This window comes from Osmerus eperlanus, chromosome 12 (assembly GCF_963692335.1).
Source record: "Osmerus eperlanus chromosome 12, fOsmEpe2.1, whole genome shotgun sequence".
NCBI classification, from domain to species: Eukaryota; Metazoa; Chordata; class Actinopteri; order Osmeriformes; family Osmeridae; genus Osmerus; species Osmerus eperlanus.
The window spans coordinates 4,638,021-4,710,109 of NC_085029.1; the positions used below are offsets into that span (position 1 = coordinate 4,638,021).

Genomic DNA, 72,089 nt, shown 5'->3' on the forward strand with positions numbered 1-72,089 from the left:
TGGACTATAAGCGGCAGGTGTTTTAATGTTTAATTACCGTAAGGGTTCGTGCACAGAGGGGATTATCGGGAAAGAGATGGCTGCTTGAGGAAGCTCCCATTTATTAACATTTCAACAAACAAGTTGCATATTTGCATAACGTATTCAAGTGTTACCATTTAGTGCAATAGTAGCTACAGAACATATACTGTGCTGTGTAAACTGTACTGTATCACATAGCGTTTCAGACACACAAACTTTTTTCAACTTTCAAACTTAAATGGTGTGCTCCCAGCGCACATACCGGCAGTGATCTACAACCAGTGGTCCTTGAGGGAGTGCTAGGGGTGTCAAAAGAAAAGTTTTTAATTTCCGGCGCATTCAAACAATCCCCTCAGTGTAGTTTGGCTAGCAACAGCAGCTAGGCTAGCTTGCTCGTAGCACAATTCAGCTTCTCCACGCAGGGCTCTAGACTGAGACCAAATGGTCGCTTTTGGCTTTGTTACTGACAATGATCGCTTCCAGCAAACTTATTTTGAAATAACCATTTTCCCCTAAATAAATATCAAGCTTATTGACGTGTTTGGGGGCATATTTTCAGTTAGCAGATGGTACTCTTTGAATCGCAATTCCATCTGAAAAATACTGCTGGTGACGTTGTTAGAATAGCTTGTTTCAAAGGGGGTTCAGCTTGTTTCATATTAAATGGACCCATCTGCAACCGACACAAGCAGGCACACCCTACAATTTCCCCAGAAATTATACCCTCTAGTTTGAGTTACTGTTGCCTTTCTATCATCACAAACCAGTCTGCCCATTCTCCTCTGACCTCTGACATCAACAAGGCATTTTTGTCCACCCGACTGCCGCTCTCTGGATATTTTCTCTTTTTCGGACCATTCTCTGTAAACCTTAAAGATGGTTGTGCCTGAAAATCCCAGTAGATCAGCAGTTTCTGAAATACTCAGACCAGCCCGTCTGGCACCAACAACCATACCACGTTCAAAGTCACTTAAATCCACTTTCTTCCCCATTCTGATGCTCAGTTTGAACTTCAGCAAGTTGTCTTGACCCAGGGACGGACTAGGAGTAAAAATAGGCCCTGGACTTTGATCCAGACCGGCCCACCAGAATCGTCCCCAGTATACGCCACCACAGCTGCCCTGCTACTGCATGCACATTCGGGGTTTGATGTGATGCTAGTTAGGGACTTCCACAGTTAATGCGAGCGTGCGAAATGTTTTGGCTGATTTGAGTGAAAAATAGGAGCTTTATGTAAAATAAACATATCCGTTTTTCAATTGGTAAAACCTTGTCTAGTGAAGGTGATGTATTTTTGTCTCTTAATTTTTCAACCCCACCCTTACGTTTCTTAGCCTGGTTTTCCATCGTTATATTGTCTCTACTAGCTAGCTTTCGATCTGTCAGTGTCACTGTTGTGTGTAAGCGAGACTAAGAGGGCGGGGCCAAGGGCTGCATAGACGTTCATTTGGAATAGACCAACCGGCCTGGGGGAAAGGGGGGCCGGCCAACCGTGTCGCTCAATCGTCTGCCGACATTTTGAATAGTAGTAAAAAATATATAAGGCAAGCGGGCGGCCCTCCAGCCCAGAAGTGTTTCGGCCCACCAGGAATTCTCCCGGTGCTCCCGATGGCCAGTCCGCTACTGTCTTGTCCACATAACATGCCTAAATGCATTGATTTGCTGCCATGTGATTGGCTGATTAGCTATTTGTGTTAATAAGCAATTGAACGGTTGTACCTAATAAAGTGGCCGGTGATTGTATACCACGGACAGGTGATCTGAATAACACTGTGTATCCTGTTATCATGGCATCTGTCAGCGGGTGGGAGATATTACGCATGAATGTGAACATTTTGTCCTCAGTCGATGTGTTAGAAGCAGGAAAAATTGGCAAGTGTAAGGATTTTACCAACGTTGATAAGAACCAAATTGTGATGAATGGACGGCTGACTCAGAGCATCTGCAGTACCTCTCAAAAGTGAACCAGCGACAGGGTCATGGGTGGCCAAGGCTTATTGATGCACGTGGGGAGCGAAGGGTGGCCCGTGGGGTCTGATTCAACAGACGTGTTACTGCATCTCAAATTGCTGAAAAGGTTAATGCTGGTTCTGATAGAAAGCTGTCAGAACACACAGTGCATCGCAGTTTGTTGCGCATGAGGTTGTGTAGCCGCAGACCAGTCAGGGTGCCCATACTGACCCCTGTCCACTGCCGGAAGTGCCTATAATGGGCATGTGAGCATCCGAACTGGACCACTGAGCAATGGAAGGAGGTGGCTTTGTCTGATGAATCACGTTTTATTTGACCTCACGTGGTCGGCCGGTGGTGTGCGTGTTGCTAACCTGGGGAACACATGACATCAGGATGCACTATGGGAAGAAGGCAAGCCAGCGGAGGCAGTGCCATTCATGTGGATGTTACTTTGACACGTACCACCTACCTAAGCATTGTTGCCAGACCATGTACACCCTTTCATGGAAACAGTATTCCCTGATGGCAGTGGCATGATAATGTGCTCTGTCAAAAAGCTAAAATGGTTTTAGGAACAAAACAACAAGTTCTAAAAAGTCTCCAAATTCCCCAGATCTAAATCCAATCGAGCATTTGTGGGATGTGCAGGACAAACAAGTCTGATTCACAGTGGCGGAACCAGACTTTTATATATGGGGTGGCCAGGGCTACTTCAGGGGGTTCACAGACCAAGACTGAAAATGTGTGTGTAACCTTAGCCTGGCATCTAAGCAGTGTAAATTATTCATATGATTGCTGATGAGAAATAGAAATTCAAATTCACTTAAGCCTGAGTTCTTCAGTGTGGCCTCGTATGGTGCACTAGGGTTACTTTAATCAAATTCTACATTTACTATGAATAGACTGTGTCTCTACATCTGAATTGCAACTCATTTCCTTCTTACACACACTGTACTGTACTCACAAACTGGAGAGACTTTGGTCACTCTGTTTTCATGAATATATAATCTGGGTCTAACCAGGTTATAGGTTAGATCCTTTGATGAATCTTTTACATTAAAACATGACTATTAGTATATACTCACAGAAAAAATGCCACAGCCATCAAAACAAGAACACTCATGATTCAAGAACCAACCTTTTTAAAGTGAGGTTTAATCCGAAAAAAAAAACGTTTGTGTAGACTTACATGTGTGGCCTACAAACACAAGCTAAACTTGGCATGTGACTGACTGCCTAGTATGCTCTGACATGGTGCCTGTAGCCTCGGGGAGGGAGCTGCTCTGAGGTTTTGGGGTGGTGCAAGGACTGGGGTCTATTTCCACCTGATCCTGTTTGCTCAGCTTTTTGAAGAAGTCTGCTATCTCCCCCCTTCTTTTAATGTTTGAAGTGAACCCTAAGCAAAAATAACATGTACGCCTACGCATACAATTACCCACATTTGAGTCCAATCTCAATCTTAAACATATCCCCATTGAATCAACTACCAGCCTTTAAGTTACTAGATCATGGCTAGCCCTACTATTTACATTTAGTCATTTAGCAGACGCTCTTATCCAGAGCGACTTACAGTAAGTCAGGGACATTCCGCCGAGGCAAGTCGGGTAAAGTACCTTGCCCAAGGACACAACGTCATTTGGCAGACAGGAATTGAACCGGCAACCTTCTGATTACTAGCCCTATTCCCTAACCGCTCAGCCACCTGACTCCAAACTCCAAATACGTATTTCAAACAGGCATTATACAATAGCAAACAGGGTAGCTATCTGACTGCAGTGTTAATCTTTTGTAACGTTAATAGATTGATAAGCCATCTCATCAAGGAATCTTAGCAGTTAAAGTACAAAAATTGTGTAGCGACCCACACAGAAAGACGTGTGTTAGGCTATATGTTAGGCTGTTAGTTGGTTGTTTACCAATAGTGTTTGCGGTGTCCGACATGCCAACCAACCTGCTGTCTGCCAATCACGGAAATGCCCGGAATGTTCGGATGCTGGGCAGCCTGGTGGTTGGCGAAGGGGCATGGGGGGGGGGGGGGGGCAGGGGGGATGGAGCATTCAAAGTTAAGACCAGGTTTAGCATCTGTTCTTTCTGTGACGTCTTGGTTTTACAAAAGACGGTCACTATTGTTTTGTGGGCTACCTTTCTTTTATTTAGCGTGGGCTAGGGCCAAACAGCTGTTTGGCTTACTAGTAGCCTGTACCGTGTGGTTAATAAACGTAAATTCGGGAAATTCATCTTATACCTGGACGATTGTTCCTTTCTGACCTAGTCAGGTCATTACAATAGATTTCAAATGGCTAAATGATACTGTTGTTGTTTTAAAAGTGTGCTATATAAATGAAAATGAAAAAAACTCAATTGAATCAATTATAGCCTACACCACAGTACAAGAACTGCGCTGTTAGCTACTATGGTGGTGCTAAGTGCTAAACAAAAACAGAGACATTTCTCTTATCTGAATCTGTTATGGAACCAAATTGCCAATATGCATCTTTTTCTATGGCTCTGCGGCCCAGCAACTCAACTTTCATAACATTTTGTTCAGGAAGCCTCAACCCCTATGGAGGACTAAAAGTGCCAAAATGAATTAAATAAATACACCATTAAATAATTAATTAAATGTGTCATTAATTAATTAAAATAGGAATTAAATACATAAATGTGTTCTTAAATGCGTCATGAATTCATTAAAATACCAATACATTTGATGTAAAATACATATATAATTATTTCACTATTTAAGTATTTCATGGTCCATTTACAAACGCTAAACAGCGCCCCCAGTCGATTGCATTTACATTTCACAACGTGTTGCATTTACATTTCACATTTACATTTACATTTCACAACGTGTTGTGTTGCAGTGCTTCATTAATTGTTTTATCTGTCAAACTCACCTATCAAAGTCAGTGGGTGGGGCTAGTGCGAATCTAGTCTGATCCATTGCGTTGGTCTGAAGTAGAGTGCCTGGATAGAGACGATGGAGGATCTTCATGAACTTTCTAGGGAGTTGGTGAGAGACATTTTAGACTTAGCTGAGGATGTGGAGGACCTGCTGACCCAGAGCATGTAGCGAGTAAAGCAGAGGAACTTATCTCAATCCTGGTTCTTGGACCTACTGTAGCCCTGCATGGTTTTAGATGTTTATCCGCTCAAAATGACTGGGATGTCAAAACAAAAGTTGGAAGCAAGTTACCACTAATAAGTGTGCCCTTCTTTGTGCACTTCCCCCTGAATTTAGCATTATTAAAAACACGTATTATGGATTTAAGGGAATTGACAAATGTATATAAATAAAAGCATATTTCAAGGCACTGTAGGCTACTGTCATACAAAAAAGGCACTGTGATGACATTGTGTTCCCACTGAATCCTCCTCCATTTCCATCTTAACCTCTGTTGAGGACACACACCAACATTTCCACTTCCATAGTCATGCCACCAACAGCTAATAATGACAGCAAATAATTTTATTTACAACATTATTCAAGCTTTACTTCATTAACAATTTAAAGTTAGTATTTGTTGACCTCTGTGTTGCAATCTATAGTCTCGCCGTAGTTTACTTGCAACTGAAGATGCACACAACACGGTATATACGGAGGTATTCAAGAGGGATTCATAAAATCTAACAACATAAAACGTGCACAAGATTGAACTAAAACGAGGGAACCAATTAGCAAAACATGCGCACAATTTTACTAAAATGAGGGAACGAATGAGTAAATCGTGCGCACAATTTAATAAATCGTGGCCACGTTTTTAATTTTAATTTTATCAATGTCACCTACAGGGCTCCATACTGAGGGGATTGTTTAAATGCGCCAGAATATATATATATATATATATATTATCTTTATGTATATTTGAGACCACACATTCGTAGATATACGTTTCCAGTATAAGGAAACTTATTATAATAATAATACATTTTATTTCCAAGGCGCCTTTCTCGGCACTCAAGGACACCGTACTATGGCAAGCCGTTTTAAAATGTATTTCTACAAACGTACTAGTCACTATTTTGAAGTTACTAGTACTTATTCTTTAGTTACTAGTAACTATTACTAGTATCTATTCCAGTTTTACTAGTAACTTTTCATTAGATATTAGTAACTATTCTTTAGTTACTAGTATCTAAGTAATAACATCTAAAACCATGCAGGGCTACAGTAGGTCCAAGAAACAGGATTGAGATAAGTTCCTCTGCTTTACTCGCTACATGCTCTGGGTCAGCAGGTCCTCCACATCCTCAGCTAAGTCTAAAATGTCTCTCACCAACTCCCTAGAAAGTTCATGAAGATCCTCCATCGTCTCTATCCAGGCACTCTACTTCAGACCAACGCAATGGATCAGACTAGATCCGCGCTAGCCCCACCCACTGACTTTGACTAAAGATATTTCATTTCAAGATACTAGTAACTATTCTTTAGTTACTAGTAACTATTCCGACATATCCCGAAAGCAATAAGTACTAGTAACTATTGCCAACAAGATATCTAGTTAACATGCAAATTAGCTTCTGAAGATATCTAGTTAACATGCAAATTAGCTTCTGAAGATATCTAGTTAACATGCAAATTAGCTGCTGAAGACCACACCTCACAGAAGACGTCGTTTTAACATGTATTTCTATAAACGTACTAGTCACTATTTTGAAGTTACCTAGTACTTATTCTTTAGTTACTAGTAACTATTCCAATAGTTACTAGTATCTATTCCCGTTTTACTAGTAACTTTTCATTAGATACTAGTACCTATTTTTTAGTTACTAGTAACTATTGCCAACAAGATATCTAGTTAACATGCAAATTAGCTTATGAAGATATCTAGTTAACATGCAAATTAGCTTATGAAGATATCTAGTTAACATGCAAATTAGCTGCTGAAGACCACACCTCACAGAAGATATCGACGCAAACCGATTTCAGAAATGGCACACACTTGTATTTGTACATCTTTCCCAGGGCCGGATTAACCATTAGGGCAACTGGGCACTTGCCCAGGGGCACATGACATCTATGGGGCCCTGGACAATGTCAACTAAAATGTTATATCACGTTATGAACGCAGTCCTGACTTTCCTTAATGTGAGTACTTTATTGCAACTCGTTCGATCAAAATGTTATGTTAAATCACGTCAAAAACTGTGTTAGTGTAGTCTAGTAGCCAGTGCCGCCGCTCCCATAATGCTCACTACGCGCTGTGCGTAGGCCACCAACTCCTGAGGGGGCACCAAAAAATAGCCAACTGAAAAATCATCATAGTCATAATACCAATATTATTTTAGTATAGAAATATTAGACACGTATATTACAAAACAGGCAGAACAAGAGATGTATTTAAATGCTCACAAAAAGTTACGATGGTGCCCCCCCCCCCCCCCAAACAAAACAAAACAAATAGGCTACACACTCAACTTCCCAAGCTCGCTGTGGGTGCCCTTCCCTCAGTGGGCTGACGAACTTTGACAGTAGGCTAGGTCAACTTTTCTAAAATGGGCTTAAAACGATAACAGGAGTCAGGGGAAGGAAAAAAGAAAGAAAGAGACTGCGAGATGGTGCCCGTGCAACACTTTCAGGTAAGTTTAATCATTGTTAAATACGGGAAATGTGCTGCTAATTTAATGGTTAGCCTATGCATACACCTCAAACTTGCTGACGTTATTGCTAATGTTAGCACACTCAAATGTTTTAACTTAGTTAGGTGCAAGCTAGATTGAGATTTTACTGTTAAACATTATCTATGCATTTTACAAGTATAACTGACGCCAGCTAGCTGTTACTTTCTTACCTACTGTCTGACAAGATTTTACCAATTGAAAAACGGCTTGTAAAATGTTTATTTTACATAAAGCTCAAAAAACTATTTTGCGCTCAAATAAAGGCCCAAAAAATACATGGATGACCTCCGCGAAGCAGGACGACTGACATTATCCACCTCTGCTGCTCACCAGGCTGCTGCGCTGCTATTTGAAAGTGGCGTGGGCACATTTGGACATAGAAGCTGGGCAGTGCTCTGTGCCGTCACAGTCAACCAACACAGCGTACAAAGTAAACTTGTTACACTTCACGTGTGTGGAGTGGGTGGCAGACTTCCGCTTCCTGGGGGTCCACATACAGGACAGCCCATCCTGGAGTGTGAACACCTCTGAGCTGCTGAAAAAGGCCCAGCAGAGACTGTACTTCCTGAGAACACTCAGGAGGAATAACATCACACAAAGACTGCTGGTGTCCTTCTACCGAGCCTCCATTGAAAGCATCCTCACATACTGCATATGCATTTGGTATACCAGCTGTACAGTGGCTCAGAGGAAAACGCTCCAGAGGGTCATCAACTGCGCTCAAAAGATTGTTGAAATCCCGAGAACAATATAATGATCAATTCTCGCTACTGGCTGAGCCTAAAACATCAGAACAATGGTCATTTGGTCTCATAAACACAAGTCCTTGTATTCCACACCTACACTGGTACAACATGATGCTAGTGTTTCCATTTTTCTCAGGCAGACAGTCTGAGAGGTCAACCAGCCCAACACATATTTCCTACATTATCCTACACTAACTGCAGCTGAGGTGAGGCAGCGCTTCAAAAAGATCAACCCTCGCAAGGCACCTGGCCCAGATGGTGTATCAGGTAGGGCCCTCGGGCTGTGCTGACCAGCTAGCAGGGGTCTTCAGTGACATCTTCCACCTCTCCCTCAGCCTGTCTGTACCCCCCACCTGCTTCAAGAGGACCACCACTATCCCTGTGCCCAAGAACACCAAGGTCACATGTATGAACCACTATTGCCCGATAGCACTGACCTCTGTCATCATGAAGTGCTTCGAGCGGCTAGTCAAATCATTCCTCTGCTCCTCGCTGCCCCTCACCCTGGACCCAATGCAGTTTGCATACCGGTCCAACAGGTCTACAGACAATGCCATCGCTCTAACTATGCACACCGCTCTCTCCCACCTGGACAAAGGGAATACGTATGTGAGGATGCTGTTCATTGACTACAGCTCAGCATTCAACACCATTATCCCCTTCAGACTTGTCTCCAAGTTTGTGGACCTGGGACTAAGCACCTCCCTCTGCAAGTGGATCTTTAATTTATTGGCGGGGAGGACACAGGTGGTGATAATCGGTGACCGCACCTCATCCACACTGATCACCAACACAGGCACCCCGCAGGGCTGTGTGCTCAGCCTTGTTCACTCACGACTGTGCGGCAACGCACAGCTCCAACCTCCTTGTTAAGTATGCTGACGACAGAACCATAGTGGGCCTCATCTCTGACAGTGTCAGCCTACAGAGAGGAGGTTGATACCCTGAAATCATGGTGTCAGGGACAATAACCTCTCTCTCAACGTCAGCAAGACCAAGGAGATGATTGTGGACTATAGGAGGGGGCAGGAGGAGGAGCATGCACCCCTACACATCAACGGATCCGAAGTGGAGAAGGTCAGCTGCTTCAAGTTCCTCGGGGTGAACATCAGTGATATGCAGATTTTCTATACATATGTGAGGTTGTCTCTTGCTGTGGTCAAGAGGTCACGCAGCGGGCCTTTGACAATACACATATAGATCAGGGAATGTGCTCTGTTTAACCTTTGAGAAAAGTACAAACAATGAGTTATTACGCATCACCTTTGTGCTGTTTCTCCTGTGCATTAAGTTGTGAAATGTGTACCGTTTAAGGGCATGTTTTGGTGGTTACTATATCTGTATGGGCCAGCTCATGTATATAATGGACCTCTGAGAGACTTTTTTCTCACTCATGCTATCCCTCTGTCATGGACTGATGGCATGATCCGACGTTGTTACTAATAAAACCGAGTCAACCCTTTTCTAATTGTCTTGCCTCCTTCCGGCTTGCCTGGAGACAGAGATCTCATCCTTACAATCAGCAATGATCTCACCTGGTCTGTTCACACGGACAAGGTGGTCAAAGCGGCCAGCAAACGCCTATTCCTGAGGAGACTGAAGAAGTTCAGCATGGACTCAGTCATCCTCACTAACTTTTACAGATGCAGTATAGAGAGCATACTGACTGGTTGCATCACAGTGTGGTATGGGAGCTGCACAGACAGGGACCGCAAGGCCTTAAGTAGTGTGGTCCGTTCTTCTGAGTTCATCATCGGCAACACAATTCATGATGAATTCTCTTAGCCTTCATATATAGCATCATCAAGAAATTGAAATGTACTCAAAACAGAAAATGTCATTGATAATCATCCAGCTTGTTGTAGTGCTGATTCTTTTGGCTCGTACATTTAGCCATTGAACCACAACTTCCACCAGTTATTCTTGGACAAAATACATATGAGATATATTAATTATACAGGGATGATACCACACTGGTCCCATGGGAAAATACAAATAATCATTAAGATATATTGTCTTCTTTCTCTGGTGTCTCCTCCGCACCGACAGATCACGCGTCAGACATGCAGCCCGTTTATGAGATAATTTAATGTCTTAGTGTAAAATACAGAAGGCATCTAACAAATGATCGTCAGATATGTCATGAACTATAATAACTGGTGAACAAAGGGTATCGATAGTGTTCCCCCCAATGTAAGAGTGGATGAACTACTGTACAGCCCTTAAGCCATCAACGCTTAATACAAGGTATTATCATGTCGAAGCTAACTCGAGCTCTGGCATTTTTCATTTATCAAAAACGTAAAAAGAATATAGCATGCAGCGTGTGAGGAACGCGTTCAGCATCCCGCGAACATTGTTTAATTTTGAGGCTTGTCGCCTGCAGGCTATATAATTCTGACCGCAATGAGAAAAAAACAGCTTCAATCGCGAGTGGGCCGGACAAGGAAAGCATGTGGTTGTCTGCCTCATGTTTATTCATTAGAACATTTGAATGAAGATATCTCCAAATTTAGGATATCTCCAAACAGATTCTTACTAGTAACTACTGGATTAGTTACTAGTATATATTCCAGTTTTACTAGTAACTATTCATTACATAATAATTCAATAGTACTAATCTAATCCAATAGTTACTAGTATCTATTCCCGTTTTACTAGTAACTTTTCATTAGATAATAATTCAATAGTACTAATCTAATCCAATAGTTACTAGTATCTATTCCCGTTTTACTAGTAACTTTTCATTAGATACTAGTAACTATTCTTTAGTTACTAGTAACTATTACAATTGTTACTAGTAACATTATTATTCTTACTAGTAACAAATGTGTTTTTACTCGTCATTGCTTATGACGAGTAAAAATGACTACTTGATAGTAAAATGTTACTAGTAAAACGGGAATAGATACTAGTAACTATTGGATTAGTTACTAGTAACTAAAGAATAGGCACTAGTATCTAATGAAAAGTTACTAGTAAAACGGGAATAGATACTAGTAACTATTGGATTAGTTACTAGTAACTATTTGAATAGATACTAGTTGGACACAAATAGTAGATATCTGTAAAGCAGAGCCCCATAGAATACAATTGTAAAATTGTGCAATTTGTTACTAGTAAAACGGGAATAGATACTAGTAACTATTGGATTAGTTACTAGTAACTAAAAAATAGGTACTAGTATCTAATGAAAAGTTACTAGTAAAACGGGAATAGATACTAGTAACTATTGGATTAGTTACTAGTAACTAAAGAATAGTTACTAGTATCTAATGAAAGTTACTAGTAAAACTGGAATAGATACTAGTAACTATTGGATTAGTTACTAGTGACTAAAGAATAAGTACTAGTAACTTTAAAATAGTGACTAGTACGTTTATAGAAATAAATGTTAAAACGGCCTGCCATACCGTACAGAGGTATATAAAAAACATTAAAAGCAGCAGAAAAATTTGAAGTATAACAACATTAAAAACAACAGAAGGAAGCAGTGCAAATGACATTACGTGGAATAGGCAGTAGTAAAGAGATGTGTTTTGAGTTGTGATTTGAAATGGGGGAATTAATCAATATTTCTGAGTTGGGGTGGTAGTGAGTTCCAGAGACGGGGAGCAGAGCGGCTGAATGCTCTACTCCCCATGGTGGTGAGATGGGCAGAGGGGACAGACAGGTGTATGGAGGAAGAGGATCTGAGGGAGCGGGAGGTAGTGGGACCCAGGAGGAGATCAGACAAATATGGGGGGGTGAGGTGGTGGATGGCCTTAAATGTACTCTGATTCTGATGTAAACAGGAGGATCTTGTATTGTATGCGAAACTGGACCGGGAGCCAGTGGAGCTGTTGAAGGACAGGAGTGATGTGATGGATAGAGGGGGTGCGAGTTATAATGCGGGCAGCTGAATTCTGGACCAGTTGAAGTTTATGGAGGGATTTGTGAGGGAGGCCAAAAAGGAGGGAGTTACAATAATCTAAACGGGAGGTGACGAGACTGTGTACAAGAATGGCGGCAGTGTGGGGGGTAAGGGAGGGGCAGAGACGGTTGATATTTCGCAGATGAAAGTAGGCAGACCGGGTGATGTTATTGATGTGGGGCTGAAAGGATAGTGTGCTGTCAAGGATGACACCCAGGGCCTCATTTACTAACATTGCGACCACAGCTTAATCTGCGCCTTTGCCCAACCGCAAATAGTGCACGGTGTATTTCTGCATTTTGCGTGGTATTTATCAAACCAGATCCTCGTCGGGCAATCAGCGCCTTACTCCGCCCTTTAGTGTTAATTAGCGCGCCGTAAAAAGACGGAATAAATCGCCTGCATGTTACTGCCACCATGGGTGATTCGAGGAAAAGAAAAAGAAGGTTCAGCGAACAGGAGATAGAAATATTGGTTCACGAAGTTACAGCTAACATAAACATGTTACAAGGAAGAAATACACCTCTCCTCCCATCTCTTTGCGGCACACGCCCACTTTCCCTTATACCCTCCCAGCAGCGGTAATCTGCGTTTTTACTCAAGTGCGCTGCCTTTGTAAATACAGTTTTATGTCTTTACCCGCTATTGTACGCCTGAAATGGCCGCAATCCTGTTAGTAAATGAGGCCCCCAGATTCTTAACCTTGGGGGATGGTGAAACGGATGAGTTGTCAATAATAAGAGAAAACCTGTCGGTTTTGGATAAAGTGGATTATGAGGTCGATCCGATGAAATGAGCAAAAACGAGGCAAAATTTTCCCTGATCTGTCCATATTTTGTTAGAGCAGCCAGGAAAGAGTGCTTGTGGCAAGCTAACTAGCTAGATAGAACGAAGGGCAGTTTGTCAACAGACAACAGATTGATGTAAAGTGTAGGCTGTGGCATTGAAATTCTGGTTAGTAGCCAATGGCACAAAGGACTTGAAATTGCGACCCTTTTGATCGCAAATGCTCCCAAAATTGTGTCTGCAAAATATATTTGGGAGTATTTGTTCAAGTGCAAATAACATGGAAGCAAATCAGTGAAATAATGAATGAAATAATGAATTTTCAAAGCCATTGAATACTTAATATTGAAATTTACCACCAAATTCACATATGAATTTATATCAATGTAAAAAAATTCGAATGGTGAAATTCGAGGCCAAAAAAATGGAGTCTATCAAATTCGAGCTGAAATACACTACCGGTCAAATGTTTTAGAACACCCCCTTACATTTTTTCATAAAAAAAAAAAATGTAAGTAATGTAACCTGAAATGGTACAAAGGTAAGCAGTAAACTGTGTAGTTTAGGTTTTTCAATTAACAAAGGAAGACAGACAGACCATTATAACCCTTAAAAGTGTAGGTCTTTACTTTATTTAGAAATTGCAAAGAAAGCCAAGGTGTCAGTGAGTACAGTTTCCTACACCATCAAAAGGCACTTGGAAGGAAACTCTGATAGGAAGAGTTCTGGCAGACCCAAAGCCACAACAGAATCAGAAGACAAGTTTCTGAAAGTCAACAGCTTGCGGCTCACAGGACAACAGCTTCAAGCACAGCTTAACACTGGTCGAAGTAAGCAAGTCTGAGTTGATGGTTGAAAGTGATGGTTTGGGGGCTCTGAGTGGCACCCTGAACCAAAACTGCTACCACAGCATTTTGCAGCATTTCAACCATCAACTGAGACTTGCTTACTTCGAAAAATTCGGATTGCAACATCCGGGATACCAAGGATAGGTAGAGCAATCGAGCATCAATGCAATCAAACCAACTTCTGACCTATCGATTACAGACCGTCACTCATGCAATCCAAGAAAGCGGCAAACCTTCAAACCCAAGAAGAGAAAACGCATGATGACTACCAGGGAAAACAACGTGCTTCAGTGAGTCCGATGTGATCAAATCTTGCATTTATGATCAATTGCTCTACCTATCCTTGGTATTCCGGATGTTGCAATCAGAACACACACAGGCAAATTGTCTGTGTGTGTGAACACAGCTTTCTCGCAAGTCTGTAAAAAAAAAAAAAAGATATGGCTTAATATTTTTTTTTAAATACTTTTAGGGGGGCAGAAGGTCCATTTGGTCATTTTGGTCCCTACCAAAACAATGATAGGGATTATTCAACAATCACTGCAGATTTTTGTTTGATTAATATTACATTTAAATTACATTTTACATTTAGTCATTTAGCAGACGCTCTTATCCAGAGCGACTTACAGTAAGTACAGGGACAATCCCCCCGAGGAAAGTAGGGTGAAGTGCCTTGCCCAAGGACACAACGTCATTTTGCACGTCTGGGAATTGAACCGGCAACCTTCTTAAACAACAGGCAAACAATTACACTGCACTAAACTGTAAGTGTAAATGTACAGTGAAAATAACAAAACAGTCAGAATGACTTTAGAACAAATATCATTCACGCCTATACTAAACACAGCAGTCACGCGAAAGGGAATGAGGTATCTGTTTTCTCTACTAAACCTATGCAGGTCTTGTGAAAAAGGATCCGAAGACTTGGGAGAACGAATCTTTAACCCGAAGACTCGGTCGGCAGAGGAACAAATATTTTACCCGAAGACCACGGTGAACGATACCTTTGTTCGGGTACAAGTCTTTGGATAATTTTTTCACGTGATCTGAACACATACACTCCAAAAAGCAAACAGAAAGGATTTGTTTTCATCATTCACTTTCGCGTAACTACCCCCCCAGGTTTAAAGAACCGAGTCCCTAAAATGATCAAAACTACTAGTTAGCTACCGTTTGCTTCACTTTTATTCCTAAACTGTCAAATGGAACGTTTGCGCAGATACAAGCAACACAATTGTGACACCAACATTGTTGAGTTTTAAGGGTGGGAAAATAAATAATTTATATATATATATATATATATATATATGAGAATATAGGTTGTGCCTTGACAAAGGTAAACACACCCAATGATGCAATGATGCAAACAAACCCAGAAGCTCCAGCGCAGAGCAAGAGCTTTTTAGTAAAGGTTTGTGAAAGCTGCCACTTTAGCATAGCCTAAGGTTTAACAGTAGTGACAGCAAACGTGGATGTAACGCATACCTGCAGTCAGTGCCGGTCCTAGCACATTTGGTGCCCTAGGCAAGGTTTACCTACACTGCCCCCCGGGGCGCAAACCGGGGCAATCTGCCCCGGGCTGGAAATTGCCGCCCCCCTCTTCTACCGCCCTAGGCAGCTGCCTATGTCACCTATAGGAAGGACCAGCACTGCCTGCAGTGGTCATTTCAGTGGAGTGTTTCCAAAATCATATGTTAAAATTCAATGGGTTTTCTCAAGAAATTAGTGTGATGCTGTGTCAACTATTTATCCTGGGACAGCCGCAGTATGCCGGAGACAGTATGTATTTATTTATTTTACTCAACCAATGGTCATGGGAGAGCTTTCTGCATGTAGGCTGACATAAATCCTTAGTGACTAATTGCATTAACTATGTTAGCTTTATGCTAGCAGCTATGTCTTAGTTTATTACCTGCGACTAGCACCTCCATAGCTTCAGGTCGATGTTGGTTAGCCAGTCCACCAAAAATTGCATGCCTGTAACTTGTCGCAGCAATTGCGAATTTGCGAGTTTACATACAGGTAGCCGACTGGTTTGCTTGGTATAGCCTTATTGACATACAGCATGCATTATACCAAGGTAATATACAATACTATCGCTAGCCATGTTGATGGGCACTGCTCCTTCACTGGTCAACCTAGCAGAGAGAGAGGGGATGAAGTGGTAAAGGGCCTGGGCTAGATCTGAACCCAAGCTGCCGCGAGGCCTTCACCTACATGGTGCGTGCATTAGTAATTGTTTTGTGTGTGTTTCCTGGTATTGCCACTCCCTTCACACATGTTTGCGTCACAGTATTGTAAAAAATCAATACTGTACAGTACACTATACTGTCCTCCCATTGCATATCTCTACACCGGTAATGTATATGCAATGTATTTATATTGACTGGATTCCAAGTTGTACACACTTAACCCTCAATCTGCAAGAGGAAATGGACAGGGGACACATGGGGTCTCTCACAGCAGGATCATCAAATTACATAACTTCAACTCAGGCCCATCAGGCCTTGGCACAGCAAGAACCCACTAGAGGAGGTTTGCAATCATTTCCTATGATGGCTGTCATCCTTTCCTCCCATCTTGTCTGATTGGCTGCCCCTCCCCCCATACCACTTTGCTAGGTGTAAGCTGGGTCCTGTGTGTTGATTGCCCTGTGTCTCTTCTGGGTAATTACAGATCAGGGATTGGTTAAGTGTTACACTGAGAAATAAGAGGGGAGTGTACACAGTGAAAGCTGAAGAGGTTATTGAACACTGAATAACCTTGGTTTGAGGTTTGTGGGTCAAAGGGTCACAGTAAGGGGCATTGATTGTGTTTGTGCACATTGTCCGTGTTTTCCATGAAGTTCAATCCGAGGAAACGTATGCTTCTTTGATTTCTCTAATAATGGCAGGAATCTGTGTGTGTGGAGAAAAAAAAAACGGGTACTCTGCAAAGTTCATATTCTGCATGTGTACTCTTATAACCCTATGGAGTGCAATGCCATCAAATAATGAATTTGTCCTCTGGGGCCAGTTGCACAAAACACCTTTATGAATCTTAAGGGTAAATTTCTCCTTAGCTAAGGGGATTTACTTATGGGTTTTGAACAGAATCCCTTAAATGGTTTCCTTAGCTAAGGTGAAACGTTAAGGGATTTACTACATTGAACGTGATTTCACAGCAGTAAAATCTGACCGTTTCCACAGAGACCGCGTTTGTTCAGTTTTATCGCTAGTGCATCACCTTACAAAAGCTAGCTCTAGCTAATTTGCATAAATAGCCTTCATGTTTAGACTGCAGCACAATAGCCTAACAGAGTGCTATGGGTGTGGGATGGGTTAATTTATCTCCATAAACTCGGCCATGTTGCGGTAAAGAATAAGTCAGAGGTTTTCTTCCTTACTTTGTTTGCTAAGGGCTTTCGTGCAACGCTTTAACACACTTTAAGGGAATCCTTAAGTATAAGACCAAGATAAGGAGAAAACTTTAAATACTTAAGGGAACATTTAAGGGAACCTTAAGGAAAATACTTAGGCTAAGGGTGCAACAAATGATATCTTAAGGAAACCTTAACTCTGACTTTAAGGAAAATCTTAACTTAACCCTTGTGTTATCTTCGGGTTATTCTGACCCACCGTTGTATTGCGACAACTTTACCGCATACAAAAACAAAGTGAAGCATTTTCTTTTAACCGTTGGGCTGTCTCAGACCACCCACATTGTGAAGGTTAAAAGAAAATTATTTTAATTTGTTTTTGTATTGGGTGAATTGGGTAAACACAACGATGGTTCGTTATGAACCTTTGGGTCATGTGACCCGAAGGCAGCACAAGGGTTAAGGTGTTTTGTGCAACCGGCCCCTGGTCTGCAATGAGTTTCCTACGAATATCTCGGCTCGAGAACTTGGCACTCTGCAAAGTTAAGTTAAGGACACTTGCACTGTCCTTTATAATCCAACGGACTGCAATAGGCTACAGTGATTGAACTAATGCGATTAACAAAGGCATTTGCAATTAAATTAAACTCAGCATGGTAAGGGAAATTCTGTTTTGTTATTTAGAAGCGAATTTGCTTTTACAACCGATAATCATCTGCTTTCAAAGGGGCTGGAAGTTAATTTGAGGGCTGGTTTGTTTTGTATTTGATTTTAACTCTGAGTGTTGACTGCTCCCTGTGGGCTGTAGCTGTTGCCAGCCCCGCACATCTTTACAGGAAGAGAAATAACTTGACCATCTTCTTTTTGGGCTTTCTTCGGTTTTATCCGTTCAAATCAAGCGTGCGTGCCTTTGTATTTTTATCAATTTTTTAATGGTATTTTAGGGCATCGAGTTTTCCTCAATTATATCAAGAGCCGGGCACTCTGCAAAGTTCATATTTTGCAGGTGTCCTTTTTATAATCCAATGGAGTGCAACAACAATATGAAGTGGATACTTTCAATATAGATCAGTGAATTTTGTTACATACGATATAATACATATATATATGATGTGTTAACTGATGTCAGAACTGCCTGCTCATTAATGTGCACAAACTCTTAACACCAAATCAACTACGACATTGTAATCACCAGCTGCATCACGGACATGGGCACTATTCCTACCACTTTAGTCTCCTTGGTCAGTTTCTTGAGGCATGGATATAGCGATCCACAAACAGGCATATGACAGGAACAATTTTAGTACGAATTTAGTCTCCTCGTCAGTTGTCGTGTCTTATTTATGCGAATGCGATACAGAAAATACAAGACTTTTGCTGCATTGCATAGCACAACGGAAAAAATACAAACGTTAATGTAAACATAGCAAACAACTGTACATGCAAGCGCTGTGGTGAATTAGGCCTACAATTATAACAACTGGCTCAACCATTGTGCTTGTAATGACTTCTGTAAGAACTAAATGTCTGGATGTTTGTGGTGGTAAGACAATTTAACAGAGAACCAATATAATACATTTTGATCAACATAACATAAGCAATCGATAATGTAGTGAACAGCAGACAAATGAAGGCTACATAATCATGTTCTAGGTCATGTTCATAATCAAGGCCAAATTTACATTTAGTCATTTAGCAGACGCTCTTATCCAGAGCGACTTACAGTAAGTACAGGGACATTCCCCCCGAGGCAAGTAGGGTGAAGTGTCTTGCCCAAGGACACAACGTCATTTGGCACGGCCGGGAATCGAACTGGCAACCTTCTGATTACTAGCCCGCTTCCCTAACCGCTCAGCCACCTGACTCCACACTACAAATTATCAATAATGTTTGCATAAATCTAAAATAATAAGAAATTGCTTTTATGATGTGCATAAGTTAGTAGAATAGATGATGTGGAGGATGAACAAGTACTTCAGAGACGACAGAGAATTTCAATTGTGATCTGAAAAATATAGTTACCAAAACCACTGAGAAGAACTGTCAACATCAGCTGCATCACGAGCACTGCACTATATATCTATAATTTCAGAAATCTGTGTGTCACCAACATTATCACGGGCACTGTGCCCTATCTAAAATTCCAGGAATCTGTGTGTTTGTGTGTGTGCCACCAATTTAACCACAGGCACTGTGTTCAAGTAATCTGTATTTGTGTGTTTCACTGACATCGTAATCACCAACTGCATCACGGGCACTGTGTAATAATAATTACAATGAGTCGTCGTATTAGAAATCAGAGCTAGCTTCACAATGTGTTTCTCTCTTTTTTTTTTACACCTTTTATATTATATGACTAATAATCAGCACTACCTGTCTTAGCACTTGATTTGGGAAAAATATTAAAAGATTCTCTTGTTTGTTCAAGTTGTTGACCTGGTTATTTTACAAGAAGTTAAGTTTCTCTCCCGCTCCCTCTCCTTAAATATGTTTTTTAATGTGTTTCCATTTAGGTACACAGCAATACAGCAGACACAGTTGGTATGCAGGGAGCTACCAGTGGGATGGAGAACATGAAGACAAGACTCCAAGGTATTAGGTGAAGAGAGAAAATCTATGCAATGTTTGCTAGAATCACTCTTCTTCCCTAAAATGCTCTTTTCCCCATCATTCCAAACAGAGATTCCTGGCAGAGAAGATGCACAGAGATTGTGGCCATCGATGCACTAATGTTTAGGAACTTCCTGCAACAGTTTCACCCTGAGAAAATCAACCGGGAACTCAACAAGGTGACCTTTTATGATGTAACTCGTTTGCAACTTACAAAACAACTGTTAGAGGTTGGGGTTTTCACAAGGCATGCTCTAGCAAATGTAAACAAACTTCTGAGTGCTGCGCTAAGTATAATTAGTAGTGTGGTAAATACATAAACGTGAACATCTTGTATTATGTATGAAAGGCGAAGTTAGGAGGGGGGGTCGTCTTTACTGCTGCTCTTTGATGTAAGGCTTTGATCTTCCGTTCTTGGGTGTTTCAGCAAGTGTTTTTTTTGTGTTTTATTTTTATAAAATGTGTATTTTTTGTTTTTATTATTTTGTGATCATTGTACTGTGATATTCTAAAGCCATTAAGCTACACTAATAGATGCAACTAATGTTGCATCTCATAGGTTGTGATACATACACAAAGATCCATAAACCCTTATTTGCACGAGAATAAAGTCAACCAGAACATTTAAGGAGTCCGTTCTCTCACTCATTCATCAAATATATAACAAAATCAAGACGTTGATGTTGTCAAGCCTGTCTTCAGAAATCATGGAAAGAGCTGACAGCTCTGACAAGGAGTGTGAAGAACTCCCCAAAACTGTCACATCTGCCCTTTTGCTTCAGGAATAAATGAGTGGTCGGAGAGGCCGGCTTGCTTGCCTTTCATTTTCACTCTTTCCTCTTCATTTCCTAGGTGAAAATTGATTGTCTAGCGACCTTGTGAAAAATCCATCATAAACTTTCTGGAGATCCTTAAAACTGATGTCAGTTGACATTAGGCTGTAATCTGTTTTATCAAATGCCCTGGTTAATGTCAGTACTATTTAAAAAAAAAAATCGTAACTATTTTGAATATATTTATAATTTAAAACAATGCAGCGTGAAAAGGTCAGTATACTGGGAATAAGTCAAGCCAATCGGATCTCCCTGGACTTTTATGAAGGCATGTGTTGAATAATGTTCCATGCATTGTCCTATAAACTGGTATGGTATTTTATAACATATTTATAGGAATGCATGGGACACAGTTTTATTTTTTTTTCATCACAGTTTTTGTATATCTCTTCATTGACTGACAGTCCTGCCTGCCTTACCTGCCTTTCTTACATTCATTCCTAAGGCTTACTGTGGTTTTTCCTTTTCCAGAGGAAAAGACACAGCACCTCTCGTCAGTGGCAACGGAACTGGGGGTGCGGTGTGTTTGGAGGAGACACCAGGCTGAAAGGTAAGCTCCAGCAGCACTCAGTGGTGTTCTATGAAAAGAAAAAAGGTAAAAGATAAATTGCTTTATCAGAGCACATTTCCATTCATCTCTGGCACTGTGTTGCAGTCTAAATGGACCATATTTAGCATCTTGAGCATGAATGCCGAACACAAACAGACCGGTGTAGCATCTCATTGGTCTTTCTGGGGAATGCATCATTTACTTCAGGTCTATCCATCTGCCTTCACCTTATTGATTTACTGCCAAAGTTCATATTTTTCATTAATATTGAAATTGATCGGCCCCAGTCTAGTTATCCAGATGGACCTCGGATGGACCTCAGCACTATCACGAGCTCAGGAGGGTTTTTAATCAACCTCTGCTTCAGTGTTTATACAGTAGGAAGACTACGCACAGCAATTTAAGTGTCTTCCATAGTGTCATCCATATGCATGCTGGAGAGGGTTTCTCTTGTGTGGTTTTGGTTGTCAGGGATGTTTTTTAAATATAAATGAATAAAATAATATTTCCCTGATTGATTTATTATTATTTTTGCTCCGTACAATGGTCAGCCCAGTTTGCATCCACACTACATTTACATTACATTTACATTAAGTAATTTAGCAGACGCTCTTACAGTATCCAGCGCGACTTACAGTAAGTAGAGGGACAGTCCCCCGAGGCAAGTAGGGTGAAGTGCCTTGCCCAAGGACACAACGTAATTTTGCACGGCCGGGAATCGAACTGGCAACCTTCAGATTACTAGCCCGATTCCCTAACCGCTCAGCCACCTGACTCCCTGTAGTCTAGAACATAAACTCGAAAGGGACAGATCTGTTATGCATGCATAAATAACATACATTAAAACACCTGTCCAATAAGATGTTAATCCAGTTGAACAAGTACTTGTAGTACTGTATTATAAGCAATGTACAAAAGGTCCTGGAAACATGTCTTTCTGTCTCAAAATAATGCTTACCAGTACTTTCTGCACTTCATAGTCACTGTCCATGGTGCTTACTCTAGGTTGATTAGCATACAATCTAAGCCCACTCGGAGGTCAAGTGGATGAGACCCCCTTAATGACATGCCTCCGGGGAAACTAGCCTGACAATGGTCTCTATTTACCTGTTGAGGCTGTAGCTAAATCTCTCTGAAATGGGGTCAGATGGCTGAGTGGTTAGGGAATCGGGCTATTAATCATAGGGAGAGAGAGAGAGGTGGTCTAACACAGCTTCTGCTCTTACAGCTCTGCTCCAACGACGAATGGCTCGCTGACGTCCATTTCTGTTGTCTCACAGGGGAGGCGTACGGTCTACTGGAGCAATACTACAATTCAGTGTGTAAGAGTTGCCTCATCAACCGGCCAGACGTCAGCCTCTATTCCTTCATCTACCAGCAGATCAGCACCAACTCTACCCCCCACTCTGCATAGCGCCAGCCCCAACGGCGCCTTAGCCAGACACACTGTCTCCACAGAACGCAGCTAAGGTAATAACAGGTTACCTTATGAATCTTATGAAAAGCCTGATTAATCACAGGTGGCCCGAACTTACTGCTTGCGTTTGGCTGAAAGAGTTCTGTTGCTGTACAAAAAACACTCACTCGCAACACGGTTTTCTGTTTATTTATTTTTCAATAATTTTTTTCACTCTGAATTAACAATGTCGGACGCCTCAAATGAAATTTCTATTTGACACATGGATTTGTGGCCAAGAACAGAAACTCCAAGATGACCCTCATCTGAAATTCAAATGAAAATGTTTCCATGGTTTTGATGCTTGTAACGCTAAAGTGGATTCAGGTTGATGCAATGCATTCATGATTTCAACAACGTGGCAAAGTTTGCCATCCATTTTCTGAGTGTTATGTTTCTTATTTTACATCCACCCAGCCATTTGAAACTGAATTGGTTGTCAGAAATCCAATAAAAGGCCAAATACAATTAAATGGCATCTCTTAGGAAAATGGGCTTTGCTTACTTGTTCTTTTGTACTGGGATTTAGGTGAAGGTGGAGAATTAATTGTGGAGCCACAGCCATTTTATTTACTATACATTAGCCAGCTACTCTACTATCCCTATTGTCTTATTTCTGGCCTCTGTACGTTTTTCTAAGGATCTTAAGGAGTTAAGCATAACTTCAAAGAGAACACACATTTCAATATGGGTTTGCATTCAAAAAGGTTTGAAACGTTCGCATTATGTTTGTAAGGACATTCCTAAACTACAGCTTTTATAGGAGTGGTGTTACACGACCCACCACCTAAGCCTATTTTTGAGCCAGGAAAAACCATGAGATGTAATTCTGATAAAATATTAATTAAAACATACTGCATACTGTCAAAAACTGTGACAAGTTCTAGTCCAGCAGACATTACAGACAGTGGGATTCCCTGTGCTGCTGCAAACGTTTATCCCTTCAGAACTATTGCCTTGCCCTTTCACTCATGCTTTAATAAGGTCACACCTTTTATATAAACTGTACATGACATCTCATCAAGTGATGAGTACATCAGAGCTCATTGTCTCCCAGACTGGATGTACGAACAGCACCAGGGATCCTATGTGAATTTCCCCCGACAGACAGACACCAGCTTAGTCTGAATCCCAATTCTCTGTCTTACCCCTACCCCTTAGTTTACCCCTAGCCCTTGTCCCTCGAAACTGAGGGGTAGGGGCTACATAGCCCTATGAAATGAGACACCACTTGGTTACGGTTACGTATATCGATGTCTCCAAAGCAAGTAGTGTTATGCACTGATATCAAACAAAATTTGCTGCTAATCGAGTTTAGTTAAAACTGTAGACATGCATGGAGTCCATTCAAGGCTAATCAGAGAAATGCGGGACTGTTGTGCAAATCAGCAATGTAACGTTAGCGTAGCAAACTAGCGATTTAAAAAAACGTTTCAATTAAGAACATGGTTGCAAATACATATGTACAGGACTGTGTGGAGCACAAAACAATAATGTCTTAATTTTTTTAATCAATTATTTAAGCCGAAAATATTACATTTATGGGGTTCTCTGGCTGATCTGGCCGCCATTGTTGCAGGTTGCGCAGTATTCACATACCCCTCGGTTTCAAGTAAGCTCCCGAAAACACTTGGTTTTAAGGGGTGTATACCCCTTCGTTTTAAAGCCGAATTATACTACCCCATTTTCACGGAGACGGACACAGGGAACGCCCTCTCCGATGTGGAACGCCCTCTCCGAGCCCCCTCCGAGCCCCTCAGAGAGCTCTTCGTGCACCTCATAGACTTGTATATAAAGGCCGCAATATGCTTCTCCGACTCCGTTTACGGATGGGCGGGCTTACGGATACGGACGGATACGGACGGATACGGACGGATAGACTGCATTTATGGTTCTCCGTAGGCTGCGGGTGCTGAAAACAATTCACGGCCAGAAGAGTAGGTGGCGCAACGGTTTTTTGTAAGTCGTCGTCGAGTGTTTATTTACCTAGGTTATCGAGAAGTCGGAGCAAATTTACAAATTAGCCGTTTCATCAATAAAATACGCACATTTTCAGCAACTACACTGCCCATTTCTCGTCACATTTTAATTCAGATGCTGATTTACATGTACTGTTTAGCTGAAATATGAATTGTAAAAACTTACAGCAATGGCGGTCAAAGGATTCTGTTCATCCTGTTTATCACGCCCCTGACACAAGCGGTTCTTAATACTGACCAATCACAGCCAAGGGGGTATCCGTAACTATCCGAAATTACAACGGATAGTTAGAAAATTCAGGAGGTGCACGTCGACCTCTCCGGGGCTCTCCGAGGGCTCTCGGAGAGCTTGGAGAGGGCGTTCCCCGTAGAGGAAGGCGTTCCCATGTGTCAGTTTTTTGGAAAATGGAGAAGCATATATTGGCCTTTAGTAGACACAGCTACTTTGTCTTCCAAGATGGCGTCCCCATTCGAAAAGTGCTCAGTGGCGCAGTGAGGCAAGCGAGAGCGCAAAATGGACCACGCCATCTTTCCAGTTCCGGCTCTTCCGGTCTAGCGTTAAACAGTGGCTCGCCTTTTTCCTAGCTCCGAGACTCGTGCACGTTTGCAACTAGCTGTACATCATACTTTAAGACAACCAGTCGTGAGCATAGACTTATATGGTCGCGAGCGTGTGAGCTAAGGCATTGCAGTGGCAGAATGGGGTACAAGTCCGATAAGAATCAGAGACATGATGCAAACTTTACGGAAATGTATGCTGTCACTGTATAGTATTCCTTTCACTTGGTTTTTAGAAATAGGCTATAGGGCTAAATATAGGGCTATTCTAGATGGAACTCATCACATGTTGTTTTTTTCTTTGTGATTTGAGTATGATTTCCAACGCATTGTATCGGATTAAATAAACTGTTAACCTGAACACCTAGCTCCGCCGTTGTTCTCGCCAGGCAAAGAAAGCTTAATAGTTATTTTGGTAACAGAAATCTTCCATAATGCAGACCTACCATAGCTTACTGTCAACTTTATATTCAAACGAAATGCCACAAAATTCACATTGCCTTAAATTTAACATCAGTGTAGAAATGTGGCCTGTGTTTTATATGTTCAACCTACAAAACCAAACGCCTATTAATGGATATAACGTGATCTAACAAGACTTGGTAATAATGTAATAAATACAAGCTTGAGGAGTGTGTCTAAAATATATTTTATTGAACATTTTCCTTTGAAAGGGGCATATTAACAGAACTATATACAAGACGTTTCCATCAGATATAAGTGGGGGTGAAACATAGAATCACTGAGAATGGACCTTCATTGTCCCACAAAAGCAGTCTGGCTTGATGACACGATAAAAAAAAGAATAATGGGTGTGTTTAACAAAAGCTTCTGAGGGCAAGACTAATATTATTTAAATATATATCATTTCCTATTGTGGTTATCAGTTAAAGTATTAATCTTCGTATTTGCTCCAGATAGACATGTCAACAATCTATGCTCACGCCTTAACATAATATAATATTTGCCATCATGTCATGAACATAAAAACATTCATGACAGAAAAATCAAATCTGTTTTAAAATAACGGGAATAAACTATATTAACAACATTTCATGTATGTGTGACAACCATTTGCTAAACTTGCTACAACAGGGCAGGCAACTCAAGCCATTTCTCCCTGTGCTCATTCAATATAAGTCTGTGGTTCATTCAGCTCCAGGTAAATCGGCAATCGGCCAATGTGCACTTTTGTGCTTGTGCCCTGTTTGTATCCGCGAGCACATTTGCAGGCAAATTTTATTGACGTAAGCAAATAAATGGGGTTCTAGTTTACCCATTTTGGAAATGTTGTTGGTTCGATTCCTGGCCGTGCCGAATGACATTGAGTCTTTTGGCAAGGCACTTCACCCTACTTGCCTCGGGGAGAATGTCCCTGTATTTACTGTAAGTCGCTCTGGATAAGAGCATCTGCTAAATGTAATGTAATGTTTCAAACTTAGCAAAAATCTGGAAAAATTCTTATGTGAAAAAGATAGTAGTATGAGCCAGGTTCCAGAATCTAACAAAAACTCTTGGGGGAGATAGTTTTGTAAATTCAAGCCGAGGGGCGAGGGGTGGGGATCTGCGTCAAACCTAGGAAGTTTCGGCCACTTCCTCATTCCTCAAACCTAGTTGAGGAATGAAGTTGAACGAGGGGAATCATCCACAACACTCGGGACTGAGGTAAATTGTTTCATACAGAAGGATATGCTTGGTGTAGATTAATGGTGCCATAGAGCTCCGGACGTCACGTGACTTTACTGTTTACGTCGCCATTTTGGCAGGAAAGAAGTGGCAAAAATGAACGGCGCCAGCACGGATTTCAACCTGTCCGAGTTTAGTGCGCGCTTTAATTCAAAAGACATAGGCAGCTATAAAGCAAAACGTGATCGATTAAACATTAGTGATCCATATAATGCTCCCGGAGTTACCCTTACAAAAAAGAAGTATACTTCAAGTTTATTTTGTAAGTATACTTAGTATAAAAAGTATACTATTATCATGTTACATAAAGTATACTAGCAGTGTACTATTTTTGTAAGTAAACTGAATTGGCCCACTTTTTAGGTCACTTAGTACACTTTAAAGTAAACTTATAGTGTATTTCAAGGTTTACTTTTGAATACTGTAAAGTAGCCTGTGTAGTGCACTTTCAGTTCATCAAGTATACTTCCTAAAGTACTTCAAAGTATACTTTGGAATACTCTAAAGTAGCCTGTGTAGTGCACTTTCAGTTCATCAAGTATACTTCCTAAAGTACTTCAAAGTATACTTTGGAATACTCTAAAGTAGCCTGTGTAGTGCACTTTCAGTTCATCAAGTATACTTCCTAAACAGCCTCAAAGTATACTTTGCAATACTTTTAAATGCACTTTCAATTAATGTAAGTACTTCAAGAAGTAAACTTAATACATTTTACTATTACTTACTAATATATTATAATATTTAGGAGCCCCTCAAACGCCTCAGATTATAAGTCACTTAGCGAGAACGGGGGCCCTTGCAAAGTTACTTTTTTTAGTTTTAAAAGTTTTATTCACAACGGACACAACACAAGAAAGGCGTGGGGCCTAGACCCCACTCACCCAACCGACACTGTCCGCACAAATCCCAATCCCAATAAACACCTCATAGCCACCACCATAAACCATCGCCCTTCCCAAACCCCACACCCCCAGCCCCTTACACACACACAATAACTCATTAAATAAAACAAATAATAGGAATAACAGAAAACAAAAAACCACACACCAACCACCCGTAGGGGCAATACACAAAACCCGGGGCTACACACAGGGGCAGGGTACACAGGGACACACTCAGGACATCACTGGTCAAAAGGCCACGCTCAGGGCCCAATCTCAGAAAACCACAAAAAACACAGACAGGGTGACCCTCCCACACCAAAACCAACACCACCCAAAAAACACCCGCCCCTCACAGGAGGCCAAGACCCCCCTTCCACCTCTCTCTGGCCGCGTGCATCCCCCACCTCCTAACATCTACCCCCACCCTCACCCGTAAACTATCCTCCACCCTCTTTACACACCCCTCCACCCCCCAGTCCACCCCTCTCTGCACCCACTCCTTCCTCGCCTGCCACAACACCCGTTTAAAAAGGCTGATGATCAGCCACAGGAGGAAGCGATTACGCCTCCCCCCTGACCACCCCACACCCCTCTCCACCCTCACCCATGTGAGCCTAAACCCCGTGACCACCCTGCCCAGCAAAACCCCCGCCCTCGCCCACACTACCCCCGCAAAAGGACAGTCCCACATGACGTGTCTTATGGACTCGTCACCGCTACAGGCGGCCCGCGGGCACACCGAGGTCCGTGCCAGGCCGTGCCGGTGCATGATCTCACGCACCGGCAGGCCCTTGTGTAGGCACAGCCAATTCAGGTCCTTGAGACCGTTGTCAAGACCGGGCAATTGTACTGACGACCAGACCGCGGCGGGTATCCCCACCACGGCCGGCGCACAGACTCCCTGCACCAACTCGGCATACAGGGCCCTCTGACTCAGGCCCAGTACCGGGTCCCTGGCCGCCGGGTGCAGCTTCATCCACTTGGCCGCTTGGCCAAAGTGCCACGGCAGCTGCTCCGCCCGGGGGCCCAGGTTGGACCACTCTATCAAGTGCCTCGCCTGATATGAAAAGAAAAAACGTAGGAAGTGCCCAGAAGGGTGCAGCACCGGACTGGACAACTCTCCCAAAAGAAAACAAACGAACACGCAGTCAAGTTTCAGCGGGAAGTGCGGCACGTCCCTCCCCCCCTGACTCACGGGGGCCAGCATGCGGACCCTCGACACGATCTTGTATCTCCCCCCCCAGAGGAGGCGAAACACGAGCCGCGTCAAGGGCCGCCGCATGCCGGCCGGCATGGGATACACGTAAGCCAGGAAGAGGAGAGTCGGCAACACCTCCATCTTCAGAACCAGTACTTTCCCCACGAATGTCAAAGTCCTGGCCTTCCACAGGGACAACTTCCGCTCAACCGCGTTTAGGCGCCTGGTCCAGTTGGCCGTGGCGCACTGGGCTGCCTGAAAATGCACCCCCAAGATCCGCAGGAGCCCTGCACAGTGAGCCAGCCCCCCTGGTACATCCGTCCTTCCCCTCCAGCGCCCAAAGAACTTCACAGACGACTTGGTGAGGTTGAGCACCGCACCAGAGGCCTTCGTGAAGTCTTGGAAGGTCTCCAAGGCTCGGATCAGGCTAGCGTCGCTCCCCAGCAGCAGAGTGGTGTCGTCTGCGTACTGAGTCATCTTGACCCGTAGGCTCCCGCTACCTGGTACCAGTATCCCATCAACACCGGGGTCGGCCCGAATGGCCGCCGCCAGGGGCTCCATGTAAAGGATAAACAGCAAGGGCGAGAGCGGGCACCCTTGCCTAACCCCTGAGACCAAGTGCCCATTGATAGAAACCGTGCACCCCACGGCCGAGTACAGAGTACTCAGCCACCCGATGAACACGTGCCCTATCCCTAGCCTCTCTAACACCTTAAACAAAAAACCTCTGTGGACCCTATCGAACGCCTTTGCCTGGTCGAGGCCGGCTACCATCAGAGGCAGCCCGCGGTCCCCGGCCCAGGCTATGACGTCCCGGAGCAGCTGGAGATTCCAGCGCACGGACCGGCCCCCTACGCCACAGGTCTGGTCCTCGTGCACGACGCCCGGGAGTGCTGTGCACAGCCGGTCCGCCAAGACCTTGGCCAACAGTTTGTAGTCCAGGCACAGCATGGTCAATGGCCGCCAGTTCCCCAGGTCGGTGCCGTCCCCTCCCTTCGACAGGAGGGACAGCACCTCGTCGGCCATCGACCCTCCCAGGGTCGCCGTGCCGAGGACCTCGGTGAGGACCTCGAGGACCGCCGGCCCGATCACATCCCAAAACTTGAGATAGAACTCGGCCGGCAGCCCATCGAGGCCCGGCACCATCCGCCGGCCCATGCGCCTCAGTGCTCCCTCCAGCTCCCCAAGGGACAACGGAGCCTCCATGGCCGCCGCCACCTCTGGAGGCGCCCGCCAGGTCAACGCTCTAAGGAAGACCTCGCCATAACCCTCATCTACCTCCCTAGTACTAAACAAAACGCGGTAATAGCCCCCGCGAACACTGACCTCCTCTTCGCCGCTTTGACCGAGGCGAAGAAAGAGGCCGAGCACGTCTCATTCTCTTCCAAGAAATCCTGACGCGCCCTCAAGAGGTAGGCGCGAGCACGACGCTCGTGGATGACCCTCAAACGGACCTTGAGAGCGGCACACCGCTGCAAGTCGGGGGACACTCCCAGGTTTCCCAAGGAATGCTCCAGCTCAAGTTGGTGCTGCAGCCGTGCGATCTCTGCCCTCAAAGCCTTCGCCTGCCTCCTGCAGTGCCCCTGGATAAAGTCCCTCAGTCGGGCCTTAACAGTCTCCCACCACTCGACCACCCCCGCGTAGAAGGGCTTAAGGCCCACGAGGCCCTGATAGAAGTGGGCCACGGAGTCGCAGAACGCCCGCTCCTCCAAGACCCCCAGGTTGAGGCGCCAGTACCCCCGGCCAAAGACCGGCACCCGGGCCCGCACCGTCAAGAGGACCCCATCATGGTCCGAGAAGAATACAGGGAGCACCCGGCCTGACACCGGTCCCAAAGACCGAGGCAAGAAAACGTAGTCTAAACGCTTCTGGACCCCACGGGAATTACGCCTCCCCTCCCCCTCCTCCGTCTCCATCCTTTCCCCCCAGGAGGCCGGAACCGGGTTTGGCTCCCCCACCCCCTCCCCGCCCTCAATGAAACCATCCATGTTGTCCAGGGCCAGCTGCAGCTGCACGAGCCCCTCCGGGCCCGCCCCCAGCCCTCTCCAACCCATCCTCCTCGCCCCCGACCCTAGCCTCGGACGCCCAGCCTCTAGGGCCACCTCCGCCTGCGCCGTCAAATCGTCCAGGACCCGCGTCAGCCGCCGCAACCCGTCCGTGGTGACCTCATCGTCCGGAGAGGACGCGGTGACCTCTTCCTCCGCCGCCTCCTCCCTCTCCTCCGCCGTCTCTGGAATGACCAGGGTGTCGGGGGCTACGTCCGGAACCTCCGGGGCCCCCTCAGGGGCCTCCTCTGGGGCGTCAGGGGCCCCGCCCGGGGCACCAGGGGCGACGCCTGGGGTGACAGGGGCACCAGCCTCCCTTGCTGCGGCTCCCGCATAACTCCTCTCCCGGGCAGGGCACGACCTCATTAGGTGCCCCGCCGCACCACAGCGGTGGCAGGTCTTTGGCACGTGGCAGTTCCGTGCCACGTGCCCCTCCTCACCACACACACCGCAGCGGGGCCCCCCACATGTCACCTCCGTGTGCCCCACCCGGCGACACCTCCTGCAGCAAGGGGGCTGGCGAGCATAGAACAAGTAGCCCCTGTCACGCCTGATGGAAAAATAGGCCGGGGGGTGCTGTAGCCCGTCCATCCCCGCCCCGTCCTCACCCAGCAGCATCTGGTACTGGCGCCGCCCCGTCCAGTACCCCAAAGACTCCAGGACGTACCGGGCCCCTGACTTCACGTCCCCATAGCGGCTGAGAAACGCAGCCACCGCCTGCTCCGGCACGTTCCCATTGTATACATGGACCGTCACCACCCTGAAATTTTGGCGGTCAAGGTCCACCACTTCGTACGACCCCAGAGGCGCCACTGCCCTCTGGGCCCGAACCAAGCCCAGGACGGACGCCGCAATTGCCGCCGTCTTCAAGGTCACGTCGAACCCCCTCTCCTGTACGTTGTCCTGGAGACACAGGACCTCCGCCGGCGTCAGTTTTAAAATGGCGATCACTACCTGCCGGGTGAACGCCTCTCTCGACAGCCTCGCCACATCCGGGTACCTCCACGAGAACCGGAGGGAGTTCTTCATCCCCGTCCTCGGCCGTCCCATTGGCCTCCCGCCACCCGAGGCGCCACCACCGCCGCCAGCCGGTACTCCTCCGCCGCCAAGCGCTCCGCCGCCCGCCGGCACTCCTCCACCGCCAAGCGCTCCGCCGCCAAGCGCTCCTCCGCCAGCCTCCGGCCCCGGTGCATGGGACACACCGTCCCCCCTGGCCTGCAGTCCGCCGGTCGGGGTCCTCCGCAGGACCGCCGCCGCGACCCCAGCCGCTCCCTCCGTGGTCGGGGCAAACCCTCCCACGGCACTCAGCCCAGCGGCCGTCCCCCCTAAGCACGGTACCGGTGCCCCATACAACGCTCGACTCCCGGTACCGCCATTCCTCCCCGCCCCAGACTCACCGCCGCAGTTCCCGTCCGCCTCCATGGTGCCAACGCCAGGTCCACCGCCTCCAGCAATACCGCCAGCTGCCACTGTCGCCTCAATGGCGCTCGATCTCTCGATAAGCCCCAGATGCAGCTTTTGATCTGAGCCAAAAGGCCGAGAAGCGGAGCGAAGGATACGTTAGCATTGCTAATAACTGTTACCGACAAAATCATACTACAGCTTGCGGTTGTGATGAATGTAAGGTCGGAACGCACCTCTTTTTAGCAACAGCTTCATAGCAAATCCTGCTTTAGCTACATTGTCCCAGGTTTTCAAAACCGTCCTTGGTGAAATGGTTCGCGCAAATGTGTCGAGGGTCGAACTGCACAGGGATCTTCTACGCTACGGTATAGACAAACATCAGCCATGCCCGTCTAGTCAATGTTAGCTAGACTCTAGCTCATCTGCTTTTAATTAACGCTGATTTGCAAGGAATGCAAGAACAGCTAGATAGCGAAAACACCTAGACTGCAGGCATTTAAACTAGTTTAGCTTGCTAACGCGAGAACGGTAGAATGTGTGATGATTTAGCCTAGTTTATTGGCAATGGGGCTAACGTTGTTTCATGTTCCTGACTGTTTCATTCAAATAAATAACCTGTGTTGTTATGTAAATCTACAATTCACGATGCATGTTTGTCCAGATCTTTGTCAGGTTATTTTTCAGCAAGATGTCTAGAGCTAGCTAACTGAAGCTGAGTTGAATCACGATATAGTTTGGTTGCTATAAGCTGTAACGTTTACCCACCTAAGTCAATCCAGTTTGCTTCGACAACAGAAGTGGAAACAACTAATGTTATCATTTCAAATGATATCTAGTCAATCTGTTGAAAACAGTGTTGTGTAGACACAATAGATTTATTTGCGCGTTTTTATTTCAAGTCTCCACCTTCGGTGTTTCAGTGAGTGCTGTTGGCCGTTTTGCGTTTTTGCTCCCCAGCTTCACTTGTTGAAAACCAACCAATCAGCGCGCAGCTCATCTAAATATTAATGAGCATACCATAAAAGGAGAAAAGCTAGTGTTTTTCCCGGGAAAATTTCAGAGGATCTATAAGGGGGCATAGAACAGCACCCGGGCCATTTTCAACCCAACCAATGTTACATACCCTATTTGGAGACCTTAAGGAACAGTGTGAAATACCCCAAAAACCCAGTCAATCACCCCTTTAATCTCTCTCAGTCCTGACAACTTGTGAAGTATACTCGACACGAAACATTTTTAGCTAGCAGTGACAGCAACTTTGCAGATATAAAATGTCTGAACCCAGCAGAAAGCGCAGAAAATATGATGAGGAATATTTCAAGTTGGGATTTTCTTGGATAGGGCCAGCCGATGTTCAAATGCCACAATGTGTGGTCTGCAAAGAGGTTCTGGCTAATGATAGCATGAGACCCTGCAAACTCCGCAGGCACCTGGAAACCAAGCAAAAAAGTTTGGTGTTAAAGCCGCTGGAGTTTTTCTACTAAGTTAAAGGAACTTAACAAGCAGAAGAAGACAGTCAAAACATTCAGCACTACCAATAGCAAGGCAACTGAGGCATCATATCTCGTTGCATTACGTATTGCAAAGGCAGGTAAGCCCCACAGCATCGGCAAAACCTTACTCCTACCTGCTTTTGCAGCAGGTAGGAGTGTGGATATGTGCTGATGGGAGAAGCTGCTGCAGCCAAGATGAATGTCATCCCCTTGTCTGACAACACTGTCCAGCGCTGTATCTCTGACATGGCATTGGATGTGAAAGAGCAGGTGCTGGACGGTATTCGTGAGAGTCCTTACTTCGCCATTCAAATTGATGAGTCCACCAATGTTGCTAACTGCGCACAGTTGATGACTTACGTGCGCTACATCAGAGAGCTCAATGTCCAGGAGGAGTTCCTGTTTTGTCATTCTCTGACAGCTCACACCACGGCAGAATAATTATTCAAGGCCTTGAATGATTTCATCGAGAATAACACCATTGATTGGAAGCGGTGCTGTGGCATATGCAGCGACGGGGCAAGGGCAATGACAGGTCGCCACAGTGGTCTGGTGAAACGAGTGCAAGATGTTGCTCCCGCTGATGTTTGGAGTCACTGCATCATTCATCGACAGGCATTGGCGGCCAAGAAGATGCCCGAGGAGCTGCGTGCGGTCCTTGGTGAGGCACTAAAAATAGTCAACCTGATCAAATCCCGCAACCTGAATGCGCGTCTGTTTTCCATGCTCTGCGATGAGATGGGCGCACACTTTCGCCAGCTACTCCTACACTCTGAAGTGCGCTGGTTGTCCCGGGGCAAGGTCCTCACCCGCCTGTGTGACTTGCGTGAGGAAGTCCTCCTATTTCTCACCGAAATCAACTCTCCGTTGGTGAAACACATGGAGGACATGAGCTGGGTGGCAAGGTTGGCCTATTTGTCGGATATCTTTGAAAAGATAAATGTGCTCAACACTTCTCTGCAGGAAAAGGAGTGCCATGTCTTTTTGGTAAATGATAAAGTCACTGCATTCAGGAAAAAGTTGGACCTGTGGTGTGCTCGCGTGGAACAGGGCTCGGTGGAAATGTTTCCAACCCTGGAGTACGTTTTGGAGAAGGCAGGACTGGCTCTGTGCAGCAGGTTGCCACTGTGCATTTGAAGGGGTTGCGCGAGCAGTTTCGGGATTATTTTGGAGAGGACACCAAGGCAAATCAATGGGTTAGAAATCCATTCATCTTCCCAGCAGAGCTCCGTGATGGATTAAGCATCCAAGAGGAGGAGGGCCTACTTGACCTGAGCTCTAACATGGAGTTGCAACAGAAGATCCGTGAAGTGTCGCTTGCACACTTTTGGCTGTCTGTGGAAACAGAGTTCCCGTCACTCTCCATAAGGGCTATGCAAGTACTTATCCCATTAACGTCCACTTACTTGTGTGAGTGCGGGTTTTCTGCCTTGACCCTGATCAAAACCAAGTACCGGTCGAGGCTGCAGGTCGAGGGCGACGTGCGCTTGTTCCTGTCGTCACTACAGCCACCGGCTGTGTGCAGCGAAGACGCAGACTCACTGCTCCCATTAGCCTAGGTAGAGAGCCAGCCTAGAGGTAGAGAAGAACATTAACATGTTCTCCGTTATGTTTTGTAAAGTGATAGATATGAGATACATTTTCTTTTTGTTCGTTTTTTACTTCAGAAACATGCACAAATAGCATTGATATGTAATTAATCGTCAATCATATTACCCTATTGATTGGGTGTGCTCAAGCCTTCGGCGAGAGCACAACCTTTGTTCTCTCACATATATATTATTATTATTATTATTTTTATTTATTTTTGCCCCCCTAAAACTCAGTCAATATTTGGCCTACCTAGACAACCTAGGTGTCAAAAGTTTCGTCTTGGTAGCGATTGAGTTGCTTCTATTGGGATTTACGTTCCGTTGCATGGGTTAGGCTGAAGTTAAGTTTTTGTGGCGAAAAGTGAAGCTAACGGTGGCTAATTTGCTAGCCACAGTCACTGACGTTACTAACGTCACTACGTCACGAAAACACGCGTGACTACCTTTGGCAGAACATTCGTTTCCTATCTGTTAACTTGGGGGATAGCTAGGCTAACTATAGCTTTACTGCAAGGCAGCTAATTTGCTAGCCACAGTCACTGACGTTACTAACGTCACTAACGTCACGAAAACACGCGTGACTACCTTTGGCAGAACATTCGTTTCGCATCTTTTAAGGGATAGCTAGGCTAACTATAGCTTTACTGCAAGGCAGCTGCAGAAACGCCACAAGCAAAGAGGCCAGGGTGATTCTTCCACTCTCCTTACTTAAATCAAAAGTCTATGTAACTACTAACCTGAACTTCATTGCCACAGCCTAAACGTTGTCAATCTGTTCATGAAAATAATTAATTTCAGCCTAAACCATACAACGGAACGTTAAATACAATTCAACCAACGCAATCGCTACCAAGACGAACACAGCAGTAGTCTACTAGTACTGTACCGTAGTAGTACAATTTACCGGGGCAGCTTCTCCACACAGGGCTATATCGCATTTTGCGTTGTTACTGACAATGGTCGCTACCAGTGAGCTTTTTATGAATGAGCGATTTTCCACTAAATAAATGTCAAACTTATTTACGTTTTGGGGGGCATATTTTCAGTTAGCAGATGGTACTGTTTGAATCGCGATTCCATCTTCTACTGCCGGTAACGTCGTAGAATAATCTTCAAAGGGGGTTCTTTATTAATGAATGAATGCAATATGAGTAGGCTAAATGCCTGAAAATATCACGAGAAGGGAAAAACTTAAAATGAAGTTTAAATCATAGAGATTAGGTCAATTTTTACACCGGTCTGCCAAATGTATTCGTTTTGATTCAGCTATGAGGCTGCCTCTTGCAAGGGAAATGAGAAGACATCATATTTCATTCTACACTTCACTCGTATTTTGAGTTGTAAATGAGCAGCAAAAAAAAGATGCTTTTAAATCTATGTAATCTTTATAATTAATAAGTATGCATTTTTATATAAAATACACAGGAATATCAGTTGTAAAAATGTAATTAAAAAACGGACCCCTGTGCAACCGACGCAAGCAAGCACACCCTACAATTTCCCCAGAAATTGTACCCTCTCTAGTATTATTATTTTTATTTTTATTATTCTTTTTGCCCCCCTAAAACTCAGTCAATATTTGGCCTACATAGACAACCTAGGTGTCAAAAGTTTCGTCTTGGTATCGATTGAGTTGCTTCTATTGGAATTTACGTTCCGTTGCATGAATTAGGCTCAAGTTAAGTTTTTGTGGCGAAAAGTGAAGCTAACGGTGGCTAATTTGCTAGCCACAGTCGCTGACGTTACTAACGTCACTACGTCACTAACGTCACGAAAACACGCGTGACTACCTGTAGCAGAACATTCGTTTCGCATCTGTTATAGTGATGGGCATTCCGGCTCTTTTTCGTGAGCCGGCTCGTATGGCTCAGCTCACTAAAAAGAGCCGGCTCTTTTGGCTCCCGAATGGCTCTTTAAAAAATACATGTTTTAACTATGAATTTGACTATGATAGGTGTGAAAACAATTTGAATTAAATTATTAAATGAAATTATACTCGACCGTAACCACATATCTTTAAAAATGCATTGATTTGTCACGGCTCTCCTCCGAGTTTTGACTACTCTCTGACTGTGTGAGTTGGCTCGGCCCTCCCTCATGCAAGATTGACAGGAACAGAATGTGAGGATGATCGTGTGCGCCTTTAAGCCTACAAGTATTTTTTGGATGTTCTTTGAATTAGTCAATTATTTTAAATACAATTAAAATTCATTATTTCATAATCATTTAGTTTTTATAGGCTGTATTAATCTATTAAAAATAGAGTTGGCTCTTCAGATATGCGAGCCAGCTCCCGACGTTCACCTTCAAGAGCCGGCTCTTAGAGCCGGATCGTTCGCTCACGACCCATCACTAATCTGTTAACTTGGGGGATAGCTAGGCTAACTATAGCTTTACTGCAAGGCAGCTGCAGAAACGCCACAAGCAAAGAGGCCAGGGTGACTATTTACTCATTTTACTTTGTGATGTGAAACACAATTGTGAAATGTAATGTACAATATTAGCTGATATTAAGGAAGTAGGCCCACATCTACTTTCGGAAACGGTAGTCTACTATTTCACTGAAGCATTAGCATGACATTAGCCTCTGTTGCCCGGGCAACACATACTACAGTGGTCTATGATGCATCTTTTTTCAATCGTTAAAATAAACATTCCTCACAAATACATTTTCGTTGTGGGATTTATTATGACATTAGATTACAATTAAACGATTTGTGGGTGAAATTATCATTACCTGTGGTTTCAAACCAGTGTAGCTCACTGCAACGCTGTAGCCTACGCGAGACACTACAAAAACATCTACACAGATGTAGGAAGTCAAACGGCGACAGAACATGTTCGGCACTCCCCTTACTTAAATCAAAAGTCTATCTAACTACTAACCTGAACTTCATTGCCACAGCCTAAACTTTGTCAATCTGTTCATGAAAATAATTAATTTCAGCCTAAACCGTACAACGGAACGTTAAATCGAATTCAACCAACGCAATCGCTACCAAGACGAACACAGCAGTAGTCTAGTACTGTACTGTAGTAGCGTTAGTACAATTTACCGGGGCAGCTTCTCCACACAGGGCTATATCGCATTTTGCGTTGTTACTGACAATGATCGCTACCAGTGAGATTTTTATGAATGAGCGATTTTCCACTAAATACATGTCAAGCTTATTTACGTTTTTGGGGGCATATTTTCAGTTAGCAGATGGTACTGTTTGAATCGCGATTCCGTCTTCTACTGCCGGTAACGTCGTAGAATAATCTTCAAAGGAGGTTCTTTATTCATTAATGAATGCAATATGAGTAGGCTAAATGCCTTAAAATATCACGAGAAGGGAAAAACTTAAAATGACGTTTAAGTCATAGAGATTAGGTCATTTTTTGCACCGGTCTGCCAAATGTATTCGTTTTGATTCAACGATGAGGCTGCGCAGGGGAAATGAGAAGACATCTATTTCATTCTACACTTCACTTGTATTTTCAGTTGTAAATGAGCAGCATTTTTGTCTGTTTTTTTTTTATCTATTTAATCTTTATAAATAATAACTATGCATTTTCATATAAAATATACAGAAATCAGTTGTAAAAATGTCATTCAAAAACGGACCCCTGTGCAACCGACGCAAGCAAGCACACCCTACAATTTCCCCAGAAATTGTACCCTCTCTAGTTATTATTATTATTATTTTTATTTCTTTTTGCCCCCCTAAAACTCAGTCAATATTTGGCCTACATAGACAACGTAGGTGTCAAAAGTTTCGTCTTGGTAGCGATTGAGTTGCTTCTATTGGAATTTACGTTCCGTTGCATGGTTTAGGCTGAAGTTAAGTTTTTGTGGCGAAAAGTGAAGCTAACGGTGGCTAATTTGCTAGCCACAGTCACTGACGTTACTAACGTCACTACGTCACTAACGCCACGAAAACACGCGTGACTGCCTTTGGCAGAACATTCGTTTCGCATCTGTTAACTTGGGGGATAGCTAGGCTAACTATAGCTTTACTGCAAGGCAGCTGCAGAAACGCCACAAGCAAAGAGGCCAGGGTGATAACTATTTACTCATTTTACTTTGTGATATGACACACAATTGTGATGTGTAATGTACAGTATAAGCTGATATTATTAAGGAAGTACATCTACTTTCGGAAACAGTAGTCTACTATTTCACTGAAGTATTAGCATCATGACATTAGCCTGTGTTGCCCGGGCAACACATACTACAGTGGTCTATGATGTAGCGTTATCTGTTTTCAATCGTTAAAATAAACATTCCTCACATATACATTTTCGTTGTAGGATTTATTCTGACATTAGTAAACGATTTGTTGGTGAAATTACCATTACCTGTGTTTTCAAACCAGTGTAGCTCACTGCAACGCTGTAGCTTACGCGAGACACACGACAAAAACATCTAACTTACACAGCTGTTTAGGAAGTCAAACGGCGACAGAACATGTTCGGCACTCCCCTTACTTAAATCAAAAGTCTATCTAACTACTAACCTGAACTTCATTGCCACAGCCTAAACGTTGTCAATCTGTTCATGAAAATAATTAATTTCAGCTTAAACCGTACAACGGAACGTTAAATCCAATTCAACCAACGCAATCGCTACCAAGACGAACACAGCTGTAGTCTACTGTACCGTAGTAGTACAATTTACCGGGGCAGCTTCTCCACACAGGGATAGCGCACTTTGCGTTGTTACTGTTGTTACTTAATGATCGCTACCAGTGAGCTTTTCATGAAAGCGATTTTCCACTAAATAAATGTCAAGCTTATTTACGTTTTTGGGGGCATATTTTCAGTTAGAAGATGGTACTGTTTGAATCGCGATTCAATCTTCTACTGCCGGTAACGTCGTAGAATAATCTTCAAAGGGGGTTCTTTATTCATGAATGAATGCAATGAGTAGGCTAAATGCATGAAAATATCACGAGAAGGGAAAAACTTAAAAGGACGTTTACGTCATAGAGATTAGGTCAATTTTTACACCGGTCTGCCAAATTTATTCGTTTTGATTCAACGATGAGGATGCCTTTTGCAGGGGAAATGAGAAGATCTATTTCATTCTACACTTCACTCGTATTTTCAGTTGTAAATGAGCAGCAAAAAAATGCTTTTAAATCTATGTAATCTTTATAAATAATAAGTATGCATTTTTATATAAAATATACAGAAATATCAGTTTTAAAAATGTCAATCAAAAACGGACCCCTGTGCAACCGACGCAAGCAAGCACACCCTACAATTTCCCCAGAAATTGTACCCTCTCTAGTTTTTATTAAAATGAGAGATCGTATAAAGAGATTCTGAGCGTAAGAGAGTAGTGCCTGCTAAATGACTAAATGTAGGCTAAATGTATTAGGACTTGTGTTCAAAATAAACTTTTTCAAACCGTTTGCAACTATTTATTTTTAACACGGTGTTCTTTCTATTATTAATGAAATTAATATCCATATCTAATCACGATAGTTTGGTTGCTATACTGTAGTTACCTTGGCCACATGCTCTTCCTTGTCGCCTATATCTCACGATTTGACCCTGCATTAATTTAGAAATACGAATAAAAAAGATCACTATAGAAAGAGACAAAATATTCAAACAGGGAATCTTATACCGAAAAAAATTATAAACATTTAAAACTGAAAGCATGCAGCCAAGGTGCTCTCCACCTTTATTTCTTAGGGGCTATTTATAAACTATTTGATAAATCTTATATAAAAGCATAATATAATGTAAAGTAACAGCTAGCTGGCGTCAGTTACTTGTAAAATGCATAGATAATGTTTAAGAGTAAAATCTCCATTTAGCTTGCACCTAAGTTTTAACATATTTGAGTTTGCTAACATTAGCAATAACGTCAGCTAGTTCGAAGTGTAGCCTATGCATAGGCTAAGCATTACATTAGCAGCACATTTCCCGTATTTAAGAATGATTAAACATGGATTTACCTGCAAGTGATGCATGGGCATCATCTCGCAGTTTATTTTTTCTTTTCTCTGCTCCTGACTCCTGCTGTCTTTTCGAGGCCATTTCCCAAAAAAGTTGACTTTTTGCCTACTGTCAAACCTCGTCAGGCGCAATCCAACAGACCACTGATGACCACTGGAAGAGCACCCACGGGGAGCGTGGGAAGTTGAGTGTTTTTGTTTTTTTGGGGGGGGGCACCATCGTTACTTTCTTGAACAATTAAATATATCTCTTTTTCTGGCTGTGATATACATGCCTAAAAAGAGCATAATATTTCTATACTAAAATAATATCTGCATTATAATTATTATGACTATGATGATTTTTCATTAGGCTATTTTTGGTGCCCCCTCAGCACTTGGTGCCCTACGTACAATGCGCATGGTGGGAGTGGCGGCATTGTCTATGTTGATCCCGTTTGCTCGACAACAGAAGTGGAAACAACTAATGTTATCATTTCAAATGATGTCTAGTCAATCTGTTGAAAACAGTGTTGTGCAGACACAATAGGTTTATTTGTACGTTTTTATTTCAAGTCTCCACCTTCGATGTTTCAGTGAGTAGGCCTACTGTTGGCCATGTTGCGCTTTGCTCCGCAGCTTCACTCGTTGTAAACCAACCAATCAGCGCGCAGCTTATCTATATATTCATGAGCATACCATAGAAAGAAGAAATCCTCTCGTTTTATTCCAGGGCTATTTCACAGGGTGCATTAGGGCGCATAGAACAGCACCCGGGACATTTTCAGCCCAACCAATGTTACATACCCTATTCGGAGACCTTAAGGAACAGTGTGAAATACCCCCCAAAAATCATTCTATGACCCCGTTAAAATGGGGGAGGCCCCGGTGACTTGATGTTCTTTCAAGGGAGGCTCACTGTCTTACACTTTGAAAACCCCTGGCATAGGGAACCTGACCTTACCAAATGGTTATAGTAAGAAAAATCTGATTCATAACTTTTATCGTTCATATCCACATCAACCGTAAATACTTTACATTTACGTGTACAACTACATACACCAGTGTAGTCTCACCTGATTGTTGGTCTTGGTCAGCTACCGTACCGTACAAACCTAGCTCTATAGCCGTAACCCCCATTTGGCTGCTACATTCCCAGTGTTGGCAAACGCTAGCTAGTCTAACTTGAATATTTGCAAGCCTCCAAGCACAGACGTCACACTTTAAATGCTACCTGTTGCCTTTCACCACCATCCACTTATTTAACTGCTGTCGCATCCCTTGACATGCCATCTAATTTTCCCTTTTTCTTTTTATATTTTTAGCCCCCGACAGCTTTTTTGCTTTTTCCATCTCTTTCATAGACGACAACTCACTACTTGTACCTGCGAGTAGCATGCAGGGTTGCCAGGTCTGTGTGACAAAACCAGCCCAATGGCCAATCAAAACCAGCCCAATGGCCAATAAAACCAGCCCAATATCAGAACTCAAAATATGCCCCTGCCAAACCATATACACTGCTTTTAAAGTCCAACAGCATTGCTATCATTGCCAAATGTATTGTAATATCTACAAAGTAACACCAAATGTTTAGTATGCTAGCATTAAAAACAGTTTTCAATACGTTTTCTCAGGAGACTGAGATCATTAGGCACGTGTGAACACGCACAGTGCGTGTGTGTATGTGCTGTTCTGTAGTCAGTTTGGTAGGATTTGGGTATAAATAAATTATTTCATTTAAAATATGGATTTTAATTTCAAGATATTCATGTAATTTGCATGCAAAATAGGTCTACCCTAACCAGCGGACAAAAAATTCAACCCGCGGCAACACTTAAAAAGTAGCCCAATTCCGCGGGAAAACCGCGGGCCTGGCAACACTGGTAGCATGTACCTGCCATAGACTTATATACTAATAGACACAGCTACTTTTGTCTTCCAAGATGGCATTCATTTCTATGAAAAGTGCTCAGTGGCGCAGTGAGGCAAGCGAGAGCACCGCGCCCTCTTTCCAGTTCCGGCTCGTCCGGTCGTGCGCAGAACAGTGGCTCGCCTTTTTCCTAGCTCCGAGACTCGTGCACGCTTGCAACTAGCTGTACACGTCATACTTTGCGACAACCAGTTGCGAGCGTGTGAGCTAAGGCATTGGAGTTAATGGGGTACAAGTCCGATCAAGATGCAGATAGCCTTCAAGTGACCGAGGTGGTTAGTTTCATATTCGACATTCGTCTCACATTCAGAAGACGCTACTTTGCAGCGTCGAGTTGGTGAAAATTACCCATACAATTCTTTTTAAATGATGACTTTTATAATGATTTTATGACTATAAAACCTCAAACAAACAGCAGAGTATTCCAACAATGTCTGGTATACTTCCACAGCCTTTACTTTTTCAATAATGTTTTTAAAAGAATGATAGAAAATCGCTAATCTCTGAAAATAGCATGAAAACTTCACTAATCTCAATATCTTTTTCAAACTTGTGTCAATAAATCTCAAATATACACCAGATTATTCTAATAATGTCTGGCCTACTTCCACACCCTTTACTTTTTCAATAAAGTAAAAAAAAAGATAGATAATCACTAATCTCTGAAAATTGCACGAAATCCTCATTAATCTCAATAACCTTTTCAGACTTGTGTCAAAAAATCTCAAATATACACCAGATTATTCTAATAATGTCTGACCTACTTCCACATCCTTTACATTTTCAATACAGTTTAAAAATAAATGATAGAAAAATTGCTAATCTCTGAAAATAGCATGAAATCCTCACTAATCTCAATAACCTTTTCAAACTTGTCAAAAAAATCTCAAATATACACCATATTATTCTAATAATGTCTGACCTACTTCCACACCCTTTACATTTTCAATAAAGTTTTAAAAATAAAGATAGAAAATCGCTAATCTCTGAAAATAGCATGAAATCGTCACTAATCTCAATAACCTTTTCAAACTTGTGTCAAAAAATCTCAATTATGCACCAGATTATTCGAATAATGTCTGGTATACTTCCACATCCTTTACTTTTTCAATACAGTTTAAAAATAAATGATAGAAAATTGCTAATCTCTGAAAATAGCATGAGATCCTCACTAATCTCAATAACGTTTTCGCTGGAGGTGTGAGTTGAATATCTCGCGAACAAGGGCCTCCTCCAAACGGTCCCATCTCACCCGCACTACTCGCTTGGGTTTACCAGGTCTGTCCAGAGTCTTCCCCCACCCCCTGTCCCAACTCACCACAACATGGTGATAGGTTGAAAACTCCAAAACATACAACCTCAGATCCGACGACATGATTACAAAATCAATCATCAACCTTCGACCTAGGGTGCTCTGGTACCACACACACTTATGAGCATCCTTATGTTCGACCATGTTGTTTGTTATAGATAATCCATGACTAGCACAGAAATACAACAACAAACACCCATTCGGGTTCAGTTCAGGGAGGCCTTTCCTCCCAATCATGCCTCTCTGGGTGTGCCTGTCATTTTCCATGTACTCGTTGAAGTCTCACAGCAGCACTATGGAGTACCCCACCGGGGCCCTAAAAAGGCAAAATACTCCGATCTTCTGTTCGGTCCAAATGCACAGACAACAGTCCGAATTTTCCCCTCCACAACCCGTAGGCGTAGGGAGGCGACCCTCTCGTCCACCGGGGTCACCTCCCTCCAACTCCAACAAATGCATCAGGTTACTGAGCATTCATGTATACAGTTTCTCTTCCCTGGAACATACTTCATTTTCTAATCTAGGGTGGCTGGTGCTGTCTTGGCGTTTAGGGCTACATCAAAAACTCTTTAGTTTGCTTAACTACTGCACTAAATCACACTTGACTGGTGGGGACCTCACCCATACTGTTATTGGGTGTGCTCAAGCCTTCGGCGAGAGCACAACCTTTGTTCTCTCACATATATATTATTATTATTCTTTTTTTTTTTTTTTTTTTGCCCCCCTAAAACTCAGTCAATATTTGGCCTACATAGACAACGTAGGTGTCAAAAGTTTCGTCTTGGTAGCGATTGAGTTGCTTCTATTGGAATTTACGTTCCGTTGCATGAATTAGGCTGAAGTTAAGTTTTTGTGGCGAAAAGTGAAGCTAACGGTGGCTAATTTGCTAGCCACAGTCACTGACGTTACTAACGTCACGAAAACACGCGTGACTACCTTTGGCAGAACATTCGTTTCGCATCTGTTAACTTGGGGGATAGCTAGGCTAACTATAGCTTTACTGCAAGGCAGCTGCAGAAACGCCACAAGCAAAGAGGCCAGGGTGATAACTATTTACTCATTTTACTTTGTGATATGACACACAATTGTGATTGTGCAGTATAAGCTGATATTATTAAGGAAGTACATCTACTTTCGGAAACAGTAGTCTACTATTTCACTGAAGTATTAGCATCATGACATTATCCTGTGTTGCCCGGGCAACACATACTACAGTGGTCTATGATGTAGCGTTATCTGTTTTCAATCGTTAAAATAAACATTCCTCACATATACATTTTCGTTGTAGGATTTATTCTGACATTAGTAAAACGATTTGTTGGTGAAATTACCATTACCTGTGGTTTCAAACCAGTGTAGCTCACTGCAACGCTGTAGATTACGCAAGAAGACACACTACAAAAACATTACACTACACAGCTGTTTAGGAAGTCAAACGGCGACAGAACATGTTCGGCACTCCCCTTACTTAAATCAAAAGTCTATCTAACTACTAACCTGAACTTCATTGCCACAGCCTAAACGTTGTCAATCTGTTCATGAAAATAATTAATTTCAGCTTAAACCGTACAACGGAACGTTAAATCCAATTCAACCAACGCAATCGCTACCAAGACAACACAGCAGTAGTCTAGTACTGTACCGTAGTAGTACAATTTACCGGAGCAGCTTCTCCACACAGGGCTATATCGCATTTTGCGTTGTTACTGACAATGATCGCTACCAGTGAGCTTTTTATGAATGAGCGATTTTCCACTAAATAAATGTCAAGCTTATTTACGTTTTGGGGGGCATATTTTCAGTTAGCAGATGGTACTGTTTGAATCGCGATTCCATCTTCTACTGCCGGGTAACGTCGTACAATAATCTTCAAAGGGGGTTCTTTATTAATGAATGAATGCAATGAGTAGGCTAAATGCCTGAAAATATCATGAGAAGGGAAAAACTTAAAATGACGTTTAAGTCATAGAGATTAGGTCCATTTTTACACCGGTCTGCCAAATTTATTCGTTTTGATTCAACGATGAGGCTGCCTCTTGCAGGGGAAATGAGAAGACATCTATTTCATTCTACACTTCACTCGTATTTTTAGTTGTAAATGAGCAGCAAAAAAAATGCTTTTAAATCTATGTAATCTTTATAAATAATAAGTATGCCTTTTCATATAAAATATACAGAAATCAGTTGTAAAAATGTCATTCAAAATGGACCCCTGTACAACCGACGCAAGCAAGCACACCCTACAATTTCCCCAGAAATTGTACCCTCTCTAGTTGTAACTGTTATTTGTTGCTTTGCATTCTCTAATTATACTTTCTTCTCTCTGTTGCCCATCTAACCTCCCCTGTGGTGTGGGGGGGTTGAGCTGTCAACATCGGCCTGGTTGCTGGCGTGACAATGTTCGACCTAGTCCCCAAGTGGACTTTGGTCCCCTATGACGGACCACACAGAGTTCCTGGTCCCTTCCTGTCCATCTCCCTGGCTGTCCTCTGATGCATTTGGTGGAAAGCATATTGGTGCAAATGCCCGTTGGTTATACTGTCACAATCAAACCACAGACTAGCTCCTGGTTGACCTGCAGCTGTGTGACCACCACAAGTTTGAAAAAGTTATTGGGCCTCATTCTCGAACATTTTCTGAAGTTTCTTCTGAAATGTTTCTTACGGGCTTCGGAAAAACAACGTAAGAAAAATACATCCGCCAAATTCATGAACGCTTGAAAATGTGTTCCTACGCAGCAGAAGTTTTCTGAGCTGTGCTTCCTCGAAATAGTTTTCTTAAGTTGAAAGCGCGTCCTCGTGCTCCTGAATTTGCATACATACACGCCCCGACAGCTCCTTATAAGGGCACGCAACAGCAGTGACGTATGCAGTCAGAATCGACACAATTAGGAAAGCAACAGGAACGCACGTTATGTCCAAGCTAAAAGCAATTGTGCCATATTGTATGCCTAGGGTGCACATTCGTCCCTTTAAATAGGTTGAGTGATCAGTGATAATTGGATGGCCTTGTTGAATTTATATGATGTTCAAGTCCAAGTGCAATTTAAAGGTTTTATTTGTCACATAAAACATCATACCAGTAAGATGAGCAGTGGAATTGTTCTCCACTGGATCTAACAGTGTGCACACTAAGCAAGGTAAATTATTATAAATATTTTAATCCGAGGATGTCTGCAGAGTTGATGTGAACGCAATCACCAACGATTTCTCACAAATTCATTAACACTTCTAACACGGAGTTTTCTTAAATGCAATTCCCCTTGTGGTTTTTTAAGGAATCGCATTTGAGACAACTCTGGCCGATTTACGACTGCTATTTCGAGTTCAGAAAGTCTTCTGAAGTTCAGAACAAATCCCAGATGAGAAACCTTTCATGAATGCCAAATGTTTTCCTAAATCCAATTCAGAAGAAATTCCTTCTTAAATTCTTCTTAACTGCGTTCGAGAATGAGGCCCATTGAGATTAGTGAGGATTTCATGCTATTTTCAGAGATTAGTCATTTTCTATCATTATTTTTAAAACTTCATTGAAAATTTAAAGGGTGTGGAAGTAGGTCAGACATTATTAGAATAATCTGGTGTATATTTGAGATTTTTTGACACAAGTCTGAAAACGTTATTGAGATTAGTGAAGATTTCATGTTATTTTCAGAGATTAGCGATTTATTTGAATGTTGTTAAAACCTTTATTGAAAATGTAAAGGGTGTGGGAGTAGGCCAGATATTATTAGAATAATCTGGTATATATTTGAGATTTTTTGACACAACTCTGAAAAGGTTTTTGAGATTAGTGAAGATTTCATGTTTTTTCAGAGATAAGCGATTTTCTATCATTTAAAAAAAACTGTATTGAAAATGTCAAGGGTGTGGAAGTTGGTCAGACATTATTAGAATAATCTGGTGTATATTTGAGATTTTTTGACAAGTCTGAAAAGGTTATTGAGATTAGTGAGGATTTCATGCTATTTTCAGAGATTAGCGATTATCTATATATTTGTTTACATTTAATTGAAAAAGTAAAGGGTGTGGAAGTAGGTCAGACATTATTAGAATAATCTGGTGTACATTTGAGATTTTTAGACACAAGTTTAAAAAAGTTATTGATATTAGTGAGTATTTCATGCTATTTTCAGAGATTAGCGATTTTCTATCTTTTTTTTAAAACCTTTATTGAAAAAGTAAAGGGTGTGGAAGTAGGCCAGACATTATTAGAATAATCTGCTGTATATTTGAGATTTTTTGACACAAGTCTGAAAAAGTTATTGAGATTAGTGAAGATTATGTTATTTTCAGAGATTAGCGATTGATTTGAATGTTGTTAAAACCTTTATTGAAAACGTAAAGGGTGTGGAAGTAGGCCAGACATTGTTGGAATACTCTGCTGTTCGTTTGAGGTTTTATATTCATAAAAATATTATAAAAGTCAACATTTTTCTTAATTGTATGGGTAGTTTTCACCCGGTCCCTAACGCGACGCTGCAAAGTAGCGTATTCCGAATGTGAGACGAATATCGAATATGAAACTAACTTCACCTCGCTCTTCATGTGAACTTTACGAAAATCAATGCTATTAGTGTATAGTATTCCTTTCACTTGGTTTTTAGAACTATAGGCCTATTCTAGATGGAACATATGTTCCACATATGACAGACTCACTTAATAGCCTATAAATTGTTTCTTTGTGTTTTTAGTATGACTGCTTAAGTAATGTGTCGGATTAAAGAAACTGTAAACTTGAATATCTGGCTCCGTCATTGTTCTAGCTTGGCAAAGCAAGCAAAATTAAATAAGTCTATTATATGTTACTATTATAATGATTATGCGTGTTGCTTTACTATTACTAGCTTACAGTTATTGTTAATGCCATCATTGTGGTGTAAAATTATATAACGTTACATAACCATAACAATATTGTGGTTATCAGACATGATTTATTCATCTTCGTCTTTGCTCTGGAGGACGTCAACAATCTATAATGCCACGATTAACATGCCTTAACGTGCCAAGATATCACTTATTATATTAGGCTATAATTAAGTTTGTCATACCATTAACATAATAACGTTCATTAGAAAATTGTTAAATCTGCTTTAAAATAACGGAAATAAACTCAACAAACAACTGTCGTGCATGTGTGCAATCATTTCTAAAACTGGTTACAGCTAAGGCAGGCAACTGTAGATCATGAAGCCCTTTCTCCGTGTGCTCATTCAGCTCAGGCAGGGTTGCCAGGTCTGTGTGACAAAACCAGCCCAATGGCCAATCAAAACCAGCTCAATGGCCAATAAAACCAGCCCAAAAACCAGCCCTTTATCAGAACTCAAAATATGCCCCTGCCAAACCATATACACTGCTTTTAATGTCCAACAGCATTGCTATCATTGCCAAATGTATTGTCATATCTACAAAGTAACACTAAATGTTTAGTATGCCAGCATTAAAAACAGTTTTCAGGAGGTTTTCTCAGGAGACTGAGAGCATTAGGCACGTGTGTGCACATGCACAGTGCATGTGTGTATGTGGGCTTGTCCCATGTCCATGTGTGTATGTGCTGATCTGGAGTCAGTTTGGTAGAATTTGGGTATAAATACATTATTTCATTTAAAATATGGATTTTTATTTAAAGATATTCATGTAATTTGCATGCAAAATAGGTCTACCCGATCTAGTGGACAAAAATTTCAACACGCGGCAACACTTCAGAAGTAGCCCAATTCCGTGGGAAAACCGCGGACCTGGCAACACTGGATAATGTTAACTTTTGTGCTCGTGCCCTGTTCGTATCCGCGATCACATTTCCAGGCAACTTTTCTTGACGTAAGCAAATAAATGGGGTGCTCGTTTACCCATTTTGGATTGGTTTCAAAATTAGCAAAAATCGGGAAAAAAAATTCTATGAAAAAGCTAGTAGTATGAGCCAGGTTCGAGAATCGAACAAAACATATTGGGGGAGATAGTTTTGGATATGTTGACTGGAGTTAATAGAATAAAAACGACCGGACGAGCCGGGTACCTAACCGGAAATGCAATACCACCTACATCCACCGGGGCTGTTGCCTCAATCCAAGGGGCGAGGGGTGGGGGTCTGGTGCACCTCCTGATTTTCCTGACTATCCGTCCGCTAGTCCGTCATTTTACGGATACCCCTTGGCTGTGATTGGTCCGTATTAAGGCCGAATTATACTACTCCGTTTTCACGGAGATGGACACAGGGAACGCCCTCTCCGAGCCTTCCCCTTGGAGAGCTCTTCGTGCACCTTATGGACTTATATATAAAGGCCGCAATATGGTTCTCCGACTCCGTTTACGGATGGGCGGGCATATTTCAGCTAAACAGTATATATATACAGTATATACAGTAATCAGCATCTGAATTAAAATGTGACGAGAAATGGGCAGTGTAGTTGCTGAAAATGTGCTTATTTTATTGATGAAACGTCTAATTTCTAAATTTGCTCTGACTTTTCGATAACCTAGCTAGCATCGCAGTGCAGCGCCACCTACTCTTCTGGCGGTGAATTGTTTTCAGCACCCACAGCCTTCGGAGCAGGGCCGGAGTGGGGCTGTCAGGCCAAATAGTGTCCTAGGGCCAAATAGTGTCCTACCTGACGTCACAATGCCGTTCCGATGCAAGGACGCGTCCGTCGGTATGCCAACCTTAAATTCCTGAGATATCTACGCATGCTAGCAGGAAACTGTCATGGTTGCTATACTGCTTACTAGGTAGGAAGTTTTGTATTTAGGCTTATTTAAACCAGTTTATTCTACTGTACGATTTAAAGTTTTCACTCCTTCGATAGCTAGTGCTAAAACTACCTACTTATTTAGCATCAATTTTAACAGACCGGGAAGGCAACACGTATAGTATTCTACCTGCGCGCGTTGCTGTCTCGGGAATGTCGAACGAGTGAAAACTTTAAATCGTAGAGTAGAATAAACTGGTTTAAATAATCCTAAATACAAAACTTAAATAATACTAAGCTACTATGACGCTGGCATGGCTGCCGCCTAGGCAGTCTCACGGGCGACACGCACTCGCTCAAATTACAAAGACTTTCACGACCTAAATAAAAAATCCGAGATGGCAGTTCCACTCGAAATTGCTTTCTCAACAAAACCCAATGGTTGGTAATTTTGGGGGTTGACATTTTTCACTCATAATCCAAGCTCCAATTTGCGTGCTAGAACGTCTCTATCACGTTGTATCCATGCGTCGTTGCTAACGTGTGCTGACGTAGTGACGTAGGCTAGCACTGGTACCCTTCGTTGACAGAAGACACTTTTTGCCACAAAAATGTTGTAACCTCCTAAACTGTGCAACGGAGTGTAAATAAAAATACAAGCAACTCAATCGCTACCAAGACGAAACTTTTGACATCTAGGTTGTCTATGTAGTCCAAATATTGACTTAGGCTTAGGGGGGCAAAAATTAATAATAACTAGAAAAAGCTGTTCCTGCGAAACAGCAGTGAGAATGCTGAAAACCTGAATGGGGATAGCTGACCATGCTAAAAAAAGCTGAAAATAGTGAAAATTTAGTAGAAAGTTATAAGCTGCAGCTTCAAAGCAACCGAAAGGTATTTTTGAAAGGGGCAGGAGCTGGACGAAGGCATAAAACTACAGAAAAGAGAAGAACAATGCAAAAAGAGAAATAATTCAGAAGAATTTGAAAATTTAGTAGAAAGTCATTTGCTCAGGTTTCAAAAGGTCTGAAATGTATTTTAGAGAGGACCTGGAGCTAACTGATTAAAATGCTGCTGAAAAAAAAATGCAACTATTGTGGGTAGAAAATAAGATCATGCTACATCTAACCAGCGGATCATCTTGCAAGTGTGTCAAAGTGGTATTTTTACAGACTGCATTAACAACGTAGGCATGAATAATGCATGCATCATGATTGTCGTCCATCTGTAGCCGAAGCTAAGCTAGAGAGAGGATGCAATGGGAGACAGTAAGCCATATCAACTGCTTCAAATTGAAAACGGAGACCATCTTTTGATTAAAGACAAGTTCCTTAACCTCTGTTGTCAATATCGCCAATAAAAAGTAAATACTCTTCAGTTACGAAGCATTTGTTTGTAGCTAGGTAACGAATATTATGTCTGGAAAAACGTAGCTAGCTATGTGACCTGGTTTCGCCGTATGATGACAGTCGTAGTGTCACTAGAATGGCCATAACAAAAAATCATATTTCAAATCTGTCTGCTGTTCTACATTGCCCACACAATTATATGTATATATCAACTCTAACATGGCCTGTATCTTGTATCGAAAATGCTCTAAAATTAGCTCGTCTAATGTATGGTGGACTGAGAACATATTTGTTAGTCAAAGCAGAGCGAGCGGATGTTGTGGGAGAATTCCTACTAGCTAGATCGTTTTTATTTTAGCAAGTTTCACAGAAATCTACAAAAATCGAGGCTCAAGACTGTCATAGCTGACCGTCACGAACAGCCAAACCGGGGCTGGGGTAAGTGTTTGCTGCAGCTGGCGTTAATCCTACGAACAAACGCTTCGTAACTGGAACGGTGCGTTTACACTGCAGCGACGCGATGCGAGCGACAACATGTTTTCCATTCATTTTCAATGGAGCCAGGCGAATCGCTTGTGTGGTGCATTGTGGGTAGCGACGCGATCGAGTTGAGATTTTCTCAACTTTATGCAAATGAGGAGAGATTTTCGCTAGCGATGGCCAATCGCAGTGTAGCTCGATTATAAGAGAGAATAACAGAAATGTAGCTAGAATCCACACCTCAAACAAGTTAACTTAGACGCAAAACCATACGTCCAATCCAAAAAATAAGGATATTTTCTGAGACCCAAACTCTGCCGAAACCATAGATATCCTTTATATGACTGTGCGGTCAGAAATACAACTCTTGGCAGTTTCGAAAACGTGTACCCAATTCTGCTTTCATGGTGCGTGTCTGTTTGGTTGCCACGGTGATGGCGCAGCTGTGATCGCTAATAGTGATGGGTCGTTCGCGAACGATCCGGCTCTAAGAGCCGGCTCTTGAAGGTGAACGTCGGGAGCTGGCTTGCATATCTGAAGAGCCGACTCTATTTTTAATAGAATAATACAGCCTATAAAAACTAAATGATTATGAAATAATGAATTTTAATTGTATTTAAAATAATTGACTAATTCAAAGAACAACAAAAAAATACTTGTAGGCTTAACGGCGCACACGATCATCCTCACATTCTGTTCCTGTCAATCCTGCATGAGGGAGGGCCGAGCCAACTCACACACAGTCAGAGAGTAGTTAAAACTCGGAGGAGAGCCATGACAAATCAATGCATTTTTAAAGATATGTGGTTACGGTCAAATATGATTTCATTTCATAATTTAATTCAAATTGTTTTCACACCTATCATAGTCAAATTCATAGTTAAAACATGTATTTTTTAAAGAGCCGTTCGGGAGCCAAAAGAGCCGGCTCTTTTTAGTGAGCTGAGCCATAAGAGCCGGCTCACGAAAAAGAGCTGGAATGCCCATCACTAATCGCTAACGAGCTGGGCAGAGAGAATAACAAACATTTACCTAGCAGCCACACCTCAAACAAGTTAACCTAGACGCAAAACTATACGTCAAATCCCAAAAATACGGATATTTTCCGAGACCCAAGACTCTGCAGAAACCAGAGATGTCCTTTATATGTCTGTGTGGTCAGAAATACGACTCTACCGGCAGTTTAAAAAACGTCTACTTTCGAATTTCTCTGACGAATTTTACCCACCTCTCCATTGAAGTTAGTGAGAGAATTTGAAAGGCTGCTCTCGCTTCAAGGCTCATAGCTGAAAATCTGTAAATGTGAGCTCTTTAGTAGTTACATTGGCTGAAAGAGGACAATTCTTCCTACATTTTAAGGTATAACTTGTTTCTGTAAGTTAAACTATGTGAACGTTAGAGGAATTTGTTTGACAATTTAGTTGAATATCAGAAAAAGAACAGCCAGCTTGCTGCTCATTCATAAAAATCAAGAAGGAGCAAACATTTTAATGTATTTCAAACAGTCATAATTCAAAATTGGCTGAATATTTGAAAAGGCTGAATCATTTGGGAATAGCTGAATGTCTTGTGAACATTTTAAAGGTTGAATGGTGTCTCTAGCTGAAAGTATGCAGAAGTAGTTATGTTTGAAAGAGGAGGAAGCTTTTTAATGATTTGAAAGGATTTACCATTACTTTTAATGGGAGAATAATTTGCACAAAAACCTTAATGTCTTAAAAAGTATAAAAGTGAGAAATACCAAAAGTCATCCAACAGCCAACATCTCCTGAAGGAGCTGAACGTTTTGATACAAAAATTGTAGGAATCGGTGAAAGTATGCAGGACTAGTTAAAGGCCAAAAAACCTACGGAAGAACTAAGAAGTTGGAATAATAATAAAGAGAAACAGGAAAACAATAGTGAGGTAAGCATTCTCACTATAAAAATTATAATAATAAATATATATGTGAGAGAACAAAGGTTGTGATCTCGCCGAAGGCTTGAGCACACCCAACTAGAGAGGGTACAATTTCTGGGGAAATTGTAGGGTGTGCTCGCTTGCGTCGGTTGCAGTTGGGTCCGTCCCCTTAAGCAAACCCCCTTTGAAACAAGCTACTGTAACAATGTTGTCACCGGCAGTATTTCAGATGGAATCGCGATTCAAACAGTACCATCTGCTAACTGAAAATATGCCCCCAAAAACGTAAATAAGCTTTACATCTATTTAGGGAGAAATGGCTAATTCAAAAGAAGGCTAGCCAAACTTCACTGAGTGAAGGGATTGTTTTTAAGCGCCGGAAATGAGAATGTTTCTTTCGACATAAAGTTTAGGCTGTGGCACTGAAGCCAGCGACGCACCACACAAGCTTGAGTTTAAATACATTCTTTAATGTGACATTACTTACTGTACATGCAAGTCTTGATTTGCTTAAATGTACATGTATGATGCTGCTAGTACACCACGGCACAGTACGATACTCGCTGTGCAACAGCACATCTATGCACGTTGTATCCATGCGTCGTTGCTAACGTAACAACGTTGTCACCGGCAGTATTTCAGATGGAATCGCGATTCAAACAGTACCATCTGCTAACTGAAAATATGCCCCCAACAACGTAAATAAGCTTTACATCTATTTATGGAGAAATGGCTAATTCAAAAAAAGTTTGCTACGAGCAAGCTCGTTGCGGTGGCTAACCAAACTTCACTGAGTGAGGGGATTGTTCGAAAGCACCGGAAATGAGAACGTTTGTTTCGACAAAGTTTAGGCTGTGGCACTGAAGCCAGCGACGCACCACACAAGCTTGAGTTTAAACTTTACATACATTCTTTGATGTGACATTACTTACTGTACATGCAAGTCTTGATTTGCATAAATGTACATGTATGATGCTGCTAGTAGTAGTACACCACGGCACAATACGATACTCGCTGTGCAACAGCACATCAATCCATGCGTCGTTGCTAACGTCTGCTGACGTGGTGACGTAGCTAGCACTGAGTACCCTTCGTTGACTAAAGGCATTTTTTGCCACAAAAACGTTGTAACCTCATAAATCGTGCAACGGAACGTAAATAAAAATACAAGCAACGCAATCGAGACCAAGACGAACATTTTGACACAGGCGTTGTCTATGTAGTCCAAATATTGACTGATCCTTAGGGGGGCGAAAATAAACAATAATAATAATATGTGAGAGAGCAATGGTTGTGCTCGCCGAAGGCGTGAGCACACCCAATAAATATAGCTGCAAGCAGCAATGGTGGATTCCTCCTAACATTGCGAACCATTGAACAATGTATATTCTTCACAAATTGTCACTGTATAGAAAAATCCATGCTGTATATTTACCAATGGGATACCAAATCTGATATGCAATACCATCAAGATCCACAAGGGCTTTTATTTCAAGCCAAGGAGTGAAGGGAGGGGGCTTGGTGAGCCTACCCATTCCAGAAAGCTTTGCATCTTTGTGTATCAGGGCGTGGCCTGTAGCGTCTCCTATGGGTGATATTGGGCCATTTGTGGTGTGGTAGTTACTCTTGGCCTATACTATGAATGTTTCAGGATTTTGAGAACTTTTTACCATTGCATACAAAATCGGAAATGCAATACCATCAAGATCCACATGGGCCTCCACATGGGCCTTATTAGGATTCCTCCAAAAGGTAGAAACACTTAAGTGGCTTCGCCGCTTCGCGGCTTGGCCACCAAATATAGCTGCAAGCAGCAATGAGGTGGCCAAGCAGTCATATGACCCAGAAAACATTTTAGACATCCTTAGAACAGGGTTCCGAGTCCCTATACCAAGTTTGGTGTGAATCCATCAAAGATTTGCTGAGATACGACCCAACTTCCTGTTTGAAGGCTTAACTGCACATTTTGATTGACTGTAACGGGCAAACGGTTTCGAAAATCAAAAGAACATGTAAGGGGCTTTGTGAGGCTTGGTCTGAAGATAATATCTGCCGAATTTGGTGAAGATTGGACAACATTTGTAGGAGGAGTAGAGAAAACGTGTTTTTTCAGTAATTCAAAATGGCGGCCGCATCAACTCGGCTGTTATCGAGAGTTATCATGTGTCACACACGGGATGTCCCAAGATATCATGAGACAAAGGAATCACTTAATAAAGGCAAACGAATCAACAGTTATTGGCCAAAACACATTTTTGCATCCTGCGACCACGCCCAGTGATCACAGGACACCAAATTGTTTGGACATGCTCAGATGAGGGTTCCGAGTCATCATACCAAGTTTGGTGTTGATTTCTCAAGGATTGGCTGAGATATGACCCAACTTCCTGTTTGGTGTCTTTGCTGCCGATTTTGATTGGCTGTACCGGACAAAAGGTTTTGAAAATAAAAAATAATTTCGAAATTTTTAGTGTGGGTTGCTGTGACGATGATGTGTGCCAATTCTGGGGAAGATTTGACCAAAATTGGAGGAGACGCGAAAAAAGTTTTTTCTTAAAATTCAAAATGGCGTAAAATCTATATAAACGGAAATTGACGTCATAGGGTGTGTTGACCTCGTCTTGACCCAGGGAATCCAACGGTACCTCATTTTTGAAAATCGGTCATACGGTTCAAAAGTTATGTGTGTAAACACAAGTCCAACTTTGACCCGTTGGTGGCGCTAGAGTGCTCGAATGGGATACATGAAACTTGGTGAAAATAAAGAGGGGACTGTCCTCAAAGAGTGTGCCAAATTTCACAACTTTTTACCATACGGTTCTAGGGGCTGCCATAGACTCCAATGGGAGAGGAAGATGATTAATAATAATAATAAATATAGCTGCAAGCAGCGATGCGGGTTCCTCCGCAAAATGGCAAAGTATTATAAACATGTACACTGCAGAAGATCGAGAGTTGGACAACAAGGGAGCAAAACTACTTCATGTTTGGCCAACAACAGGCTGAATGGGGATTTGAACTCATGAGCATAAGGTTACAAGTCAGTCTCTCTACCCTCTCTGCTACACACCAACTGTTGAGATTGTATGAATAGAAAGGGCAGAGTATTAGCTTTGGTCAGCTTTTGGACAAAGGTTAAGAAACGGTTGACATTTCAAGGTGAAATTGCTTGAAATTGTGCATCGTATTTCAGAATGATGTCATCCTGTTTAACTAAACAGATAATCAAAATTATGACAGGCCAAAAGATAATGGCTGGATTCCAACCAACTACCTTATACTTTACAGGTCACCATGCCAGCCCATTGAGCTATTCTCAGTGTTGAATATTGTCATGTTCAGTTACTGTATAAAAAAGTAAGCTGTTTCTCCTGTGGTAAGTGTTGTTAGATTCAGCCAACGTTGAAACAGCTTTAATTCAATCATATTTTGACATACCAAGGAGAAATTGTTTGTGGTACTTCAGAAAGATGTCATCCTGTTGAACTAAACAGATAATCAAAATTATGACAGGCCAAAAGACTATGGCTGGATTCCAACCTACAACCTTGTACTTTACAGGTCACCATCCCAGCCCTATTCTCAGTGTTGAATATTGTCATGTTCAGTTACTGTATAAAAAAGTAAGCTGTTTCTCCTGTGGTAAGTGTTGTTAGATTCAGCCTAAGTTGAAACTGCTTGTACATTTCCTATGAAAACGGGATGACTGGGTTGCTGCTGTAAAGAATAACTTTCTCATCGTTTTTTTTTAACAGGTTGTTTGGAGTGCCATAACTTGTCATGGAAGGGAATTTTAAATCATGCCTAGCATCAGTGGGAATGTGTCCTGGCTTAGGTTACTGAAATGAATTTGTGCAACAGGCAAGGGATCCACCTGAACAATCAATTGACTTCATTAGAGAAAACCATTAGAGTTATCTCTACCATGCGTAGACTACAAGTAGCTAGCTACTGTGGTGAACCTGGCTTGTTTTGCAGTGGTTTACACAGTCTCGCTAAACAGATGATCAGAGTGTTGTGATGGGCTCAAATAAACACGCATTGCTATGTTTTTACAACCGGAGGATTGATCGGAAGACTAGAAACCGTTTTGCCAGAATAAAAAATTAAAAACTATGCTTCTGACTGGTTTTGAACCTACAACCATTTGCTTACCAGCCAATTGAGCCATTCCCAGACATGGATTACACAAAACTGGATAATAAAAAAAGCTGTTTCTCCAATGGCGAGCATTGTCAGATTTGGTCGAAGTTCAAACATCTGTAATTCATTCATATTTCGACATATCAAAGTGAAACTTTGCATGGTACTTCAGGGGCATCTCACCTTAAAGCCTATTAAGTTTGAACCATCCTTCAAAAATACATTTGATTTAGTGACACAAACATATTGAGGCAATGTGTACATTTACATAAATACACCCATTTCAGCCATTTTGTACTTGATTCAATTGCCTTAAGTAACGTTTTTAAATACGTCAATGATACATATATGTACCAAATTTCAAGTCAATTTCACCTTTGGTTCAAGAGAAGAGGAATTCTGAAGGTTTTCCCAAATTATCACAGTACAGGAAAATCCATCATGGCGGACCTTATGGGTCCTTGAGGCTTTTTTGTTCCTCATGAAAAATGAGGCATGCACACCAAGTTTCAGAAGAATTGGAGCAATGGGGTGGAAATGCCATCACTTTGAAAATCGGACTTTTGGGCGTGGCCTGTGGCGCCCCCTATGGTCCGATGTGGCCCATATTTGGTGTGGGGGTACCCACTTGGATGTAGTATCAATGTGCCAAATTAGAAAATTTATGACCAGGGACTTTTTGAGATATTGGGGCGCAAGGAGAAGAAAAATAATAATAAGAATACCAACAATAACAATAGGTTCCCTCCTACCGGAGGAACCTAATAATAAGAATACCAACAATAACAATAGGTTCCCTCCTACCGGAGGAACCTAAATATAGCTGCAAGCTATGCTGAAAAGGTAGACACACTTAAGTGGCTTCGCCGCTTCGCGGCTTGGCCACCAATAATAAGTTGATTAAAGATTCAAAGAATAATACTTGGATTGCTGAAGCAGCATTCCAACAATAAAGACAAACAGTAAAACAATAGTGAGAATGCTTAACAGCATTCTCACGATAAATATATATGTGGGAAAACAAAGGTTGTGCCCTTGCCAAAGGCAAAGCACACCCAACTAGAGAGGGTACAATTTCTGGGGAAATTGTAGGGTGTGCTTGCCTGCGTCGGTTGCACAGGGGTCCGTTTTTAATGACATTTTTACAACTGATATTTCTGTATATTTTATATAAAAATGCATACTTATTATTTATAAAGATTACATAGATTTAAAAGCATTTTTTTTTTGCTGCTCATCTACAACTCAAAATACGAGTGAAGTGTAGAATGAAATATATGTCTTCTCATTTCCCCTGCAAGAGGCAGCCTCATAGTTGAATCAAAATGAATAAATTTGGCAGACCGGTGTAAAAATGTACCTAATCTCTATGACTTAAATGGCCTTTTAAGTTTTTCCCTCCTCGTGATATTTTCAGGCATTTAGCCTACTCATATTGCATTCATTCATGAATAAAGAACCCCCTTTGAAGATTATTCGACGACGTTACCGGCAGTAGAAGATGGAGTCGCGATTCAAACAATACCATCTGCTAACTGAAAATATTCCCCCAAAAACGTAAATAAGCTTGACATTTATTTAGTGGAAAATCGCTCATTCATAAAAAGCTCACTGGTAGCGATCATTGTCAGTAACAACGCAAAATGCGATATAGCCCTGTGTGGAGAAGCTGCCCCGGTAAATTGTACTACTACAGTACAGTACTAGACTACTGCTGTGTTCGTCTTGGTAGCGATCGAGTTGGTTGAATTCGATTCAACGTTCCGTTGTACGGTTTAGGCTGAAATTAATTATTTTCATGAACAGATTTGACAACGTTTAGGCTGTGACAATGAAGTTCAGGTTAGTAGTCAGATAGTTTCACCTATTGAAAGACTTTTGATTTAAGTAAGGGGAGTGCCGAACATGTTCTGTCGCCGTTTGACTTCCTAAACAGCTGTGTAGATGTTTTTGTAGTGTCTCGCGTAGGCTACAGCGTTGCAGTGAGCAACACTGGTTTGAAACCACAGGTAATGATAATTTCACAAACAAATCGTTTACTTGTAATGTAATGTCATAATAAATCCTACAACGAAAATGTATTTGTGAGGAATGTTAATTTTAACGATTGAAAACAGATGCATCATAGACCACTGTAGTATGTGTTGCCCGGGGAAAAGAGGCTAATGTCATGATGCTAATGCTTCAGTGAAATAGTAGACTACCGTTTCCGAAAGTAGACGTGGGCCTACTTCCTTAATAATATCAGCTAATATTGTACATTACATTTCACAATTGTTTTTCACATCACAAAGTAAAACTAGAGAGGGTACAATTTCTGTGGAAATTGTAGGGTGTTCTTGCTTGCGTTGGTTGCAGGTGGGTCCGTCCTCTAAGTGTTTCCCTTCTAGTGATATTTTCAAGCATTTAGCCTACTCATATTGCATATTTCATTAAGAACACCCTTTGAAACAGCTGCGAACCCCCTTTGAAACAAGCTACTGTAACAATGTTGTCACTGGCGGTGTGGAATCGTGATTCAAACAGTACCGTCTGCTAACTGAAAATATGCCCCCCAAAACGTTAATAAGTTTGACATTAATATAGGGCGAAATGGCTAATTCAAAATAAGTTTGCTAGAGGCAAGCTAGCTGCTGTTGCTCCACATTTCACTGATTGTTTGAAAGCACCGGAAATGAGAACGTTTATTTTGACAAAGTTTAGATGTGGCTTTGAAGACAGTACGACACACTGCCAGTGGGCGAGCCGAGTCTGACTGAGGCTAATGTCAAAACAAGCCGCGGTGTCACTCAAATTCCAAGTTTTACACAAATCACAAAAATATGCTGACCCGCTGGCTATCTTCGCAATCGCCATATCTTTAAAACACTGCCCTCCTTCTGATTTTTGATGTAGAATTGACCCTGGTACGAAATTAAGAAAATACTCATCAGAGATCGACAACAGCTGACGCAATCGTCAACGGAGGCTGACGGGGCTCTCACATAGCAAACCAACGTTTTTACAGCAACCTACATTAAAATCTCACCACCTGGCTGTCTTCACAATAGTCATATCGTCATAACATTGCCCTCCTTCTGTTTTTTGGTGTAGAATTGACCGAACTATAAAATTACGAAAATACTAAACTACTATGACGCTTGAATGGCTGCCGCCTAGGCAGTCTCACGGGTGACGCGCACTCGCTCAAATTACAAAGACTTTCACGACCTAAATAAAAAATCTGAGATGGCAGTTCCACTCGAAATTGCTTTCTCAACAAAACCCAATGGTTGGTAATTTTGGTGTTTGGCATTTTTCACTCATAATCCAAGCTCCAATTTGCGTGCTAGAACGTCTATCACGTTGTATCCATGCGTCATTGCTAACGTGTGCTGACGTAGTGACGTAGGCTAGCACTGGTACCCTTCGTTGACAGAAGACACTTTTTGCCACAAAAACGTTGTAACCTCCTAAACTGTGCAACGGAGTGTAAATAAAAATACAAGCAACTCAATCGCTACCAAGACGAAACTTTTGACACCTAGGTTGTCTATGTAGTCCAAATATTGACTGAGGCTTAGGGGGGCAAAAATAAATAATAACTAGAAAAGGCTGTTCCTGCGAAACAGCAGTGAGAATGCTGAAAACCTGAATGGGGATAGCTGACCATGCTAAAAAAGCTGAAAAGTGAACATTTTGTAGAAAGTTATAAGCTGAAGCTTCAAAGCAACCGAAAGGTATTTTTGAAAGGGGCTGGAGCAGCATTCCAACAATATTTTGAAAGGATTTACCATTACTTTTAAAGGGAGAATAATTTGCACAAAAACCTTTATATTTTAAAAAGTATAAAAGTGAGAAATGAGAAAATACCCGCAAGCTGAAATGAATTTCAAAAATGTGTGAGTGACACAAAAGAGGCAGTGTGGAAGCTGAACTGCATCATCTAACAAAGCTAAGAGCTAAAATAGCCTACAATGCGGGAAAGCTGAAAGCTGAACTGTTAAACAGAAGAAGTAGGCTAGCTAGTCGTAACAAGAATATTATCGTTTTAACAGCTGAAATTATAGTTGGGATAGTAATAGCAGTAGCAGATGTAGCCTACCATTGAGTGCGTTTACTCGGCTTTCTTAGTAGGATTCAATGTGTTGATGGAATGAAACATACAGCAGTAGGGCCGATACAGGAAGACACGGCGACACTTTGTTGCAGAAGGATGATGGTGCAAGTTTTGTCCGTGGAGCATACAACGATTAATAAAAAAGAATCATGTAGACGCGTTTATTGAGTAATCGCATAACTAATTACACATGTAAACGGAGTAATCGTATTATTGGCATAAACCGACAATTGCTAGTAATCGTGTTTCTCATGGTCAAGTAAACGTACCAATCACCTGTGTGAGACTGAGTGGTGCATGTCTGTCGTTACGGTGATGGTGCAGCTATGATTGCTAACGCGCTGAGGGCAGAGAATAAGAGAAATGTAGCTAGAATCCACACCTCAAACAAGATAACCTAGACGCAAAACTGTACGTCCAATCCAAAATATAAGGATATTTTCCGAGACCCAAGACTCTGCCGAAACCAGAGATATTCTTTATATGTCTGTGAGGTCAGAAATACGACTCTATCGGCAGTTTCAAAATCTTGTTCCTTCTTGCTTTCTCTGACTGATTTTACTCACCTCTCCATTGAAGTTAGTGAGAGAATTTGAAAGGCTGCTCTCGCTTCAAGGCTCATAGCTGAAAATCTGTAAATGTGAGCTCTTTAGTAGTTACATTGGCTGAAAGAGGACAATTTTTCCTACATTTTAAGGTATAACTTCTTTCTGTAAGTTAAACTATATGAACGTTAGAGGAATTTGTTTGACAAATTAGTTGAATTTCAGAAAAAGAGCAGCAAGCAGAGTGTGCCACTCTGCTTGCTGCCCATTCATAAAAATCAAGAAGGAGCAAACATTTTAATGTATTTCAAACTGTCATAATTCAAAATTGGCTGAACATTTGAAAAAGCTGAATCATTTGGGAATAGCTGAATGTCTTGTGAACATTTTAAAGGTTGAATGGTGTCTCTAGCTGAAAGTAAGCTGAAGTAGTTACGTTTGAAAGAGGAGGAAGCTTTTTAATGATTTGAAAGGATTTACCATTACTTTTAATGGGAGAATAAATTGCACAAAAACCTTAATGTCTTAAAAAGTATAAAAGTGAGAAATACCAAAAGTCATAGCCATCATCTCCTGAAGGAGCTGAACGTTTTGATACAACAGTTGTAGGAATCGGTTAAAGTATGCAGAACGAGTTAAAGGCCAAAAAACGGCGGAAGAACTAAGAAGTTGATATAACTAGAAAAGGCTGTTCCTGCGAAACAGCAGTGAGAATGCTGAAAACCTGAATGGGGATAGCTGACCATGCTAAAAAAGCTGAAAATAGTGAAAATTTAGTAGAAAGTTATAAGCTGAAGCTTCAAACAACCGAAAGGTATTTTTGAAAGGGGCTGGAGCAGCATTCCAACAATGATTTGAAAGGATTTACCATTACTTTTAAAGGGAGAATAATTTGCACAAAAACCTTTATATTTTAAAAAGTATAAAAGTGAGAAATGAGAAAATACCCGCAAGCTGAAATGAATTTCAAAAATGTGTGAGTCACACAAAAGAGGCAGTGTGGAAGCTGAACTGCATCATCTGCATCATCTTAACCCTCGTGCTGCCTTCGGGTCACATGACCCAAAGGTTCATAACGAACCATCGTTGTGTTTACCCAATTTTACCCAATACAAAAACAAATTAAAATAATTTTCTTTTAACCTTTGCAATGTGGGGGGTCTGAGACAGCCTAGCTGTTAAAAGAAAATGCTTCACTTTGTCTTTGTATGCGGTAAATCTGTCGCAATACGAAGGTGGGTCACAATGACTGATGGGTCAGAATGACCCGAAGATAACACAAGGGTTAACAAAGCTAAGAGCTAAAATAGCCTACAATGTGGGAGAAGCTGAAAGCTGAACTGTTAAACAGAAGAAGTAGGCTAGCTAGTCGTAACAAGATTATTATCGTTTTAACAGCTGAAATTATAGTTGGGATAGTAATAGCAGTAGCAGATGTAGCCTACCATTGAGTGCGTTTACTCGGCTTTCTTAGTAGGATTCAATGTGTTGATGGAATGAAACATACAGCAGTAGAGCCGATACAGGAAGACACGGCGACACTTTGTTGCAGAAGAATGATGGTGCAAGTTTTGTCCGTGGAGCATACAACGATTAATAAAAAAGAATCATGTAGACGCGTTTATTGAGTAATCGCATAACTAATTACACATGTAAACGGAGTAATCGTATTATTGGCATAAACCGACAATTGCTAGTAATCGTGTTTATCATGGTCAAGTAAACGTACCAATCACCTGTGTGATAGACTGAGTGGTGCGTGTCTGTCGTTACGGTGATGGTGCAGCTATGATTGCTAACGCGCTGAGGGCAGAGAATAAGAGAAATGTAGCTAGAATCCACACCTCAAACAAGATAACCTAGACGCAAAACTGTACGTCCAATCCAAAATATAAGGATATTTTCCGAGACCCAAGACTCTGCCGAAACCAGAGATATTCTTTATATGTCTGTGAGGTCAGAAATACGACTCTATCGGCAGTTTCAAAATCTTGTTCCTTCTTGCTTTCTCTGACTGATTTTACTCACCTCTCCATTGAAGTTAGTGAGAGAATTTGAAAGGCTGCTCTCGCTTCAAGGCTCATAGCTGAAAATCTGTAAATGTGAGCTCTTTAGTAGTTACATTGGCTGAAAGAGGACAATTTTTCCTACATTTTAAGGTATAACTTCTTTCTGTAAGTTAAACTATATGAACGTTAGAGGAATTTGTTTGACAAATTAGTTGAATTTCAGAAAAAGAGCAGCAAGCAGAGTGTGCCACTCTGCTTGCTGCCCATTCATAAAAATCAAGAAGGAGCAAACATTTTAATGTATTTCAAACTGTCATAATTCAAAATTGGCTGAACATTTGAAAAAGCTGAATCATTTGGGAATAGCTGAATGTCTTGTGAACATTTTAAAGGTTGAATGGTGTCTCTAGCTGAAAGTAAGCTGAAGTAGTTACGTTTGAAAGAGGAGGAAGCTTTTTAATGATTTGAAAGGATTTACCATTACTTTTAATGGGAGAATAAATTGCACAAAAACCTTAATGTCTTAAAAAGTATAAAAGTGAGAAATACCAAAAGTCATAGCCATCATCTCCTGAAGGAGCTGAACGTTTTGATACAACAGTTGTAGGAATCGGTTAAAGTATGCAGAACGAGTTAAAGGCCAAAAAACGGCGGAAGAACTAAGAAGTTGATATAACTAGAAAAGGCTGTTCCTGCGAAACAGCAGTGAGAATGCTGAAAACCTGAATGGGGATAGCTGACCATGCTAAAAAAGCTGAAAATAGTGAAAATTTAGTAGAAAGTTATAAGCTGAAGCTTCAAACAACCGAAAGGTATTTTTGAAAGGGGCTGGAGCAGCATTCCAACAATGATTTGAAAGGATTTACCATTACTTTTAAAGGGAGAATAATTTGCACAAAAACCTTTATATTTTAAAAAGTATAAAAGTGAGAAATGAGAAAATACCCGCAAGCTGAAATGAATTTCAAAAATGTGTGAGTCACACAAAAGAGGCAGTGTGGAAGCTGAACTGCATCATCTGCATCATCTTAACCCTCGTGCTGCCTTCGGGTCACATGACCCAAAGGTTCATAACGAACCATCGTTGTGTTTACCCAATTTTACCCAATACAAAAACAAATTAAAATAATTTTCTTTTAACCTTTGCAATGTGGGGGGTCTGAGACAGCCTAGCTGTTAAAAGAAAATGCTTCACTTTGTCTTTGTATGCGGTAAATCTGTCGCAATACGAAGGTGGGTCACAATGACTGATGGGTCAGAATGACCCGAAGATAACACAAGGGTTAACAAAGCTAAGAGCTAAAATAGCCTACAATGTGGGAGAAGCTGAAAGCTGAACTGTTAAACAGAAGAAGTAGGCTAGCTAGTCGTAACAAGATTATTATCGTTTTAACAGCTGAAATTATAGTTGGGATAGTAATAGCAGTAGCAGATGTAGCCTACCATTGAGTGCGTTTACTCGGCTTTCTTAGTAGGATTCAATGTGTTGATGGAATGAAACATACAGCAGTAGAGCCGATACAGGAAGACACGGCGACACTTTGTTGCAGAAGAATGATGGTGCAAGTTTTGTCCGTGGAGCATACAACGATTAATAAAAAAGAATCATGTAGACGCGTTTATTGAGTAATCGCATAACTAATTACACATGTAAACGGAGTAATCGTATTATTGGCATAAACCGACAATTGCTAGTAATCGTGTTTATCATGGTCAAGTAAACGTACCAATCACCTGTGTGATAGACTGAGTGGTGCGTGTCTGTCGTTACGGTGATGGTGCAGCTATGATTGCTAACGCGCTGAGGGCAGAGAATAAGAGAAATGTAGCTAGAATCCACACCTCAAACAAGATAACCTAGACGCAAAACTGTACGTCCAATCCAAAATATAAGGATATTTTCCGAGACCCAAGACTCTGCCGAAACCAGAGATATTCTTTATATGTCTGTGCACTCAGAAATACGACTCTACCTGCAGTTTCAAAAACGTGTTCCTTTTGCTTTCCTGGTGCTTGTTTGTTTGGTTGCCACGGTGATGGCGCAGCTGTGATAGCTAACGAGCTAGGCAGAGAGAAAAACGAACATTTACCTAGCATCCACACCTCAAACAAGTTGACCTAGACGCAAAACTATACGTCCAATCCAAAATATAAGGATATTTTCCGAGACCCAAGACTCTGCCGAAACCAGAGATGTCCTTTATATGTCTGTGCGGTCAGAAATACGACTCTATCGGCAGTTTCAAAATCTTGTTCCTTCTTGCTTTCTCTGACTGATTTTACTCACCTCTCCATTGAAGTTAGTGAGAGAATTTGAAAGGCTGCTCTCGCTTCAAGGCTCATAGCTGAAAATCTGTAAATGTGAGCTCTTTAGTAGTTACATTGGCTGAAAGAGGACAATTTGTCCTACATTTTAAGGTATAACTTGTTTCTTTAAGTTAAACTATATGAACGTTAGAGGAATTTGTTTGACAAATTAGTTGAATATCAGAAAAAGAGCAGCAAGCAGTGTGCCACTCTGCTTGCTGCTCATTCATAAAAATCAAGAAGGAGCAAACATTTTAATGTATTTCAAACTGTCATAATTCAAAATTGGCTGAACATTTGAAAAAGCTGAATGTCTTGTGAACATTTTAAAGGTTGAATGGTGTCTCTAGCTGAAAGTAAGCTGAAGTAGTTACGTTTGAAAGAGGAGGAAGCTTTTTAATGATTTGAAAGGATTTACCATTACTTTTAATGGGAGAATAATTTGCACAAAAAAGTTAATGTCTTAAAAAGTATAAAAGTGAGAAATACCAAAAGTCATAGGCATCATCTCCTGAAGGAGCTGAACGTTTTGATACAAAAGTTGTAGGAATCAGTTAAAGTATGCAGAACGAGTTAAAGGCCAAAAAACGGCGGAAGAACTAAGAAGTTGAAAAACAATAGTGAGAATGCTGAACAGCATTCTCACAATAAAGAGAAACAGGAACAGGAAAACAATAGTGAGAATGCTTAACAGCATTCTCACAATAATAAAGAGAAAAAGGACAATAAAGAGAAACAGGAAAACAATAGTGAGAATGCTTAACAGCATTCTCACAATAAATATATATGTGAGAGAACAAAGGTTGTGCTCTCGCCTAAGGCTTGAGCACACCCAATGAGTAAATAGTTATCACCCTGGCCTCTTTGCTTGTGGCGTTTCTGCAGCTGCCTTGCAGTAAAGCTATAGTTAGCCTCGCCATCCCCCAAGTTAACAGATGCAAAACGAATGTTCTGCTACAGGTAGTCACGCGTGTTTTCGTGACGTTAGTGACGTTAGTAACGTCAGTGACTGTGGCTAGCAAATTTGCCACCGTTAGCTTCACTTTTCACCACAAAAATATGTATGTGAGAGAACAAAGGTTGTGCCCTTGCCGAAGGCAAAACACACCCAATAAGAAAAGGTAGAAACACTTAAGTGGCTTCGCCGCTTCGCGGCTTGGCCACCAATAATAAATATAGCTGCAAGCAGCGATGCGGGTTCCTCCGCAAAATGCCAAAATATTATAAACATGTACACTGTTGAAGATGGAGAGTTGGACACCAAGAGAGCAAAACTACTTCATGTTTGGCCAACAACAATAGGCTGAATTGGGATTTGAACTCATGAGCATAAGGTCACAAGTCAGTCTCTCTATCCTCTCTGCTACACACCAACTGTTGTATGAGTAGAAAGGGCAGAGTATTAGCTTTGGTCAGCTTTGGGACAAAGGTTAAGAAACGGTTGACATTTCAAGGTAAAATTGCATGAATGATTGAATGATGTCACCTTGAAGCCAATAAGGTTTGAAAAACCATCAGTCAAAATTATATTTGATTGATTGACACAAAGATATTGAGGCAATGTGGACACTTACATAAATACACCCCTTTCAGACATTTTGTATTGCATTTCTCATTCCATTTCACCCTATATAAAGACACATCTGCCCGCACACTATCCCCATCCATGCTGTTTCCCTCTCTCCCAGCGCAGGTCATGCCAAACCAGAAATGCTGCAGCAGCCGCATGAGGTTTAGATGTAGTCAAAATATTACCTCCCACAATCAATACATATCAACCGCAACATTGTTCTCAAACTTTCTCAAAGATGGCTTGAAAACCATGGATATTCACTGTCTTCATGAGTAGATCTCAAGAATAGTCCCGTTGACAACTGGCTAAGGTACAGCCCACGTCTAGCTCCTTGCGAGTGTAGCTTCTGACAGTAAAGTAGCCGACTCTCTGTTCGCTTTAAACTACACGACATGCACACTCAGGGTGACCAACAAGATTATATTAACTAACAAACAATAACATTACAAACATATAACTGAACGAAGACAACAACTGAAATCCCTCGCATGGCCGTTGTAACCGAACTATTTTCCACAAGTCTTTGCGTTTTTTGACATGCCGCACTGCATGCTGGGTACTCAACAGCGCTGACAGCTGATTATCGAGCTGTGCTCCAACTGCGTGATATGACGAGATGCTAGTGACGCGTTAAGGTCTCTGAGTCTCCTGCATTAACAAATTCTGCTCAATTAGCAAGCTATTTTTAATAATGTTTTGTTAGCTATTGAATGGTAATGCAAGCTAGCTAAAACAATGTTAGTTAGCTTGGCTAAACTAGTTTTCATAGCAACAGAAATCAATAAATCAGATTAGTCGAACTTTATTCAGAAAGAGGGGGATCTGTATTTTTTACTCTACTCTTAACGCATGACTATGTTTAACTTAATGTCTGCACCTCTCTGTCACCAACTGTCTCTGGAGTGGAGGGTGGGGGCTTCATATCCAACAAATTACACCCCTGAACTTTTAAAACAGATCTAATGGCCTACTGCAATTGTAAATATCCTATGGCTTCTTCTCCAATTGGGCCTCGATACAATGTCATCTAATATTTTCTTCCCATTCTGCACAGTTTTTGTGGACTTTACACTTGAACTGGTTTCATCACTTTAAGACACTCAAAGTCAGCAGTTTGGCATACTGGGACATGGAAAGGATTAAACATTTAGACTTTCATCTAAGTAAAAAATGCTGGTTTGTCTTTTTTCATCAATGTCCTCAAAAAATCAGGCTGCAGAGCTACTGTGTCTGTGGGGTGACTGTCTCTGGAGGGCTGGCAGGCAGGGGCAAGCAGGGCCTGCAGGCAGGCAGGCAGGGCAGGCCAGCTGAATGAAGCTGTCCAGCTAGAGAGGGATAGTCCAGCAAGGGGTCTGTGATGCTCTCAGCATTCTCTGTTGAACTCTGTTGAGCAGGCCTCTGCATGACCCTCCAGACCTGTAAAAGTGAACAAAGGATCCATGTCAGTTCAGTTGTGAAAAACGAAGCTTTTTCCATCTACACTTGACATAAACTACAGTTTTGACTGTGAAATGCAGTGGCATTACTTGAACTTGAATCCAAATGTGTTGACCTGATGGAGACCCATGCAAAGTCACTCAAAACACGGGTTCGATTCCAGGCTCTGGCAAGAGTATTTAGCTCTAAACTGGTCAATATATACACATCTGACAAAAGACCAGCTCGACCTTTGCCTGTAAACAGTGATTCTGACTGTCAGAGACCTTTAAATAGCCTGACTTACTGAAATTGGCAAAACTAGCCTGGCTAACGTAGGTCGCTTTCTCAGGGCATATGACAAATGAAGGTTTGGAGTAGAATTGAGTGAAATACAAAATTGTTTACACACTGCCAGTGGGCGAGCCGAGTCTGACTCTGAGGCTAACGTCCAAAAAAAATGTACCCCCGGGACGCAGTATCACTCCAATTGCAAGTCCCCAAATCACAAAAATAATCGGAGCATCTGGCTAAAAGCACAATTCCCACATCTCCTAAAGGCTGCCCTCCTCAACCTTTTTCGTGTAGACCTAACTGTAAAATGGTGAATTTATGAACATGACGCGACCAAAACATGGCTGCCGCCTAAGCCTATGCGGTCTCCCTGGCGTATAGGCTTATTACAAAGACTTTCACGCCCCAAATCAAAATTCTGAGCCGACAGGTCTTTGGGGAATTGCTTTTTCTCCTAAAGGCTGCCATCCACGACCTTTTTTATGAACAATTCGCCGAGATGCAAAATGACTCACTAATTAAAAACACAGAGGAAAAAAGCTAGAGCTACAGTAGCTACTTTTTGAGTTCGGTTTCGTCA

The 72,089-nt window shown here is 42.0% G+C and overlaps 1 long non-coding RNA gene across 1 annotated transcript; it reads left to right on the top strand.

Moving 5' to 3' along the window:
- The first annotated feature begins 19,762 nt into the window (after nucleotides 1-19,762).
- LOC134031229 (uncharacterized) lies at nucleotides 19,763-22,717 on the top strand. Its single transcript, XR_009931855.1, has 4 exons — nucleotides 19,763-19,842; nucleotides 19,931-20,039; nucleotides 21,139-21,243; nucleotides 22,524-22,717. It is a non-coding gene; the product is annotated as an uncharacterized LOC134031229 (long non-coding RNA).
- The last annotated feature ends 49,372 nt before the right edge of the window (nucleotides 22,718-72,089 follow it).